The sequence below is a fragment of the Lynx rufus genome, unplaced genomic scaffold, assembly GCF_022079265.1.
Source record: "Lynx rufus isolate CCGP_SWC_20201006 ecotype Redwood Valley unplaced genomic scaffold, mLynRuf1.p SCAF_4, whole genome shotgun sequence".
Classification (NCBI taxonomy): Eukaryota; Metazoa; Chordata; class Mammalia; order Carnivora; family Felidae; genus Lynx; species Lynx rufus.
The window spans coordinates 143597947-143670035 of record NW_025814856.1 but is presented as its reverse complement, the minus strand read 5'-3'; positions in this window follow the sequence as shown (position 1 = coordinate 143670035).

Sequence of the window (72089 nt, the reverse complement as noted above, 5' to 3'; positions counted from 1 at the left end):
ACATTTGGTGTTACCTGTTTTTTTCAAGTTTTAGACACTCTAGTAGCTGTATAAAGGTATCTCATTGTGATTTTAATTTGCATTTTACCTGATAACAAATGTTGAATACTTTTCATGTGCAGGTTCATCATTCATGTGACATATGTGTTCATGTATTTTGCCCATTTTTAAATTGGATCATTTCTTTTATATTGCTGAGTTGAAAAAGTCCCTTATCTTAGGAGTACAAGTTCAAGGTCAGATATATTTATAGCAAAATCTTCTCTCATTATGGCTTTCCTATTCATTTTCTAAATAGTGACTTTTGATGAGCAGAGATTTTTAATTCTGATAAACTCTAATTAATCAATTATTTCTTTTATGCTTAGTTCTTCATCTTATGTAAAGAAACAAAAAAGAGGTTTGCCTTATACAAAATCTCTGAGATATTCTCCTGTGTTTTCTGGTAGAAGCTTTATAGATTTAGTTTTAGCTTTTAGCTTTACATCTATGATTTTACAAATTAAAATTTATATATGATGTGAGAAAGAAAAATCAAGATTCATTTTACCCCCATATGAATATCTGGTTGTTTCAACATCATTTTTTGAACTGAATGCAGGACTATTCTTTTCCCTATTAATTAGTTCACTGTAAAAAAAAAAATCAGAGAACTGTATTACACATGGGTGTATTTGTGAATTCAAGTTATTTTCATTGTTCTATTTCTTTTTGGCCAATATCACACTTTCTCAATTATTATAGCTGTATAGTACATCTTGAAAACAGGTAGTACAAGTTCTCCAACATTGTTCTTTGTTAATGATTGCATGGAGTGGTTATTCCAAGGTTTCTGCATTCCCATTTGAATTTTAACACCAGCTTGTCAATTTCTACCAAAAATCATGTTAGTTCTTGTTTTGGATTATATTGAATCTGTAGATCAGTTTGAAAAAAATGTATAAACCTTAACAATATTGAGCCTTCTAAAACATTAACATGGTGTTTTTCCCATTTTGCTCTTCACTAAGTTTCTTTCAACAATGTTTTAAGTGTTCAGTGTAGGAGTCTTGTACATCTTGTGTTAAATTTCTCCCTAAGTATTTTATGGTTTTGATGCTATTATAAAAGGTGTTTTATATCAACTGTGTCTATATTTTACATATCATAAAATACATTTTAGATGCATTTCAATGAGTTTTGACAAATTTATAATGCACATAACTACAACCACAAGAAAGACAGAAAACATTTTCATCACCCCACAATGTTCACTTGTGTCATCTTTCAGTCAACACTCCAACTCCTAGGCCTGAGCAACTAGTAATCTGATTACTGATACTTTAAATCTTTCTTCTCTAGTTTCACGTAAATGAAAGGACACAGTAGCTACTCTTTTGTGTCTGGCTTACTTTGCTCGGGGGTAATGTTTTTGACATTGTTCCATTTTGTTATGTGTATTGGCAGTTTGTTCTTTTTATCACTGAATAGTATCCCATTATATGAATCTCATAGTGTAATCATCCATTCACTTGTTGCTGTTCATCAGGGTTGTTTCCAGTTTTGGGCCATGATAGATACATGTGTTATGGACAGTCCTACACAAGATTGTTCATAGGTTTTAATTTCTCTTGGTTACAAATCTAGTAGTAGAATGACTGGGTCATATGGTATGAATATGTTTAACTATATGAAGAACTATCCAACTTCCAAAACAGTTATATCATTTTACATTTTTAACATAAATGCACGAAATTTCTACTTGCTCATCAACATTTAATATATTGTCAGTTTTTTTTAATTAAATTGACATTTAGTATTGTTTTTTTAACTAAATCTTTCTGATGAGTTTGATTTTAGTCATTCATTGAAGTTTTAATGTGAAATTCCCTCATTACTAATGATGTTGAATATAAACTGATATGCTTATATCCTATTCTATGTGTTCTTTTGTTAAATGTGTTTTCAAACACTAGGTTCATTTTTGGATAATTTGTTGCTTTTTATTGAAATGGAACAGCTCTTTATATACTCTGGATATAAATCTTTTGTCAGATATATGAATTATAAATTATTGTGAATACTATATTGTAAAAACTACATCAAAATTATTCTGTTGTGAACATATATATTATAAACATTTGTGAGATACAGGTATTTGCAAACATTGTTTGATTCCAGCAACTGCCCAGTCCAAATGAATGAAATCTTAGCTAATGTCTTTTAAATAATGGTAGTCAAATTACCAGAAGAAGGCAAACAACACTACTGGTGAAACCTTGTTAGTGGTGCCTTCCTGTCTTCCATCTAAAATCTTTCTCGGGATGCCTGGGTGGCTTGGTTGGTTAAGCATCCGACTTTGGCTCAGGTCGTGATTTCACCATCTGTGGGTTCGAGCCCCGTGTGGAGCTCTGTGCTGACAGCTCAGAGCCTGGAGCCTGCTTTGAATTCTGCGTCTCCCCCTCTCTCTGCCCCTTCCCCACTCATACTCTGTCTCTCTGTCTCTCTCTCACTCGCTCTCTCAAAAATAAACATTAAAAAATTTTTAAAATAAAGAAAACCTTTCTTCTAAGAGGATAATTATGTAATGTGAGAGATGTCAATTATTGCTACAAAGGCAATCATATTACAATGTATAAATGTAACAAATTAACATGTACACTTTAAATTTATACAATGTTATATGTCAAATAGATTTCAATAAAAAATTAAAAAATTCAATTATAAAATAAAATAAAATAAATCTCTATAATTTCATGCCCTTTCTTATTTACAGCTATGCTATGCTGCCTGTTATGGTACACACAGGAATTCTATGACAAATATATCTCTATAAATTATTAAATTAGACAACCACACATCTCAGGAAGATTGGAGAATCCCCTACATCAAAACTTATGTTTAGAGCTGACTATATGGGCAGTACTGGTTAAGTTTCCCATTATTCCAAATGTTGACATCAACACAAGAATAATATACTTCACGTCATATTTAATTTCAAAATAATTGTTGGATCAGAAATTAAATTTGATCAAAGATTATTTTTGATGAAGATTATGAGATTGTATTTCTGATATATGTTGATAAAAAGACTTCTACATATTTATTTGAGTGGAATATTAAAATTTTGAACAAAAGGACTAGAAAGAATAGACTTCTTCACTCTACCCAAAGAGACTTTAGTATAACATCAAATAATCAAATAATTTTTTTCAGGTATGGTCATCAAAATATATGAATCCATACACTTAAGTAATGGTCTGTTTGGCAGTCCTCCACTGTGTTCATTAATATACAACAATAAGCCTTTCTTTTTTTTTTATTTAGTTTTTATTAAAAACAAATTTTTTTAGTGTTTATTTACTTTTGAGAGAGAGAGAGAGAGAGAGAGAGAGACAGAGAGAGACAGAGAGAGACAGAGCATGAGCTGGGGAGAGGCAGAGAGGGACAGAGACACAGAATCTGAAGCAGACTCCAGGCTCTGAGCTGTCAGCACAGAGCCTGATGTGGGGCTCAAAGTCACAGACTGTGAGATCATGATCTGAGCTGAAGTTAGATGCTTAACCAACTGAGCCACCCAGACGCTCCTCAACAGTGTCTTAACTGAATGTTTGAATTCCCTATGACAGTTTCTTGATGTATTAGGTTGTAAACTTATTAAAACAAAAGTTAACTGGACACAACTCAGTTTATGCTTTAGAAAATCAACTGTTTTCTGGGGCGCCTGGGTGGCGCAGTTGGTTAAGCGTCCGACTTCAGCCAGGTCACGATCTCGCGGTCGTGAGTTCAAGCCCCGCGTCGGGCTCTGGGCTGATGGCTCAGAGCCTGGAGCCTGTTTCCGATTCTGTGTCTCCCTCTCTTTCTGCCCCTCCCCCATTCATGCTCTGTCTCTCTCTGTCCCAAAAATAAAATAAACGTTGAAAAAAAAATAAAAAAAATAAAATCAACTGTTTTCTCATAATTAACAAAATAATATTTTACAACATGGTCACAAAATATATTTTGATCTTATATAAATATCAACTTTTCTATATTCCTATTTATGTGTTTTTTTTTCTTAGCTCATTTCCTTAGATTTACCTACAATATTGTAGTAATTCCTCATTATCGAGGTGGAGGGTTATTTATTTTTTCAAACAAACCAGAAATTAAACATTAGAAAGGGTAGACATGCAGAAAAAGTCTCCTCTCACGATACCATCCTTAGTCAAAAGCAATGTTTAACATTTTATTAGCTACTGTAAATGCTTTCAGTATATGTTAATATTTATGTACACTTTTCAGATATCTCTTACACAATTGTTATTAGGCTTATTCTTACTCATTTTACACTGCTATAACAGGAATAGCTTATGTCTGTTATATTCTCTTCTTTTTTTTTAAATTTAAATTCATGTTAGTTAACATACAGTATCGTTGTGGTTTTAGGAGTAGAACTCAGTGATTCATCTGTTAACATATGACACCCAGTGCTCACCCCTAAAAGTGCCCTCCTTAATGCCCATCACCCAATTAACCCATGCCCCCACTCACCTGCCCTCCAGCAACCCTCAGTTTGTTCTCTGTATGTCTCTTATGGTTTGCCTCCCTCTCTGTTTTCATCTTATTTTTCCTTCCCTTCCCCTATGTTAATCTGTTGTGTTTCTTAAATTCCACATGAGTGAAATCATATGATATTTGTCTTTCTCTGATTGACTTATTTCACTTAGCATAATACCCTCCAGTTCTATCTGCATTGTTGCAAATGGCAAGATTTCGTTGTTTTTCTAATTAATGCTGATATATAACTGGACTGCTGGTTATTGTATACTTAATGTGTAGTGGCCTATTTTTTAGCTTCATTTTTGTGTCATTTTATTTATATTTCTGTAATTTTTGTCTTGTAAATAGCAGTTGGGTTTAATTTTTTGACAGAACACATGAAGCTTCATCTTTTAATAACAGTGTTTTTCCTGCTAGTAGGAACTATTTGTTGTTTTAGTCCCTCCCGTCCTCTCCATCCTCTCTCTCTCTCTCCCTCCCTCCCTTTACCCTTTCCTTCTTTCCTTTATTACAACATTTGCAAAGGTATTTTATTTTAACTTGCTAAATTTGGGCCATTCTATTAAATATGATAAAACATGAGTGACTCTTGTATCTCTTTTCATTATATTTAGAACAATTTGTTTCCTCTTCTTAGATGGAGGGCTAAAAAATCTGAGTCCTTTACGTCTTTCTGTAGCTTGGTGGGATGGTAGTGTAGAAGACAGTGCAGAGGTGGAAAGAGCTTAACGAGTTGGAGTGTAATTGCTTATAAAAAGCCCAGGCCCCGCTCTCTTCTGAGAAAGTATTTGTCAATTGTGTCAGGTACCAGGATTTACTACATCTGGTTCAGAGAGGTATAGCAACACCTCTGAAGCCTTTAGGCTGTGGGACATCTCCTTAATCCAATATATAGTCACTGAACTGCATGTCTCTCGACATGTTTATTTTACACATTTCATCAGTGTCTCCCTAGTAATCATTTCTTATTCTTCTAAAAAATATTTGAATTTTCTTCTTTTCAATTTCATAGTCATGGTATGTGGCTGAATAGTGGGCCCTTAAAGATATGAGGTCTTAACCCCTGGAACATGTAAATGCTACCTTATTTGGAAAAAAAGGTCTTTGCAAATGTGATTAAGTAAATAAGGCTTTTTGTGATAGGGAGACTATCCTGATTATCAATTTGTGCCCTAAATGCCATCACAAGTGTCCTTGTAAGAGAAAAGCAAAAGAGTTCACACAGACAGAAGAGGAAAAGAAGATGTAAGACGTGTGGGGACAGCAGAGATTGGAGTGATGCTACCATTAGCCAAGGAATGTCGTCAGACACTAGAAGCTGGAAAAAGCTGGAATGGATTCTCCCTGGAGCCTCCAGAGGGAGGACTGGCTCTGCTGACACCTTGACTTCAGGCTAGTGCTACCTAATTCAGACTTCTGCCCTCCAGAACTGTGAAATAATGAATTTCTGTTGTTTTAAGCTACATGCGGTATTTTGTGGTATTTTGTTACATCAGCCAGATGAAAGGAATGTAGTAGTATTGAAATTCTAAGAATTTGTTTACCTTATCAGTATGACTTGGGGAAATTGAGGCAATTTAAGGAGTTGAGGTAAACTGCCAATTTCTGCTACATTCCAGAACTCGACTTCCTTTTTCCTTATTTCACTGATTTTTAAGATCTATTGCTTACATCATGTTCCTTTTCTTGATTGCTTTATATTATTATTCATAGATGAGCTTATTTATTTTTTCTCACCTGTCATAATATTCTAAGAGTTTATAATGCTATTTCAATATGAAATCCTAACATATCTGCATTTATTATTATAATTTTCATATTATGTCAACTCTGAACTTTTGGGTATATCTTTCTTAGAAATTTTGCCTACTGATCAAATAATTATTGATAGATATTTCAACAAGTGAAACAGGTCCTTTCAAAGAGCAAGTGCAATTCCAGAAAAAAAAAAAAGAGTTGGGGGAATCTGAAATGCACAGATTATTGTACTGGCAGATTCTGTGGTAAATGAAAACTATTCCAATCCTGGTCTTAGAGCACAAGTCTGCTGTTCTCTCTTTTTATTATCTTGGCTAGAATTAACTGCTGGCCAGATTCCAAATCCAGGTATTTTAAGTTTGAAAAAGTAATTTTAGAAAGTCATAGCTGCCATATAATAATAACAGTAATATTTTGGAAACAATTTGTCTTTAAGACATCATCCCATAGGGTCATACAATCACTTAACTCTTATCAAGGGTGGAGAATGTGGTAAGCAAAGTAACCTCAGCTAGATCATATCTACAAGAAGTCTTTTGCAGAAAATTAGAAAGCCAAAAGTTTTAAATTTTTGTGTTTCATACGGGACTATTGGCATAGCAAGGGAACAATTAATAGATGTATAAATATCTTCCATTTCTCCTTGGTAAAAATTCATGAAATTACTGCCACAGCTCACTTATGTGAGATAGAAGGAGGGTTCCTATTGGCTTTTTCTCATGGGTCAAGCTAAGTTTAAAGCCCAAAAGGTATACAATAAATACTTTCATTATATACGATTAACAAGGTCTGAGTATGTTTCTTAGTTTAATAAAATGTATAAATGGTGTCCTCATAGTTGAGAGGTGATAGGCTACCAAATGACAATTCACTACACTATCTGACTCTTAGGGCTGGTTGATGGATTATCACTAGAGAGTTCATTTCCTCCTTTATCTTCAAAATCTCTTCAATTACTGGTAGATACTTTACCTTACAATGTGATGATACCTCATTATCCTCATACTTTTTTCCTTAAAATATGTTTTTAAATTATCCTTTAAAATAGATATTTTAACTCCTTTTAGGGAATGTAATGAAGATAGCTCTGATGAAAGTAGAAAATTGGTATGATCAATATAACCAGAGGAGGACTAGATTCAACGTAGGTTTTCTCTAATATCATTTGAAATTCATTCTATTCAGATAATATGATAATAATAATAGCATCAAACATTAGTATACTGGTATTTCATATTATCTAGTACTTTTTAAAATCAAGCCTGTTATAGAAGAAATGTACACTTGGTCTTTGTGTGTAATCAAAATGAAGAAAGGAGAACCACAGCTCCTAATGGATTTGATCAGGGTTTTGGATAGAAGAAAATATTTGGGCTTTTATTAAATTGTATCTAAATTGTTAAAAATAGGTATAGCCTTGGGGTGCCTGGGTGGCTGAGTCAGCTGAGCGTCCGACTTTGGCTCAGGTCACGACAGCTCAGGTCATGATCTCATGGCTCATGAGTTCAAGCCCCACATCGGGCTCTGTGCTGATAGCTCGGAGTCTGGAGCCTGCTTCAGATTCTTTGTCTTCCTCTCTCTCTGCCCCTTCCCTGCTCATGCTCTGTCTCTCTCACTCTCAAAAATAAATAAACATTCAAAAAAATAGGTACAGCCTTATATTAACTAGGTCTATAGGTTTACTTCTAATTTAATTACATTGAGTAAAAATCAGATTTCAAAAGTGCTTTGTTGACAGAAACTGTTCTCCGTGTTCTCCACTTTCTTTATGAAAAAATGGAAAGCTCTCAACTGACTTTATATTTTGCTTTTTTGAATGTGTTTCCTATTGATAGTGCTATATACTGATATGGTGATATTGTGTTAAGTATTATTCCTAACCTTTCTCTTCAAATACTTGGTTGTTGAAAAACAAAAATTTTCCTTTAGAAAAGTTGCCTTCTTTCCATCTCTCATTTTAGTTAAAAAACGCTTTTGATAAAAGTGGATTTACAACAGTGTTTAATGTAGATAAAATGATGCAAGATGCCAACCACTGAAAACAGATGAGAAGGACGAGGTGGGGAACAGACACAGGCTGAGATCCTGTGGAATACCATGGAGTTAGAATTGATGCATACGAAGACAACTTTATATTTGCTAAGAGTAGAACCCTGATAAACCTCAAGCTTACTCTTGGCAATGCTGAGAGAGAAGGGTGATCAGCTATATAAATCAGTGTCCACAACAGAAAGCAAATTAATTAATTGTAAAAGGCACACATATTCATGACACTGAGTCATAAAGAAGTTTCTCCCAAGAATCTTCGCAACTATCATACACACTTCAACTTCAGTGCCTTTGCACAGTTCTAGCACCATGATGCATTGTAGTCCTTAATGTCCTCATGTCCTCATACCAAAGTACAATCAGTAAAGCAACTGAGTGCATGTAGCATGTGGATGTTGGTGTGTGTGTGCACTTGAATGTGTGTACCTGGCTAGGGTATCCTTGGAATGGGACATGGCAAGTTGGGGCCAATTAAACAATGTTGAAGTACAGCACCTGCCCTTGTGTTTTACCAATCCACGGGGGATAGCAGAAGCAGACAGTAGAAGCAGAACGGATGTATTAAGTATCCTTGAGAAAATTCCCCCCAACATAACTATCTTCAGCTAAATTTTAACTGATATTTGATGGTATTAACTTCAAAATGATGTTCTCTTGTAAGGTTTAAATTCTCACAGCAGAATTTAAATTCTATTCCCATGGTATTCTAAATAATATTGAGAATTAAGTCTGCCACTTTCCCTTTTGTGTCACTGCCGCATGATTTGTTCGGCTTCAGTATTCTCCTTTAATTAATCTACATTGTAGAAGCACATCTCCAGCCTAGTGAGAAATACCTTTCCAAAGCACTGCTAATTCACATGTTATGTTGAGTTAGGGTTTCTCTGAATGATCATTTAGTTTGGAGTGGCGATATGTGAATTTTATGTGAAGATAATTCATAAAAAAATCAACCTCATGAATAGTGAATGAGATCTTCATTATTTAGATGGGCACAGAACTTGATCAAATGTTTCTCATTTTATCATGATATTTCTAATTTATGAAACTTGAGGCTTTCACAAGGGAGGAGCCTTCTTTTGTTTGATTAAATCATTTTGTTAAATTAATCATTAAGCAATTAATATTAATAATCACAGGTTTTTCTTCATTCTAATAACTAAGCTGCAAGACTAATCTCTGATAGGTACATAGCATCTAACAGGAGGTTAAACTTGTTGGCCTCTAAGTTCCCAATGCGCACTGAGAAGCTATTATCTATGACTCTCATATGCACTTATCACACGACTTCTTATTCAGGAAATCTTAATGAATAGCTTTATTAACAGCACAGAGACCGAAGCCTTTGCTCTGCTCCCCAATTTGAGTTGCCATTCTTCATTAAGGAAATCATTATGCTCTCCCCCACATATACACTGTTTGCACAACATCGGTGCTTGGCTTATACTTGTAACTTTCTTTCCTCTGACAGCCAATTCTCACCTCCTCCTCCTCCTTCATTCCCTTGTCCCCCTTCCTCCTTTTATTTCCACCTCTTCATCTTTCTCTCCTTCTCCTTATCCTTGAGATGCATGAACATAGTCTTCGTTACCTTGTCGGGCACTATTTTATATGTAATGAATTCCTACTACTTGTCCATTGTCCTATGCTTCTTGCTCTATAGTGAGCCTCCAGGCTGTGAACCCATGTTCTTTTTGCCTTAATTCCTTAACACCTTCCTGGTCAAGGCAGGGATGAGATGTGGACATATGACTTTACTCAATGACATATAGCTCAATGCTAGGGATAGAATTCATAATAAATAAGGCCCCTCAGGTGACCAGCTTCAGAAGATAAGAGTAGAAGTTATCAACTTACTTGTCCTACCTTTCATAAACCTGAGCCCAGTCTTTTTCAATGGCTTGCTGACTGGACCACAAAATTATCTGGGAGACCCATTCAGGCTGACACAGCCTTTAATTGTAAACACCACTGCACTCGGACCAGCCTGACACAGCCTTTAAGACCAAAACCCATTTGTATGCTTATTCTCTGTTTTCTCTATATTTTGTATCATTTTTGGCCTCCTGCCCCTGATATCGAGGATGTGGAGGCCATTTGCACAATGAGATCCCTCTAATGGGTTTGGAACTTGTCATTCATGTGATCATAAAAACTTTCTTCTTTGTCATCATGTTTCAATTACTCTCGCTTCCTTTTTGTTAAAGTTCCTGATAACATTTCTCTTTAACTTCTATAGTCTTTCATAGCACTCAAAACATTTCTTCAAGATCCTTCTGCAGGCCACAGAAGATCTCACACAGTTTCTTAAAAAGCTCAGAAGAGGCAGGATATGTGGCCTTTGCCTTAGGTCAAACTCTCCGGCACAGCAAATGGAGATCAGAGCTGTTCCTGTTTCAGGTACTCAGAAGCCAAGGAGAGCATCATTTTGATTTTCTGAGATGAAGGCACAAGTGGACGCTCTTTATATTCCAAGTACTCATGAGGTTTTTCCTATGCATTGCAAATATAGGATTTATTTATTCTCTAAATTCTCATTACATTTAACAACTACTTAACCTCACTTTCTACCTTGCTAGAGATTATTTCCTAATAGAATCTGTCCTAACAACAGATGTAATTGGAGTGTGATTTGAAGAGATCAGAGGCAAGACTCCCTGTTCCTGAATTTGTATCATATCTTTTCATTCCTTCAGTGTTGTTATTTTATTCTGGTGGTTCCAGAAGAGTTTTAATCTTTTTAAGGCGTTTTTATTTAATGCAAACACACTCAGGAGTCTTACCTTCTGTTCTCATAATATCACAGTCAACTGAAAAGAGTTTTAGAATAAAACATGAAAAACCCAATTTCTATTGATTTAAAAAAAGGGAAGGATAGAAAGCATATAAAGAAAAATAAAATGGGTTCCAGAGAGCCAAGAGTAACTGTCAACAACTATGCATTTTTCTGGGAAACCATTTCTGCTTCTGTATAGTTTTTCTACTGTCCATGCTTTTCTTTATTTTCTTTATCTGTGCAAATTACAAATTTCTTGAAGAACTGCCCCAATTTTCTCAATTTGGTTTGGACAGAGCTTAGCAAATTTTATCGTAGTCTTTTTCCTAATTTGTATTATAAGAAAGAAAGGAGTATGTAAAACAATGTGTTCAGTCACTAGAAGTTCTATACCATCAGATCAACTTACATATTTACTTTCCTAGAATTGTAAAAGTTGGTATTTAGAGAAGTCACCCTTTAGCAATACAGAAATCTCTGCTAAAGAAAACTTTAAGTATTTGGGGGGAGTTACTTTTATTAATACCCACATTCCAGTTAACTAAGGTTTTACTATTTGTGTGTTTGCTTCCCTGTTGGGCGCACAGTGCCTGTATAACAAGAACTTACTGACTAAAGACATAAGTCTTATAAATTTGGAACAAATGGTTACGGTTCTGTCAGTTGGAAGGTAAAATGCAAAATGAAATATACAGTAGTCATCCCTTAACCGCAGAGGATATATTCCGGGACCTCCAGTGGTTGCCTGAAACAGCAGATAATATCAAACCCTACATATACTATGGTTTTTCCTATACATAATAAATACTATGATAAAGTTTAATTTATAAATTAGGCACAGTAAGAACAATAACAACAATAAATAATAATAGAATAATTATAACTACAGTGTAATAAAAGTTATGTAAATGTGGTCTTTCTCCCAAAATATCTTGTTGTACCCTACTCACCCTTCTTCTTGTGATGATGTGAGATGATAAAATGCCTACCTGATGAAGTGAGGTAAAAGACACATGCATTGTGATACAGCATTAGGCTATATTGGCCTTCTGAGGATACATCACAAGGAGGATCACCTGCTTCTGGACCACAGCTGGTTACCAGTAACTCAAATTGTGGAGAGAGAGAAACCATGGATAAGGGGGGAACTGCTGTATTTTCCAGCAACTGCACACTGTGGCAAATAAAAGAAAAAATTCAATCACTGTTTTTTTAAGTAGTGACCATGTTGATGTCTGCTCCTGATATATTCCTTTCCCCACATGATAAAAGAAATAGTGTATTGAAAAATATGTTTGAAAACTGTCCCATGTTTTCTTTATAAGAATTTTGTGTCTGTGCATTTGCTACTTTTTCATTGTTTTATATTCTGAACATGCTCACTAAACTTAGTCAATCCATTCTGATAAATGGTCATTCACAGAAGGTGCTACTTTCTATAAATGTTATCATCTGATTCAATTTTGTCACCTTATCCAACTTTTCAAAACTGTTTTATTTCCTGTCAGATCTTTAGTCATTTTGGATCTTGAGTAAAGTAGGATGTCAAAATATCAAATCATCCCTTCTATCCTTTTTTAGTTTTATTCTCTGGTGGTTTCTGGTAAATGAAGGGATTGGTTTTAGCTAGGTGAGGTTTGCTTGCTTTGAAAATGAGAATTCTTGTGCAGATAATATACTCATTTTTCATTGAAATAGCAGGGGTTGAAACACTGGACACCATGCTGCAAAATAAGATGACAGAAGTATTGTATTATATGGAAATCGATGCATTTTGAGAGACAGAACCCATTTGCCAAAGCCATGGTCTCACCAAAATAATATTGCAAGGTTTGCTTACTTATTAGTGACATGGTTTACAGTTCTGAGCTATTTCTGAACTATGGGTATGTAGGGTCCACATTAGATACAGCACAACAGCTGAAAGACAAGGGCAGGAATCATAGAACTTTCCATACCCCTGACCTGTTTTCTTTTTCCTATTTGCATCAGGGAACTCAGACTTCAGGCAATACCAAAATTGTACAGTGGAAGCCGTATGCATCAAGCACTTCACAGATTCTGAATAAACACTTGGACACAGTTTAGCTCTTACAGAAATGTCCTCTAACTTCTGAATCTAATCAAAGGTGTTATAAATATATATATGTGTGTATATACATATACATGTATCAAATATATTTATATGTAAAAAACTTAAACAAAAAATTAACTAATTGTGATATTGTGATCTGTAAGAAATATATACCTGGTTACTTAAGTGACTAAAATATATATTCCTCCCATATATTTGCTTTTCATCCACAGTTCCTGGCTCATAGTTCCCCAAACCCTTGGAATTTGCTGAGTGACAGGAGCAATGGGAGCATAGTTTCTTACAATATTTTGTCTCTTGCCCTCATTTCCTGGAAATGCTTCAGTGTCATAAGAGTGAAGTGAGTATCCTCTTACTCATAATAAGCCCCTTTCCACAATGGGGTTTACATTAATGAGGTGACTTTTGGAAGGCACTTAAGGATGGGGGCTTGTTGCCAGGGAAACCAATCCTGAATAGAGGGGTGGACATTCAGTCTCAGCTCCTGATTTCCAGGGAAGGGAGAGGGGCTAGAAGTTGAATCGATCACCAACGACCAATGAGTTAATCAATCAAATGTATGTAATGAAAACTCCATGAAAACCCAAAAGGAGTAAGTTTGGAGAACTTACACGTTAAGGAACCAGAATGCTTCGTTGGGGAACCAGAATTCTTCATTGTGCTATCATGCTGTACCAAACTCCACGAGGACAGAGACACCTTTGTTCAAGACCTAACCCTATGTGTCTCTTTATCTGGCTGTGGATTCATATCTTTTAACATCCTTTTTTAATGAATCAATAATCTGCCGAGTAAACAGGTTTCTTGAATTCTGTGAGCCACTTTAGCAAATTAATTGAACACAAAGAGGGGGTCTTGGGAACCTCTGATTTATAGCCAGTCAGTCAGAAGCACAGCTAATAACCTGGACTTGTGATTGGAGTTGGAAGTGAAGAGCGGTCTTGTGGGACTGAGCCTTGTACCTGTGGAACATGATACTATCTCCAGGTAGATAGCATCAGAATTGAATTGATTTAAAGGACACTTGGCTGGTGTCCTATACATTGCTTGGTGGTGTGGGGAGAAAACACCTATTCTACACATTGGAATTGGGTGCAGAGCCCAAAATACTAATCTTTATTGATGACTAAACGGGAATAAAAATATTTCAAAATAAAAGTTTACATTCTATTATTGTTTAACAAACATGATTGTTATTTCCCGTCTCCTTTTTCCTGTACATCAGTTTCAAATAAAATAAATTTTAATTGGCTTAGTTTCCATTTTTTATATAAGCAAAGTACTGAGGTAGTTAAATAAATATTTTGTTTTATTTGTCATTTACTCTGAGAAACTATCTGACCTCTGTGCTCTAATAGAATTTAGTGCACCAAGTTTCAGAATACAATAATTTATTTAATGACTTTCTAGTGTGCTCAAATAATATATTCCCAATTATTCATGAGATTGTCATTACTTCTATGACATTTTATGTAAATGGATCAAAAAAAAGTATTCTGAATCAATTTTCGTTCCATAGTTATGCTTCATCGTTCTGGACCTGGGCTAGTTATAGGACCCTACCTCAAATAAATAATTTTGTGGCTCATTTAGTGAGAATACACCAAAAGGTAAATAAAAGCATGCATTTACTCTCCATGAAAACTAATTTGTTTGGTTCCATTCCCTGGCCTTTGACTTTTCACAAACTGACTATTTAAACCATTTATTTTTCATAATGAACAGCTGAAGTGAGAGGGGGGTTAGCATCACATAATTCCACCTGTGCAGGAAAGGGACTGTGGGCTGTACTCTGTTGTCAATATCAATACTTCAGGCAACAAAAAGCACCATATATTTCAAGAGAAGTTAGCTGAATGCTTCAATATCATTTTAGTATCCATTTAGCTTTATTCTGACATCAAGGAATTTTAGCACATGGAATACAGCATGAAGAAAGAGCCCGGGGGGAGAATAGTAACAGTATGCACTATCAGATTTAATCTTTAAAGTATGTTTTATGACAAAAAAAATTCCTTGTCAGCAAAGTGCTTGCTTTGAAATTTGAGAATAGATTTTTATTAAAAGCTTAAAATACTAGATTATTTATTATATGGACATTTATTCACAATCATTTCCCATTAGATAACCATTTGGTGAAACTGAATAAAACTGGGTTTTTAACCAACGAAGGCTCTTAAAGTTTTCTGCTACATTTTTCATCCTTTTACCTAAGTTACTTTCTTAAAACATTTTGTATTTGTTATAAACCATACCATGGTATATATTAATATTTTTGTAATAACTATACTTACACTCCCCTGTTCTCTCTTCGTGTACTTTCTGTACCTAACCACACACCTACATATTTCAAGGTCTATCCCTTAACATTTATACTCAACTTCAGTTGATTGAAAATTTGATTTACTTTTTAACTTCTATCTATACTTTTTACCTTTATCTCTCATTATAGTTAGCCTTTATTTAATTCCTTCTCTGTTACCTTTATATTTAAATCTTTCCTGGGATGCTGAAGACATCTTCCTCCTACCCACCTGGGACACACTTAATACCTCAAATCAATACCTTTTTGCTTATTTCTTCGGTGCTTTTTACAAGATGGCCTCAATTTTCTATTTGCAATTACAGCCCAATCCTCTGCAATCCTCTGCCCTAGTCCAGGTGGAATTCAGTGAGCTACCAGATGTGTTAAGACTCATCCTAGGAAGGTCAAAGATGCAGTAAAGGATGAGCAGAGAAAGGCAGGGAATGGAGTACTGTGGGAGAGACCAGTTTTGAGCAGTAGCAGGACCAGAATATTAAGACATTTCCGTATATAAGAAGTACTCTGACTCAGCAGTTACCTTACTCTAACCTTGCATTTTTTTCTGTAAACTCATTTGTCCCCCCATCCCACAATTGATCTTTAATGTTGGCATCTTTAATGTCACTACTCAGGTTGTGGTTTTTGTTTGTTTGTGTTTTAAACTTATTTTGACATCTGATGTTAGTCTCACCCTCAACCTTACCACTGTATATTCCTGCACTGGCTAATATTAAGCTAGCTGTTGCTGGCCTGCTTTATCTGGTTTGTCTGCACTGAGAGCTGGCTTTAATCCTACTCCTCACATGGCCAATGCAGGCCTGTGCCTCATCACTGAAACTCCTCGCCAGCTGAGATGGCATTGATAATCATTTCTATTCATTATTTGATTGAGCTCACTTCTGACACTTTGATTTGTTCTGTTTTTGTTGAAATTTTCTACTCCTTTGGTTTCTATGATAGTGTATTATTTTATTTTCCTTAATTCTCTCCTATCTTCTATTTTCATGTTGTTTGTCTCTTTGTCTTCCTCTTCTTTCCTCTTAAATATTGGCATTTCATAGCTTTCTAAACTCTGCTCCATTTGCCCTCGCTCTTTAAACATTTTTAATGGATGAATTAATCTAATCTCATGGATTCAAATATTGCCTGGGTTTATTTCACTAACGTCTAGTGTATCCATCCACATTAACTACATCAAACTTTTCCCTCCAAATGACTGATACTGCTTCTGTCGTGGCTGTTAACAACGACTGTGCTGCCAAATACAGCAGTTTCTTTTCTGTTCTCACCTTTGTGGGGTCATAGCCTCATTTTCACTTAGTGGCCTTAGCCTTTATTTTTGACACTTTCCTCTTGGTTTTCTTTTGCCTTCCATACTTTTAAAAAATTGAGATATGATTGATCTATAACATTATATTAGTTTCAGGTATAAAACATGATAATTTGATATTTGTATGTATTGTTGAATGATCACCACAATAAGTCTAGTTAACATCTGTCACCATATACAGTTACAACTTTGTTTTCTTCTGATGAGAGCCTTTAAGGTTTACCCTCTTAGAAACTTTCAGATATGCAATAAGGTATTAACTATAGTCACCAAGCTGGACATGGACTTTCATCCTTTCATCTGATGGCTGCAATTTAGCTTTCTTTTCTTCCTGTACCTTACCAGTACATTATGCATGCTTTGGGATTTTTTTTCTGAGCCCTCTTCACTTATCAATATGAATTGTCTTCTTTAGTGAGCTCATCCAGCCTCATGGCCTAAATGTTATATTCCAATGATATAGATAGATAGATAGATAGATAGATAGCATATTATCATGAAATATGTCATATTATCTATCAGTGTGTGCATGTATGTGTGAATCATGATAATATGCTATCAATGTTTGTGTGTATGTGTGTGTATACACACATGCACACACACGTGTGTGTGTGTGTATATATACATATATATATGTGTGTGTGTATATATATAGTAAGATTAAATGTGGAACTAGGGAAGAGATCAGATTATCTATCTATCTATCTATCTGATGGTCTTTCCAGTTATATGTCTTATGGACATGCTGGAATCTAACTCGTGTTTTCTGCCTTCCCCAAATCTTGCCCCCCTCATGTTTCCTCATCTTAGTTAAGGTACCTACTGCCATCCACATGGGAGTTCAAGCCAAAAAACTCATCCTTGAGTCAGCACATTCCTTGTACTCTCATATTCATCATCAAGTCCTGTTACCTCTAGCCCCAAATATGTATCTTACATATTTCCACTTATTTCTACTGTCATTACATTAATGAAAGCCACCATCATCTCCTGTTTGGTGTAGTAGACAGCACTGCTATTCATCAATATCCATTTCCCTAACCTGACAGAATTTTATATCCCGTCCCACTGAATCAGGTCTGGCCATACGGTTGCTTTAGCAAATGAAATGTGAGCAGAGGTGAGACTTGCCACTTACTAGTAGAAAAATTCAAAGATCACTTTACTTCACCCAGTCTTTTTCTCTCTGAAACAGTAAGTGACAGTGTTCCAGAGAATACACACACCATCAGCTTGGATCCCAACCTGAGCATGGTGATGGCACAGAGCAGAGAGCTTAGCAACCCACAACAGAAATGATGTGTGGTAAAAAGTGGATCTTTGTTGCTGTGAATCACTGCGATGTCAGTGGTGTTTGTTACAACAGGGTCAGCTGGTCCTGACCCTACAACAGACTAAAGGCAGTATGCCTTCAGCGTACCCCCCTGCTTTCACACCTTCTCACACCATCCATTCCCCTCACTACAGTTAGTATCATCTTTTCCAAGAATGCTAAACTTTAGCCCCTTCTCCCCCAGCAACTGTCCGTTGCCTCTAGAATACTATCCAAACTCTTTTCATGGCCTCCACAGTCCTGCAAAGCCTGGCCTCTGTCTCCCTCTCAGACTTCCTCTCACACCACTCTTGGCTGACTGTCCATTTCCTATGCTGCTCTTCTTTCCCCCCTCCCCCCCAAATATGTTAAAATTGCTACTGAATGAGGGCCTCTGTCCTTCCTGTTCTCAATACTTCTCTTAGTCCTTTATATGGCTGTCAGTTTCTCATTCTTCAGGTATTACTCAGCTCCCTAATGCCTGTTCTCTCCTTTATGTGACTGCCTCATCTATTTGCAGTTTCCCTCTGCTCCACTCTTTCTATCATGTGGAAGTTAAAATTTATGTGGATTCCAAAGGTAATGTGAAATACAGATGAAAAATTGACAACTTGTATAGTTCCTCATATATTTCTCTATCAAGTTCCTACAGGGCACAGACCTTGACTTTTCATCTTTGTATCCCTAATGTCCTGTACAATACAACACACAACATATAGTAGGTAATAAATATATCATTTGTTGAACTGAGTTAAGTTTCTCTCTCTATCCTTCCACCTTTGCCTATTTCTTTAAAAAAATTTTTTTTAACATTTACTTATACTTGAGAGAGAGAGAGAGACAGACAGACAGACAGAGCATGAACAGGGAAGGGGCAGGGAGAGACACACACAGAATTGGAAGCAGGCTCCAGGCTCTGAGCTGTCAGCACAGAGCCTGACGTGGGGCTCGAACTCACGAACCATGAAACCATGACCTGGGCCTAAGTCAGACACTTAACTGACTGAGCCACCCAGTGCCCAGTGCCTATTTCTGAATAGATTAAGGATAAGAAAAGTTAAGACCAAAACAGCAAAAGCTCCACAACAGTTTTTGCCCTTTTGTAAATAAATGCCTGAAACAAATTTGCTTTCCTTCCTCCCAAAACACACCAAGTGTCTTGGAATACTGACCTTTTCATAACATAATATTTTAAGTCCTGGGTCCAACTTATCTGATCATTGGTGTCATGTTCTCTAATAGGAAAACCTTTTTTTTTAGTTTATTCCTATTTTTAATTTTTTTTGGCCAAAGTAACATATGCAGATGGAAAAATGTTTAAGAAAACAGAAAAACATAATTTAAAAGCAATGCATTCACATGTCATTTCTTCCCATCCTCCGGTCCATTCCCAGGGTCTTTCAAAACCATTCATACTTTTATTTCATTTGCTGAGTACAACCATAATTAATATGGAAGTGGTATGAGGATGCCAAATCATCTTTCATAGAGGAAGTGGTAAGTCACATCTTGCTATCAGTGCAAAAATTAATCATTATAGATGTATTACTTGTATTGAACTTTTCACTAGCTAAGTTTGTAAATCTTGAGAGGAAAACAATGTAATGAATAAATAAATCACACAAAAATAAGATAAAAAGATAAACACAACAAATACTATACTCAGACTCTGACGGCTGGAGATAAGAGCTTTGAAAATCAAAGATGAATTTTAATAAATGAGAAATACAAAAAGATGATGCCCACTTACCTACACCAATGAGTTAAAGAAGCTTCTTTCTGTTTGAATACCTAACATTTTTACTTTACATACATTATCTCATTTAATAACTGCAATGAAATTATTAAGAAGGTATCAAGTGATGAGATGTGTAATTATGCAAATGAGAAAAACTCAGAGCCATTCAGTGACAAAGGAAAACCAGTACATGGTAAAACCAGTCTCTAAACCTAAGTCCAATACTCTTACTTTGTATCAGCTTTGGCTCCTTGTTCTGGGAAATTAAAATCGGATTGCATATTATTTCCTTTTTTTACATTTATCATTTTACTAGCTAATTCAGAAGTATGGAATTTTGGTTGGCATTCCAATGTGACTTGGTTAATTTTACAAGGAAACTATGATTTTATTCATTTGTTTTCTCTCCTTGCTGATATGCAATATGCAGTTATTTCTCTTAATCTCCATCCATTCTAAATTTCTAAAAGGGAAACAGAGTCAGAAAAAAATAGTTCTCTATTACATATGGGATGGTTCTGATGTCCAAGGGACTGCAAAAATGAACAAAAACGTATACATACAGTTTCTTCCCCTAATCGGACAGAACTTTTATGTCTTGTGTGCCTATGAATCAGTCTGGGTATATCCTTAATAGAGTCTTTTTTTTTTTAAGTTTATTTACTTGTTTTGAGAGAGAGAGAGGAAGAGAGAGAGAGAGAATGCACATGCATGGAAGAGGAGCAGAGAAAGAGGGAGAGAGAGAATCCCAAGCAGGCTCCAGGCTATCAGTGCAGAGCCCAAAGAGGGGCTCAATCCCATAAACTGCAAGATCATGACTTGAGCAGAAATCAAGAGTCAGATGCTTAACTGACTGAGCCACCCAGGCGCTCCCTTAATAAAGTCTTTTTGTTCTGCTCAAACAGTATGTACACTTTATAGATAAAGAAATTTTCCTACTTTGAGACACTATTTCAAACTTTGGGTTTTATGCAGTTCTAGAATATTAAGTGGAAGTTTAACAAAACAGTTAATAATAAGAGCTGGAAATCTTATAAATGTATTCAAGGGATAAGAATGGTGGGTGAAATTTTATGGACTATTATAAATATTAAAGACCGAAGGTAATTGCCAAACTCTGTACCTTGTATATAAATATCACATTTCTTTTAAAACAAGAAAAGTGGTGTAGTTTAAATTGTGATTTCTCCTAATTGTTTTTTTACAAAACAAAATAATCCTTCAGATATGATGAGATATAGCAGAAAGTTATTTATTTAAAATCAAATGATATTCATAGTAAATTTACATAGCTCAATTTAATTTTCAAATACATTTAAGAGCTTACAAATTTTTAGATATGCTTACTATAACCAAGAACCTTAAGAAAACCAAAATATAATACTGTAAACTTATATCCTCCCCAGGGTCCCTCGCACCGGCTAATCCCTTTCTCTTTGTCCTCCTGTCTACCCTTGAAATGTACTTTGACTCCTCACACTGTGAAGTACCTGCTGGCTGGTCCAGAACCCAAAGCACTCTTTTCTCAGACATTTTCACTCAGTTGTCTCTTATATTCTTACTTGTAACATACCTTGAGTAGTTATGGAATGTTTTATAAATTCATCATGTGAAGTTCTGTCCTCCCAACCTAAACATCAGCTTCTTGAGATCACTGTTTGTAACCCCTCAGAACCCATCAAAATTCCCCTCAAGGAAGTGATGAGTTTGTTCAAAAGAAGCTAGAGTACTTTCATGATACTTTCCTGTATCACAAGATAACGTTTTCTTTATCTGAATTTGTTCCATTAAAAAAAAGATACTAGAGTTGAAATCAAGTTCTTAGTTGTTTAAAGTAATTTATGTGAAAGTCATACATTTTATTTATCTATTTTTCAAAATACTTGAGAATTTGTTTTACCTTAGGTTCTTACTGCAATTGTTTTTTAAAGAAGTATCCTTTTCTTTCATATGGTGATAATTTCCCCTAGCAATCCACATTTTTATATAAAAAGAAAAAAATGAATTCCTTAAAAGAGTGCTGGACTTCTCAACATCTATCTTCAAACCTACTTATTATTGATGTTCTCTACCTATTGTCATAACGTTTTTTACCAAGACCCTAGCACTTGAAAAGTGATTAAAAGATATTACACATTTTACATAAATGAAATAATGCAAATAAAACCCTTCAAACAGTGTCTGGTACATAGTAAAAACTAATAAATGATAACAACTGTTAAATTTGACCCATAACTTGACTGCTTAATTTCTTTTCCAAAACACTGAACTCTAGAATAGTCCAGAGTAATCAAATATTACTTCTTTAAAAAAGTAAAAAAAAATAATAATAACTTATTAATAAATCACTTATTTTTCCCTATTCTCCACCCCCAGGGTATTTAACGTAGATAATTTAAGTTTCTAAAGAGCAAGAATTTTTCTTTCTTTCAGGTATATAAGAAACAAAGAGCTTTCTAAATTTCTAAATTTTGACTTCTAAAACACCCTATATTTTACTCTGGTAGTCAAATCTACTTCTCTTTATGTAATGTTAGTAGCATTCGGCATAGAACATATTTCCATTTTATCTCAGTGAATTCGGTAAGTGGATGAGAGCCATTGTCTAAATAGTACTGAGGATACAAATGCTATACAAATCAGTGGTACATTTATTTTGCCCCTCAAAGTGAAAGATCAGTTAATTGCAGCAGTAATATATTCTAAATTGTGTTCCAAATGAGCAATCCTGAAAGAATTAATTTCCATTCACCCGTCTTAAATTGTCAACTATGAAGAGCTATACGTCTGAGATATACCTACATGTTCTTTCTGAAAGGTTCTTTATGAAAGGACAGATTCTTTCTTTCAGGACAAAATAAAGATATCTGTTATCTAGAGCCTGCTTTTCTACAATTCCCCTTATTAGCAATGTCTAAAGAGAGAATTTAAAACCAATCTGTTTTGGTTTACAACAGTATTCATTGTGAACTGAGGTGACAACCAGCTAAGCATGTCAAAGAGTTCTGAGGTAATTGAGGGAAGTTTAGAGTCCTCACTTAGTATGTTAGGTTCTCTACACACAGGTAAGAAATCAAATTCTGAAAAAGGTAGCACTCAGATATTTTTGCTCAGCTCTCATTGATCAAAATGCTGTTTTGGTTGTGAATGTGTCTGGGGTTCATGAAGTTGTTTATTTTAAAATCATCAGTGGTTCTGACGAAAAAAGTACTGGCCAAGAAATCTGATGAAAAAAGCACTTTCCAAGGAATCAGAAAAAGTTAATTCAGTATCTCGCTAGCAACCATCTAGCATAATTGAGTCAGCTGTTTGTGCCTTTTATTTTAAAAAAAAAAATTTTTTTTTCAACGTTTATTTATTTTTTTGGGACAGAGAGAGACAGAGCATGAACGGGGGAGGGGCAGAGAGAGAGGGAGACACAGAATCGGAAACAGGCTCCAGGCTCTGAGCCATCAGCCCAGAGCCTGACGCGGGGCTCGAACTCACGGACCGCGAGATCGTGACCTGGCTGAAGTCGGACGCTTAACCGACTGCGCCACCCAGGCGCCCCTGTTTGTGCCTTTTAAAGGAATTTGGACTTTAACTTCCAGTTAGAATGTAGAAGAGTACAAAAAAGTTTTTTGATCATATAATAACAATAAAAAATGGAAAAGTAAAACTCATATTTTTATATTATTTGGAGCTAGCAAAGAACACCCTCCCCCATTCGTGCAAGAGTATCAATCTAACAACTTGTTTGCTAAAAATTGGACTATTAAATAACACTTAGTAGTCCTACTTTATATTTATGTAGACTTTTCCGCATTTTAAAATACAAATCAGTGTATAGTTTCTGAGAGCCAAGGATGGAGGGCAAACAACTGGCCCAAAATATAAGGGACAATCACCTGCAAGGTGAGGCAGATACGACCGCTTAACTGGGGAGACATAGCTGGGCACTGAGAAGAATTCAGCTACAGTAGTTAACTTTTCATTCCACTCCTTCAATTAATACTATTAGAATAAAGTGTTTACTTCATTATATAAAATTTTCTTGTCCCTAGCTACATTAAAGACTATTAATTAATATTAAAAGCTATTATTTATGAAAGAATGTTAGATAAAAAACTAGCTTTGTAAGATACATACAAATGTTTTGGGGGGGGGAAGAGGCGGGGTAATTTTCCAATCAAACAAAAAAGTTGTTTTGGATAAAACAAAATGCAGCTGATTGCTCAAATAGTTTCTGATGTGTTTACTCTGAATATTCCAAATGGTTACATTATACACACCTTTCACAATGTTATTTAAAAAAGAAACCATGGGGTGCCTGGGTGGCTCAGTCTGTTGAGCTTCCGACTCTAGATTTCGGAGCAGGTCATGGTATCACAGACAGAGCCCCGTGTGGGCTCCAGGCTCAGCGCAGAGCCTGCTTGGGATTCTGTCTCTCCCTCTCCCTCTGCCCCTCCCCCACTCACACGCATGCTCTCTCTCTCTCTCTCTCTCTCTCTCTGTCTCTCTGGCTCCCTCAAAATAAATAAACTTAAAAAAAAAAAAAGAAAGAAAGCAATTGTATCTATGCTATTTTTGTTGTTGTTGTTATTTGGAAGTAACCCGACTCAGATTAGATTAAAGAGGTAGAGATGTATTAATCATTTAACTGGGAAGTTCTGGGGGCTTTCAGGCAGTCATGATTGAGGAGTGCAGATGATAGGGTAAGAAATCATTCTGTTTTCCCATCTTTTTCTCTGCTTTTCACTCCGGTATCTTCAAATTGGTGGCAAAGGTGGCTATTAAGATGCTGTATTATAACTGGCCAACTCTAAGTCATGTACATTCCCTTGTGGATGAAAGCATCAATTCCAATCAAACAATATTGAACGTGCTGTGTATTAAAAAAGAGGATTCTGATATCAAGTGAAACAGGAAGGCGTTTCTGTTATAAAATAAACTCAGGGAAGATTTTATAATTTTTGTGAAAGAATGATATATTTTGAAGGATAAATACTTTTTCTATTGATAGGCTGTGGAAAGTTTTAATTTAATAAAGAATTCCTCTTCACAGGCAATGCAAAATTACCTATTTGAGGTTAGAGCATTGCATGTTGGATTATGTTTCTTTAATACAGCAAACTGGTTTATTTCTTTTACTGATTCCTTACTGAGTCACACTGGCAGAGCCTTACAATGTTGAGTTCTGTGATAGATGAGTGACCGTGCATAATCTAAGGGATCAGTTATCATTCTTGTGCAGACCTCAAAGAGAAAATTCTTTATTAAATCTGAAAGAGAAGGAGAGAGCTCTTTTTTACGCAACACTCTGGTCTTTTGGAGAAGTTAGATAAAGGTGATTATTTTATCAGACTTATTTCCAAACCAATTTATTCATATCGGTGAACTGATTATCATAAAAGCCTAATGATAATCATCTTACTAAGTCTATTGTTACCTGATTATTTTAATAACATTTATTGAAATGTAACTTATATACTACAAAGTGCACCTACTTCAAGTATATAATTTTATAAGTTTTGACAAGTTTCTATATGTGCATCTGCCAACACAATTACATTTTAAAGAATAACAACTGGGCTCCCAGTTCAAAATGGCAAATGAGCATAAATGCTTACTTGCCATCTCTTCAGAATCCCCAATAAATTAAAATAGTAGTAAAAGGTAAATCATAAAAAGGGAGGGGCGCCTGGGTGGCGCAGTCGGTTAAGCGTCCGACTTCAGCCAGGTCACGATCTCGCGGTCCGTGAGTTCGAGCCCCGCGTCGGGCTCTGGGCTGATGGCTCGGAGCCTGGAGCCTGTTTCCGAGTCTGTGTCTCCCTCTCTCTCTGCCCCTCCCCCGTTCATGCTCTGTCTCTCTCTGTCCCAAAAATAAATAAACGCTGAAAAAAAAAAATTTAAAAAAGGGAAAATAATAGGAAGGGGTGGCCACACACAGACGAGAGGAGACTGCTGAGAGATGCACACAGAGAAGTCTACAGTTATACCATGTAATGGTTTCGTTGTTAGTAAAAGGTATGTACCCCTTGGTATAGAGCAACTTTCTCTTTTCACAATCTCCTACCAGAACGCTGAAGGGGTGTTTTTATTATCTTTAGTTTGGGAACCTAGTAAGACTCCTGGAAGAAAAACCCACGAAATTGTGGAAATTCCCCTTGGGCAACAGGCCTCCAGGATTTTCTCCCTCACATGGTAGGTCTACACTGTCTCCAGCAAATTCATCAAAATTATCCTTCAAACATTCCCGGCAACTATCCTTCACACATCCCCTACACTCTAGGGGAGTTTGCTCCACTTAAACAGATCTGGGCTGCATCCCTCTAGTTGCACCTGTCTCTTCAGATATTGGAATGGTAGTCTGCCTTGTGACCTCAGTGCACTGATAAATCCAAGGAAAGTCATTGATTTTCAGTCCGTTCAGATTTTTATTATTGTAAGGATGAAGTTGATGACTTCCAATTTCTTTACATGTCAGAGCTGAAACCTGAAGCAACTTACTTAATGTTAAACATTTAAAACTTTGTCTAGTTACATTTATTAATTCCCTTCATCTCTGCATTCCCCTTTGATCCGATTTGTTTATTTTCACTTCACCATCTATTTATTCTTAAGAATAATTTTGTTGAATACAGCACAACCAATGTGAACAATGTAATTCTCGCCACTCATTTTATTTTTATATTTCCTATATACTCTGTTCTCAGTCTTTTATATATAGAATAGCTTATTAAGCCTATATTGCACTTTTCTGCTCATTCTTTTTTTTAAATTAATGTTTATTTATTTTTAAGAGAGAGAGAGACAGAGAGAGAACGCGAATGGGGGTGGGGCAGAGAGAGGAAGACTGAAAAGGAACCTGAAGCAGAGCCTGATGCGGTTTAAACTCACAAACCGCAAGATCATGGCCTGACCTGAAGTCGAACGCTTAACCAACTGAGCCATCCAGGAACCCCTGCTCGTTCTCTCTTAAACAGAACTTCTGTTTCATGATATACAATTATCTTTATTAATGAAAAATGGAAGTATTTTTTACTCTAACTTTTGTTTTTTACCATTAAATAGTACAGTGATAACATTTTTCTTTTAGTTCCCTAATTATATGTTTTCATTTTCAAATAACATGCAGTTAATGCTTATGAAATAAGAAATATGTTGACAATAAATATAATGCATTATAAAAACACTTTACCTGACTTCATAGAATAAAATCTTGAACAACAGGAAATTTGTATTCATGTATTCTGATCTTCCTGTCCATATTTAACTCCCAAATCCAAATTTTTATTTATTCATGTATACCAAATTATAGGCTGCTTGTAGAAAAATATTTGAATTTTGTGGTTTTCTTTTTACAGTTCTTGGTTTGGTTATCTTTCACATAGTAGATAGTTGACAAATATTTTTTCTCAACTAAATCCTGATTCAAAAAAATGCAGAATTCCCAGAACCATCGGGTTCTTGAATTGATTTACACTAAAACAAATTTTCCTATGTTGTGACTGATACGTGTGGTTCCAGTATTTCATACAGATATTAATTCAAGTTATAGGTCTGTATTGCCTTTAGTATGTATAATTGCAGTCCATTCTGTTTACTTTTGTGGGTAGAGACTACCTATTTATTACAGCAGGTAAGGCCAACCATTGTTTATATACTTTCCTTTTTATCACCCAGAGAACACTTCTGCTGGCAATCTGAGAAAGCTATTAGGAAATACCCCCTTTGATTGCACTTATCCTTTTTAGTTTACCGTTATTGTTACATTATCATCATTATCTCCAAATTACAGGTTCCCACATGATTTTTCACACTACATAATGTGTAGTTAGACAGAAATTTGTTAAATGGAAGTTTATTAGAAGTGCAAGACTAGGGGTGGCTGGGTGGCTCAGTCGGTTAAGCATCCGACTTCCGCTCAGGTCATGATCTCACAGCTCCAGCTTCTGCGTCTCCCCCTCTCTCTGCCCTTAACCCACTCACATTCTGTCTCTCTCAAAGATAAATAAACATTAAAATTTTTTTTTAAAAAGAAGTGCAAGACTAAATAAAAATTTGGTGTTGAGTGACATAATAATTAACAACAACCAACAATAAAGTTGGTTGTTGTTGTTTTTTAATTTCCTTTTATTTCTGACCAGGACTTAAGAGCTGCCTTCTTTTTCTTTTTCTTTCTCTTTTTCTTTTTCTTTTGAATGTATGTTTTTTAGTTTCCTTTTATTTCTGACCAGGACTTAAGAGCTGCCTTCTTTTTCTTTTTCTTTCTCTTTTTCTTTTTCTTTTGAATGTATTAGATAATAAATATTCTTGTAATTTGGGTTTTAAATCCCAAGAAATAATTGAGACTAGATGGCTATTTTGAGGTATTTTTTGTTTGAGTTTTGATGGCTAAGAAAACTCCTGATTAGAATCAAAGGCTAACTTTACTTTTCTATACCTTATGTTACCAGTGGAAGAAGATAGTATGGTTTTTTTGCTCTCAATGTCCATCTTCAGTGATACACATTATATTCCTGCATCACAACCTCAAATCAGATTTTATTCAGAACCCAATCACAGTTTATATACATAAAATCATTTACATAATTGCTTGATTAATTTCTTTCTCTAATACTAGGTCGCAAGATTTTATGACAAACTCTCTAACTTTTTGGCTCAGGCTCATATTTGATTGCTCAGTACCTACCGTAGGACCTAGCACTCAAAAGATATTAAGACACAGTGGGCGCCTGGATGGCTCAGTCAGTGGTTAAGCATCCAACTTCAGCTCAGGTCATGACCGCACGATTTGTGAGTTGGAGCCCGGTGTCAGGCTCTGTGCTGACAGCTAGGAGCCTGGAGCCTGCTTCAGATTCTGTGTCTCCCTCTCTCTCTGCCCCTCCCATGCTCATGCTGTCTTTCTCTATCTCAAGAATAAACATTAAATATATATATATATTTAATATATAAATATTAAAATGCCTAATAATTCAAATTAAATTCAATGCTGTAATAAAATCAGTTATCTTAATAAATAAAATAGGGGCGCCTGGGTGGCGCAGTCGGTTAAGCGTCCGACTTCAGCCAGGTCACGATCTCGCGGTCCGTGAGTTCGAGCCCCGCGTCAGGCTCTGGGCTGATGGCTCGGAGCCTGGAGACTGTTTCCGATTCTGTGTCTCCCTCTCTCTTTGCCCCTCCCCTGTTCATGCTCTGTCTCTCTCTGTCCCAAAAATAAATAAAAATGTTGAAAAAAAAATTTAAAAAAAAAATAAATAAAATAAAAAAATAAAAACTTTCATGTTAAGATAGCTGACAGTCGCAGAATTTAACTTATTTTAGCCAATTCATTTTATCACAGAAAATATAGAATCCCCATCTGATTCATTCATACTAGGGCCGAGATATTTCTCACTACCTCTTACTTTCCTTTACCCCTCAGTGTGGGTTACAGTTTACCTCTAAATAAACTTACTATTTTCTTATATATAACTTGAAAAGAACTAAAGTATAACTCAAAAGAATTAAAAACTGTAAAACTCAAGATGTCCTTAGACTAAAGACTTGGGATACCATCCCATGCCACCAAATATACTTTGGCAAATGTTTGTGTGGACTAATGAGAAAATTTTCTCCAAACACTAGCATTGATTTAGATCAATGCTAAAGTTGTCAGAAAAACTTTTCCATAAAAAATATAAATTTGTTAAATAGCAAGATAAACACTAATATAACATAATGTCATACCCAAACATAGTAGGGTTCGTGAATATAAAATTCAATCACAGAGAAAGCTAATACTATATCATAGGGATATATACAAGTTTTGGATAGTAAATTCAAATTAGAGATATTCATCTGTGGGAGGTTGACAGTATACTAGAATGGATCCTGAAATCTTCAAAATACTAGAGAGATGTTCTATCCTAAGCTTGCTGTTGGGTTAACTGGGTGTTTGTGTCTTTGTTAATATTTATAATTACCATATATGATGTCTTCTTTTACATTCATGAATTTTTTCATAATTAAAACAAAAAATTAAAATAGACATTACAATTTCTGTGTGGTCTTGACAAAACTTCTATGGCTACTACACAATTTCTTAGGAGTAAAAGTATTTGATTTTCAAATTATCTCAGTTCTTTTGAAATACTGGATTTGGTATGATAATATCAAGTGAAAATAAAATCACTAGTAAGCATGCTGCCCTGGGGGAAATGTTCAGTTTCATCAACAGAAAACTAAGTGAGAGTAGGAGACAACAAAATAAATTCATAGAGGATGATAGTCTCCAGAACCAAGAGAACATGAAAGATTAATTATAGCTTCTTGAAGGAATAGCCAAAGAAATTTCATTTAAAAAACATGTATATAGGGGCGCCTGGGTGGCTCAGTCAGTTGAACATCCGACTTCGGCTCAGGTCATGATCTCACGGTCTGTGAGTTCAAGCCCCGCATCAGGCTCTGTGCTGACGGCTCAGAGCCTGGAGCCTGCTTCGGATTCTGTGTCTCCCTCTCTCTCTGCCCCTCCCCTGCTGATGCTCTCTCTCTCTCTCTCTCTCTCTTTCTCTCTCTGTCAAAAATAAATAAACATTAAAAAAAAACATGTATATAAAACTGAGAAAGATAAAAAGGAGGTATGGCAATCTATTATTTCTAAAACATAATGCAAATTGAAATTCAGTATGTTCTTGTGATTCTAGTGATTTTTATTATGGCATTTTATATTAGAATATTAGATATATTAAAATGATACAAATAGCTATATGTGTATTTTTTATGAAATCACATAGACATTATTTGACCTATTTGTTGCAATGTGCTAGCAATTTCTCTTGCTCTAGTGTGTTCGAGAGGATCTTCTCGCCAGTATGGAACATTGTCATAAATGATTCTCTGAAGACTTTTAGTTGTTTTGGTCTTATGTGTTACTCATAGAATATTATTTAAAAAATCTTAAGGTTCAAAATTCTCCATAAGTTAATTCATAATATTTATAATTGTGAATACATACAATTTACAAAAACATCAAATAAGTTATTTATGAATGACAGACATTCCATATGATTCTAATAACAAGAAGCTCTCGTATAGATACGCTGAGACAAGCAAACCAACTCACAATGGTTTTTTTGGTGGGGAGGAGAGAGGAAGGAAGTCACTTTTGTTTAATTAATTTGCAAACAATAACATCACAAAAGCTAGTTTAAAGAGGACAAACAAATATTCTTTAGCCCCAAACTACCATTTCAATGAACTCCTATGTAAGTAAGAACACTCCCTTGGATTGCAGTTCTGCAGCAGGGAAGCTATTAATGATGGAGGAGAGGTTTAACTGGTGGTTTTAACTGCATACTTTCACTATCAATTATATTTTTATGCTAAATTAACTTGGACATGAGAGACGATTTTTCATTTCTTTCCATTTGAACTTCTTGATCAGGCTAATCCATTTGTAAATCTGCACTCTTTTAGCACATTGCTGAAACCCTCACAAAGCGTTGAGGTCACCCTGGTTCCCAACACACTCCAAACACTGTTTCATCTCTCGGTGGCCACAGCCAAACCGCTGTTGCCGCGGCCTGAGTGTCAGCTGGGTTCCTGAGGCTCCTGGTAAGTGATATCAGGCCTTGAGGGCTCAGCATTACTTCCTCCACTGAAGCCCCCAGTGATGCCACAAAGTCCTAACTTTAACTCAATCCTTAATTATCCATTTCTCATTTCACTGCCATGAGTTGAAAAGCTCTACTCTCTTCTCTCTGCCAACGACAATCTCATTTTCTTTGAGACCTGCAATTTGCCACCTCCATGAAATACACCCTGGAAGATTGCATCCACTCTGAACTATCTTTTTATTTTAAAGACATTTATTAAGTTTGCACTAACAGTTAGACTAGCTCTACGGGAAAGGAGTATGATATTAATTAAATGTCTAGATTGTCCACAGGTTAACAAAAAAATTCCCTCGGCAGTCCATACATTTTGGACTGTTTCTTTAGGTTTTACTGAAGAGCATATGCTTACTCAGGATTATTTAGAGGTATTGATCATGACAGTAAGAAGTATTATTTCTAGGTAAACAGGTGGGCTCTAACTATTGAAATGGTTTTAGTCAATGGCCACTTATTTTATACCTGGAACTATTAGAAAGAATTAATGCAGCAGAATCTATTTTAGGATAAAGAATCTGACAAACTAAAACAATTATGCTTTAAGATGTTTATAACAGTGTTTTTCATTCATTTAATATATATTTGCTAAATACCAAACATGTGCCTGATGCTTTTTCAGGAATGAGGAGGAACATCGATAAACATGACATAAAAAAAAAATTCCTGCCTTTCTAGTGTTTGAATTATCTCCTGGTATAATTATGGCTCAGAACTATTGACAATTATAACCTATGTAGAAATTGTCTGGTGTAATGTCTTCATCCTCCCCAAAGAGTTCACCATTTTGTCAGGCAGCATTGAACAAACCCAGCTTTCCTCCACGTATTTGAAATGCCTCCTATCACATATACTATTTCTGTATACATAATCTTGTTTATTTTTAGACATTCTCTTTTCTTTTATTGGTTACCCTTATTCTTCTCATCCCAGGACTAAATGATTCTCATAAAAATCTGAGTATGGCTCTTTTTCAGGAGCAGCTGTTATTATGAGCATCATTATTACCTGGCATCAAATCTGGGGAAGAATTCAACAAGTATCTTTATTCCTTATAAATAAAATATATTCCAGAAGACAAAGTGGAAAGTGTGAATTTTACTGAAAATGTGTTTTAGAGGGAGGGGCAATATTGGGTAATAATGTTTAACAATTCATAGTAAATATTTCTCTTTACTAAAATTGCTTGCATCTAATTCTTTTCTTTCAGATTCTCAACTTTCCCAGCCTCCAGCCTTTTGGCTCCAGCCTTCAGCCTCCTCAAACACTTTATTCTTGGTCTTTTGTTTTGCATGTAAATTTATTTAGTTCTGGCTCTTTCAAAACCAGCAGTTAATTTCCTCTAAAAATGTGAAAGTTCTTTATACCAAGAATAAGTTTGTGCTCAGGAAACAAAATGTTCCAATTACTTAAAATCCACACCACTTAGAAAAGACAGAGTGTGTGTGTGTGTGTGTGTGTGGGGGGGTGATGGTTGAGTAATAGAAAGATTATGAATTATAAATAACAAAAACATCTTTTTGTTGATCTTAAATACAACTGAAAAACCAAACTATCTTCCCATATAGAACTCATTTTCTAGGAAGTGCTAATGATGTGCTCAACATACTATGTGCCAGACATATTATGTGTCATACGTATTCTTAACTCTATCTTCCAGCTGAAGCTTATTGAACTCAGAGAGAGATTACACAAATTGTTCAAAGCTACATTACTAAGTGGCAGAACTGACTTTTGAACTCCTGATTCAAAACTTTTGATATTATGCTTTATATGCAATTCTGATATCTTAAAAAGCAGGTATCCACTCATTAACTACTAGTGTTTTCTTCTGTGCACTTAGTGGCTTTTATTGCAGAGAATACGTAGCACCTAATACGTGTAATTTAGCGAGATTGAAAAAAATATATATATACCTAAGCAATTAGACTTTGATTAGCTACATTCACAGATATGTACCTGTGATAGTTAGCTTTATGTGTCAACTTGGTCATACTGTAATACTATCCAGTAATGTAATCAGGCACTAATACAGGCATTACAGTCAAGGTTGTTTGTTGATGTGGTTAACATGGGTTGTGTGCTAATGAAATCAGTTGATTTTGAGTAAAGAATATTACCCTCAGTAATACAGGTGGTCCTCATCCAACCAGTTAAAAGTCTCAAGAGCAAAATCTGAAATTTTCAGGAGGAAAGAAATTTTGCCACAAGACTGCAACATCAGTTCCTACCTGAATTTCTAGGCTACTAACCTGACCTATAAATTTGAGACTCATCAGCTACCACTATGCATGTAATTCCTTAGAATCAATCTATATTTATAACCATATTTGGATCTGTAGAAGATGAATAGATATGTATAGGGTGACTTATACTAAAACACACATATAAAAAAGTCTATAATAGGGGCGCCTGGGTGGCTCAGTCGGTTGAGCGTCCGGCTTCAGCTCAGGTCATGATCTCACGGTTTGTGAGTTCGAGCCCTGCATTGGGCTCTGTCCTGACAGCTCAGAGCCTAGAGCCTGTTTAGGATTCTGCGTCTCCCTCTCTCTCTGCTCCTCCCCCACTCGTGCTCTGTCTCTCTGTCTCTCTCTCTCTCAAAAATAAATAAACATTAAAAAAAAGTCTATAATATAGGGGCGCCTGGGTGGCTCAGTCCCCACTGCGGCTCAGGTAATGATCTCGGGGTCGGTGAGTTTGAGACCCGCATCGGGCTCTGTGCTGACAGCTCGGAGCCTGGAGCCTGCTTCCGATTCTGTGTCTCCCTCTCTCTCTGCCCCTCCCCCACTCATGCTCTCTCTCTGTCAAAAATAAACATTAAAAAATTATTTTAAAAAGTGTGTAATATATATTCTATCAGTCAAAACATACCTATATATCAATATGTTTTGAATAGATATGCATAGCATATATATGTTATGAATATACACACACACTAATATCCTATTGATTCTGTTTCTCTAGAGAACTTTGTATGATATAATACCTAATCAAGTATCTTAACGGTGCAAATAAAATTTGCTGTACAACACAATGTTAGAAATGCCTATTATATTCATTGTTACTTAAACAAATAGAGAAACTTTAAAGTTGTATCATGCTATAAAAGTGACTTAGGTAGCATATCCACTGGCAGAAAAAGAAAAATATTTGTAAATGTTTATTTTTGTTTTTAGATCATAAATCCCATACGCAAAATTTATTGTCATAAGTTTAAATAATTTTTCAGGAATTTGATAATCTCTAAAATTTATGTGTGGATAATTTAGAGGAATATATATTGAGATTATATATGTACATATATAAAATCAAATTTAATTATGGTTGTTTGGAACTAACAATTTCTTATTAAACTACTCAATTATAAAGTAATTGTAACTAAATAATTATAGACTTTCTTAAACATGTGTCTAATTTATTTACTAATTAAAGTAAAGAAATAAACATAACTCTAAAAATCATCATAGAATGTCTGGGAAATTACTTAAGTAATGCCAAATTTAACAATACATATATGCACACAAAAATGTAAATGTACCCTTATACACTACACAAGCAAGGTAATGAATAAAGCACACTTCGTTATTTAGTAACTTCAGTTATTTAGTAACTGTAAAAAAATTATAATATATCATTAAATGGATCTTAGAAGAAGGAGTCAGCTTTACAGGTTTTTGTTAAAATTAGTTATTTTCTAAGTTAATTTCAGTAATGCATTTAATAATGTTAGTTATTCTTCAAAGCTATTATGCAAGGTCAATATTTTTAAGTTCAACATGGTCACATCACAAGTTCAAGTAAAAGATCTGAAGAAACCATGGGCAACAACCTCGTAACTGGTAAATGATAATATAGGTAGAGCTAGCTAAAACTCCCAAATGTTGTTACCGGCAGGTGTCTTATGCTACTTATTTCAACATCATTTTACTTTTAATTAGATAAAACAACCTATTTTGAAATAAAGAGCTTTGGATTTCCACTTTGAGAATTTTATCACCACCACTGCTGGCATACATGGCATTCCTAAAATGTGTCTGATTTAATTTAGACATGAAAGAAATATTAGGATTCTCAAAGCAGAGCCACTGAAAATCAATCTCTATAAATCTAAATTATTTGGTTACATTTTCACATATGTATTTCTATCTTAAGGTAATATAATGATAAATGTAAATTCATCAAAACTACTTGGGGCAAGTAGAGAGAACATAATATAATTATACATAGCTGTAGCATTTATCTTCATTTAGTACATAGCATCAAATGTAGGCAAAGCACACATTATTTTTAAAAACATCAAAGTCACCATAATTAACTATGCCTCTCCTTCGAGAAAAAGAAAAATAAATTCCTCTTTGAGACTTCTCAAATTAAACATTCATAAATTATAGCGATCTCAGGTGTTTTGTTTCCCCCTAACCCCTTCCACCTCACCTTATAAATTTGGTAGTTTAGTCAAGATTGGATTAGAGCAGGAACCACCAGATGAATTAAATACCACTTGTGATCAAATGAAAGTCACAGCTATTGTGTAGGAAATGAAAGGGGACTTCTTTCTCTGAAGAGCCTCAAAATTGCTGGCATAAGACAGTTTTTGCCTATTGTTCTTTTTTTTCTCTCTCACTTCCAACAGAATCCTGGGCTGTTTAAATCACAATCTGAGTTGCAAGGTCACTAAAATATCCAGGGGAGGAAAAGGAGATGTCCAGAATTCACCAACAAGCAGCATCTACACTAATAATACTGCAACCAACCAAATAAATGAATGGTGTTCATAATTAAACTTTTCAGATATCATCCTGCACACTATCTGATTTCATTCCTCTGGGGTTGCAATTGACTGTCACTGACTAATTGAAATTCTACTGCCTTGCTAGCTGTTGGTAAACTACAGGACAACCTGTGTTGTGTGTTTCCATTAGACTAGCAGATATTATGTGGGTCAATATAAATATGACCAAAATGGTTTCTTATAAAACATATCTCATTAACCTCTGAAAGGTTCAGGATAATGAAATCATAGAAGATATTAATTTTACTTTTCTTCAGAACCTGTTTCACACAGTCAGGTCCAAAGCCTGGTGAATCAAATACACACACACACACACACACACACACACACACACAATCACACACACACACACACACACACACACACACACATTCATTTACTCATTCATTTTGAAATTGGTGATAAACATTAAAATGAGCCGTCAGATTCTGACTGTTCTCTTGTTTTTCCTGTTTTAATTTTTCCCACTCTGCATCATAGTATTTGACATAAATCTCATGTTTCATATGCAAAATTATTCAATTAAAAATAGTTTGCTCTGGAGGAAAGCACTCTCAGAATGATGGAGATAGGCCCTCTGAAAGTGCATCCCTCCATAAATACAATAACACTGGCAACAGTTGTCAAAATCAACATTTTTCAGAACTTTGGAAATAAACCAAAAGCTTATAACACTCCAAGGAGAGTTTATTCCAGAAAAATGGTTGATCTTGGTAAGAAAAATGAGCTTTGTGATGTTTTCACTTATCCTATTCTCCTACTTTTCTTCTTATCTCTGTGGTAGCCTTAAAACCAATAGCCTTACAAGGAAGGCAGCTATGAAAAATCAGAAACCTAGCAGCCACCACAAATAACCAAGTGGTTTGGACAGAATGGTCACTATGATGTGTCTGGAAGTTTCTTAACAAGTTTCATTATCAGAATTTGTTTTTACTTCATCTGATTCAGAAATGACCCTGTGAACAGCCCATCTTTAGGACATTTATTGATAACAATGGCATTTTAAGTTGAGGATAACAAAAGTCTGACCAAAGTCTTAAAACGTCTAACTGAGGAAGAGATTTACATGGATATCTTGGCAAAGATCTGATGCATTCTTAGGGATAGAAAGGTCACAGATGGGTGCAATACCGTGTACAGCAAAGACTTGAGAAGGTCTAAATTCTCACCCGTGGCTGACTTCAGGGGCTGTGCAAGAGTTAAGTGAAGTCTAAGTTAGAATTACAAACTTCTGAATGGAGCATTAAAATCACTCCCCACAGCATCAGAGTCCCCAGGCAAAGACTGGTTCAAAGTATTTAAGGATATCTCTGTCTAATCATCTGACCATGGAGTTAATGAAGCAGAGACTTTAGTGGCTACACTTGACAAAGAATACAAGCTATAAAGAATTAGTCCAGGAAAAGTGCTAAACAAAGAATAATCATCAACAACCACTATAATGACAACAACTAGCAACAACTACAAACCCAAACAAATTAAGTAAAATCTGATTTCTAGGGATACCATATTTTATTATTTAAAATGTCCAGTTTTCAACAAAAAATCATGAGGCACATAAGGAAACAGGAAATTATGACCTACACACAAACAAAAAAAAAAAAAAAAGAAAAAGAAAAGAAAAAAGAAAACAGTTTCTGTGGAAGTCTAGATGTAGAACTTATTAAAGAAAGAGTTTATTTTTATTTGCTTTCTTAATGTTTAATTATTTTGAGAAAGAGAGAAAGAGAGAGAGAGAAAAAATATGAATGGGGGAGAGGGAGAAAGACACACAGAGAGAGAAGACCATCCAGGCTCTGCATTGTCAGCACAGAGCCCAATGCAGGGCTCAATCCCACCAACTGTGAGATCGTGACCTGAGCTGAAATCAAGAGTCAGATGCTTAATCAAATGAGCCACCTAGGCACCATTAAAGATAGATTTTAAATGAACTACTAATAATATGTACAAATAACAAGAAAACATATCTAGAAAGTTAAAAGAGTAGGAGAAGAGTGTCTCAACAAGTAACAAATAGCAATAAAGATATAAAACTAAAAGAAAGAATAATATAGAATTTTTGGAGTTGAATGTATAATAACTGAAATGAAGGATTCGTTAGAGGAACTCATCAGCAGATTTGAATTGGCAGTAGAAAGAATCAGCTAACATGAAGATAAATTGAAATTATCCAGTTGAACACAAAAGTAAAAAAAAGATAAAGGCAAATAAATAGAATGTCAGAAATGTAAGGGACACCATCATGCATGCCAACATGTACAATGAGAGTCTCAAAAGAGAGAAGAGAAAGAAGCAGAAAATTTATTTGAAAAAATTATAGCCAAGAAAGTTTCAAATTTAGCAAATATAATTAATCTGCAAATTCACAAATCTTAAGACTCCAACTGGGATAAACTCAAAGAATTATATACCTAATCACATCAGAGGTGAACTGCCAAAAACTATAGACAGAGAATCTCCAAAGAAGCAGGAGAAAGTGACTTGTTATGTATAAGGGATCTTTAATAAGATTAACAGTTGAACTTTTTTCAGAACTTATGGAGACCTAAAGTAGTTGGATGGCATAGTGAAAGTGTTGAAGACTGTAAACCAGACTGTAAACCAAGAATTCTATATCTGGCAATACTATTTTTCAAATGTGAAGGAGAAATTAAACTATTTACAGTTCAACAATAAATGAGAGAAACTGTCACTACCAGCAATTTTCTATAATAGGTAATAAAGAGAGTCCCTTAGTATGAATTTAAAAAAAGGGGGGGGGCACCTGTGTGGCTTAGTCAGTTAAGAATCCAACTCTTGATTTCAGTTCAAGTCATGATCTCATAGTTGTGAGATCAAGCCCTACAATGTGCTCCATGCTGAACATGGAGCCTGCCTCAGATTTTCTCACTCATTTTATCTGCCTCTCTCTGCCCCTCCTCCATTCATGTTCTTTCTCTCAAATAAATAAATTAAAAAAAAAAACTTAAAAAGAACAGTAAACCATAATTCAAATCTATACCAAAAGAGCATTGGTGAAGGTAACTACACAAGTAGTTATTAAAAAGAGTATGAACATTTTGTTTGTAATTCTCTTTTCCTCTGATATAAAGACAATTATATAAAGCTATAAATATAAAACTGAGTTAATGGCTTTATAATGTATAAAGATGTAAGTTGCATGACAATAATAGCATAAAAGGGTGGAGCAGAGCTATATTACAGCAAAACAGTTTATACTATTGAAAGTAAGTTGACATTAATTCAAACTAGATTGCTTTAAGTTAAGAGGAAAACAAAAATTTTAAATGGTATTGTAAAGTCAGAAAGCAGTCCACAAGACCAGCCTCACTCTAACATCAATTGCAAATTCAGGGATTCACAAGACTACTCTCAGAGTCCATCATTAAACTAGAAGGACTCACAGAACTCACTGATGCTATTATACTCACGGTTACAGTTTGTTATAATGAACGGATATCGATTAAAATTAACCAAGGACGGACTTCAAGCTGTATTACAAATCTGTAATCATCAAGACAGTATGGTACTGGCACAAAAACAGACATTCAGATCAATGGAACAGAACAGAGAACCCAGAAATGGACCCACAAACATATGGTCAACTATCTTTGACAAAGCAGGAAAGAATATCCAATGGAATAAAAGCAGTTTCTTCAGCAAGTGATGCTGGGAAAACTAGACAGCAACATGCAGAAAAATGAACCTGGACCACTTTCTTACATCATACACAAATATAAACTCAAAATGGATGAAAGACCTAAACATAAGACAGAAAGCTATCCAAATCCTCAAGGAGAAAGCAGGCAAAAACCTCTTTGACCTTGACTGCAGCAACTTCTTACTCAACATGTCTCCAGAGGAAAGGGAAACAAAAACAAAAATGAACTATTGGGACCTTATCAAAATAAAAAGCTTCTACACAGCGAAGGCAACAACCAGCAAAACTAAAAGGCAACTGACGGAATGGGAGAAGATATTTACAAACAATATATCAGATAAAGGGTTAATATCCAAAATCTATGAAGAACTTATCAAACTCAACATCCAAAAACCAAATAATCTAGTAAAGAAATGGGAAAAAGACACAAATAGACACTTCTCCAAAGAAAACATCCATATGGCCAACTGACACGTGAAAAAATGCTCAACATCACTCACCATCAGAGAAATACAAATCAAAACCACAATGAATGGCTAACATACCTGTCAGAATGGCTAACATTAACAACTGAGGCAACAACAGATGTTGATGTGGATGCAGAGAAAGAGGATCTCTTTTGCTCTGCTGGTGGGAATGCAAGCTGGTGCAGTCACTCTGGAAAACAGTATGGAGGTTTCTCAAAAAATTAAAAATAGAACTACCCTATGACCCAGAAATTGCACTACTAGGTATTTATCCAAGGTATACAGGTGTGCTGTTTCAAAGCAGCACATGCGCCACAATGTTTATAGCAGCACTATCAGCAATAGCCAAAGTATGGAAAGAGCCCAGATATCCACTGATGGATGAATGGATAAAGAAGATGGATATATATACATACATATATATATATATATATATATATATATATATATATATATACAATGGAGTATTACTTGGCAATAAAAAGAATGAAATCTTGCCATTTGCAACTATGTGGATGGAACTAGAGGGTATTATGCTAAATGAAATTAGTCAGAGAAAGACAAATATGATATGACTTCACTCATATGAGGACTTTAAGATACAAAACAGATGAACATAAGAGAAGGGAAGCAAAAATAATATAAAGACAGGGAGGGGGACAAAACATAAGAGACTCTTAAATACGGTGAACAGAGGGTTACTGGAGGGGTTGTGGGAGGGGGAATGGGCTAAATGGGTAAGGGGCATTAAGAAATCTACTACTGAAATCATCATTGCACTATAAGCTAACTAACTTGGACACAAATTAAAAAAAAAAAAAGCCAATGAAAGAGAACATCGGGCAGAGTCCAGGAAAAAAAAAAGCCAATGAAAGAGAACATTGGGCAGAGTCCAGGGCAGTTACAAATGTGGAACTTCCAGTTGTCCTCTCCCTGTAGAGTAATGGAGAGTGTTGACTCCTCCTGGTAACAGTGTGTGTCAATATGCATTGATCATTGTTACCCAGGGAAGATCACTGGAGTCTAGGTGCCCAGAGTTTTTATTGGTGCATTCTAATGTAGCTATGGCTGACCATATGTGTTGCTGATCTTACCATCTAGTCCCTCTTACCCTTCAGCCCCTCCAGAGATCACACATATACTTTATGACCCAAAATACAATAAATTACATTGTTACTATCTGCTGTGGCTCAAAGACCTCATACAACCAAAGAAGCTCATCAGGCAAAATATACCAAGGGCTTATATATTATGTCCCAGGAATAGGGCAAAGGCCAGATCGCTCTTTGAATGAAGGTAATTCTTTATCACACAGATATACTATTAAACATCTAACTAACACAAAAGAAGTTACTTTTGGAAAAATAGAGGAACAAAACTGATGACAGCGTGTAGAAAACACATAGCAAATATATGACATGAAACTGCTTTTTTAGTAATTAAGTGTAAGTAGAGTAAACACTCTAAGTATAGGCTGGAGATTGGCAGAATGATTAAAGAAAACCCCATTATACAACTATGATGTCTTCCAGAGACAAACTTTATATACAAAGACACACAGATTGAGAGTAATAAGAAGGACAAAGATATACCATGCAAATAGTAATCAAAAGGGGGCTGGCATGACTATATTAATATCAGACTTAACTGATAACATAAAATTTATGAAAGAATTGTTACTAGGAAAGATGAAGGAGATTTTACCATGATAAAAGAGTCAAATCTTCAGGAAAGCATAACAATTATAAACATACATACTTCTAAACATGGCCATGTGTTTATTCCAGTCAATGAGTTGTTAATGGAAGTAACAAGAATTATTCCCAGGGAACACTTTTACTTGTTGGTGTAAGAGTCTCCAGACATCTCACTTTTCTTTGTGTTATAGAGACCATCAAAATTCAAGATAGTGGCTGTCCCATTATTCTGGGTCTAAAAGAATATAGAAGAATTTGGCCACTCTGATATTTTCTCCTTTCATCTATATGAAATTGAACAATTAACATCTCAGAGCCTCCACTTCCGTGACTATAAAATAGGGATACTAAGTTTGAATATGCATCTCAAGTTTCCAGTATTGCTTTTTGAGTAAGATATGCATATTAAAAAATGAGTACCAATTTCTTAGAAAACTTTGTAGCCATGTTTTCCCCAAACTTTGTTGGAAATTCCTATAATTTTTATTTGTCAATATATATCAAGGCAGAAATATCAATTCCCAACTTACCCAGGTCTCATTCATTAGCTCTCTTACTCTAAGTCTAAAATTCAATTGCCTAGATACCTGAAGAAGAAGGGAAGGGAAGAGAAGGGGAGAGAAGGGGAGGGAAGAGAAGGGCCTTTAATTTAATGATATCTAGGCCAAACTAACCCTTGTGCAAATGCCACAATACACCAGCACAATTTCTTGTGTGTGTCCCAGCTCATTGATTTTTTTTTTAATTCAGTAGTATATATTACTTGTCTATTTAGTGCAGGAGAGTCTAAAAGACCCTGTGGATACAAAGCGTCTATTGTTACCTGGAAAGGGTCACCTAAAGGGAAGCCGAGTCAGAAAATACTGAACCAAAAATCATAATTGAACTCAGGAGCTTCACTTTGTGATAGAGGTAAGCAATGTGTTCAACTTCCTTTAGGAAGTGAATGTCTAAAGTGCTCTAGGAGTATTCTACATAAAGGCAGAGAGATCAGTAAAATGGTGTTTTCAGAGAAGGACAAAAATGTAAGGATTGAGTGTAAGCTAAATACTGGTTATGTGGAAGCCTGGTAAAACTGATGCAGCAGATGTTCTTAAAACCCATATTGGGGCGCCTGGGTGGCGCAGTCGGTTAAGCGTCCGACTTCAGCCAGGTCACGATCTCGCGGTCCGTGAGTTCGAGCCCCGCGTCAGGCTCTGGGCTGATGGCTCAGAGCCTGGAGCCTGTTTCCGATTCTGTGTCTCCCTCTCTCTCTGCCCCTCCCCCGTTCATGCTCTGTCTCTCTCTGTCAAAAATAAATAAACGTTGAAAAAAAAATTAAAAAAAAAAAAAAACCCATATCATATGAACTTCATACTTAAGGCCATGGAGTAAATGATTTTAAGCCTGAGAGTGACATGGCTAGATTTACATTTAGAAAAGTCACTTATGCATACAGAATATAGTCAATGGTATTGAAAAAAATCACTATGGGAACAGACTACAGGACAGCAAGCCTAGTTATATCCCTCCAGTCATGCATGCAACCATTCATTCATTCATTCATTCACTCATATACGTATTCAAAACATGTTTTTATCACCTCTAATGAGTAGGTCAATGTAACTCCTGATGAAGGTAAATTAAAAAACAAAACAAGCATTCATTTTCTCTCTGTTTCTTCTCTTTCTCTCCTTCCCCTACTCTCTCTCACTGAGCTTACTGAGAAGTATTTCAGACTGACTATAAACAAAGATAATATAAATATAGTAGATGGATATAGCAAATTATATAACAAATTGTGATGGCTTGAAATAGATTTCCAATAGTAGTATTTAGAGACACATGAATATACTGGAGGAGTACTTTGGAGGTAGTTCTGTGATACTGGGATGGATTGGAAGTAAGAGTCCAGACACAATAGACCATACTGTATGATTCCATTTGTATGAAACGACCAAAATAGGAAAAGCCATAGAAAGATGAATCATTTCCAGTGGCAATGGGGGAGGAGGACATGAAGGGTGACTGCTAATGGGTATGGGATTTCTCTTTGGGGTGATTATTCTAAATTTAGATGGTGGTGATGATGCACAACTTTGTGATTATACTAAAGAACACAGAACTGTATACTTTAAAAAGGCAAGCTATGTTATGTGAATTATATCTCAATGAAACTGTTATAAAAAGTAGAGTACTTAAATATTACTATTGTTCAAATATCACATTTTAGGGATAAATGTAATTATTATATATGTCTGCTAATGTTCTAGTAATATCACCAAATATCTCTTAAGAACAAAGTTCTCTGGTTCTTAAATATAATTCTACTGTAAGTTATCCTTTCTTTTCAAAGGCATATCTTCAAAAGGACTTAGGGCCTTTTGTGATTTGTGCTTCCTTACAGACAATATTTTGTTTTAAGAAGAATATAAGTATATAAATCACCAAAGTTAGATTTAAATTCAGTAATTGTTTTATTGTTGTGCAAATATCCTAAGCTATTCTATTGTGCTCCAGATAACGATATTTTATCCACAATGTAAGTCCTTCAAACTATGAACAAGTCTTTTGTTAGATTTTTGCTAATAATATTGAGTTACTTTAAGTTTTCTTCCAAAAAATGAGTGAGACATTTGGAATTTCTACTAGCCTCAAAAAGCTATTTTTCAAAGAAAGCGTATTTTTGTTTATATGCTTCAGTAACTTTATTTTTTTTTTAATTTTTTTTCAACGTTTTTTATTTATTTTGGGACAGAGAGAGACAGAGCATGAACGGGGGAGGGGCAGAGAGACAGGGAGACACAGAATCGGAAACAGGCTCCAGGCTCTGAGCCATCAGCCCAGAGCCTGACGTGGGGCTCGAACTCACGGACCGCGAGATCGTGACCTGGCTGAAGTCGGACGCTTAACCGACTGCGCCACCCAGGCGCCCCGCTTCAGTAACTTTAAATAAAGGCAGTGGGGAATTTAAAGTGTTAGAAAGAACTCAGCAAGAAATAACAATAAAATACTAGCTATATGAAAGCATTATAAGAGAAGCCAGTGGGATATAATTATTACCAACATTATTATGGTAGGTGGGTTATGTTAGTGAGTAGTTAACATCAGATGGTAGGAAAATCAATGAAGCCACAGGATCACAAATCATTAGAAAAAAACCATATTATCTGCACCAGTTATTCTTTATGTGTATTTTACATTTGAAGTGCTAAAATGAAATTTGAATCGGCCTATTGCACAGGTACCAATTTTGCCTTTTTATAATATTCATACCTTTAATTTTCCATAAGGAAGTTAAAAATTCACTAAAATTACATATAAAATCCTTATTTCTATGAATGTTACATTATGTATTTGTTTTATTTTTTATTATTATTTTTTTAATGTTTATTTATTTTTTTTGAGACAGAGAGAGGCAGAGCATGAACGGGGGAGGGGCAGAGAGAGAGGGAGACACAGAATCGGAAACAGGCTCCAGGCTCTGAGCCATCAGCCCAGAGCCCGACGCGGGGCTCGAACTCACGGACCACGAGATCGTGACCTGGCTGAAGTCGGCCGCTCAACCGACCGAGCCACCCAGGTGCCCCTATGTATTTGTTTTAAACGCAGATGTTTTTTTCCAAATTTCTAGGAATCGCTAGAACCTAACATATAGTTTTTTATTCATCGTTGAAATAATGTAGTTACCTTGTTTTGGAATGCATAAACAGGGATATAAATATAGAATATTCACATAATAAAAAAATGGGCCTAAGTATTAGTAACTGCTATAAAAACTATCCTCTCACTATCCACATATAGAAAATGAAATGACATATGTGAAATGATGAAATGATAGTTTTCTGTCATTGGGAAAAGGGTAGTGAATTCTGGAAGGAAAAAGAACAAAAGAAGTGAACCTCACATGTGCCTCAGCTTACTGCCAAAGCAGTTTCCAAGCTTTAGAGAAAAAAGAATGGGAAAAGATCCACAGAGACTCAGAGACCTGTGGAACAGCTTCAAGTGAACCAACCTACATGAAACGGAGAACTAAAGAGGAGAGGAGAGAGGAAGAGGCGCGACAATTTTTTTTACACCTTAAATACATACAATGTTCATCTGTCAATCACCCCTCTAAAGTTGGAACAAATTAGAATTTTGCAAAGGATAGGCCAGGGTAGAAATAATACAGGAAATCAGGATTCCACCTCCTAATACCATCACATTGGCGGTTAAGATTTCAACATATGAATTTTGGGGGGAAATAAACATTCAACCTATAGCACTTCTTATGTAGTCTGTGCAAGTTTCTGGTTAAGAATATCATTGTGATGAATGACAAAAAATAATAGAAAATTCTTTTAGAAACTTGGCATTTTAGACTTCCCTCAAGAGTACAATGGGGAAAGCTAATATCAGACACATGTAAATGTCAGGTCTTCAGGACCTCCAAAGTGGAGTTTCTGAGTGGATGAACAAAGTTTTCTCTGTCTTCAAGGCTGAAAAAGTGCAAGGGAACACAAAGGAGAGGGGAGAGATTATACCTCAGAGTAACTGCTCAGGGAAAGACAGCATGGCTGGTATCACATTACGGGGCAAAGGCTGACTTGCTTTCTAGCACATTTAAGATTAAAACCGTTTGGTATACTCCAATTTTTCTTTCCAAGTCCGTAGCCAAGCACATTTGCTGCTCTGTGGTGAAGGAGGACAGCTCTTCTAGATGATTATCTGTACTATTGAGGTTGGATATGATGAGGTCAGACATGGGCTCCAGGTTGTCAACAAGTCTTCCAGCTTTTTCTCATGGCTTCACCTTTCTCCATGCTCTCCATCACTTCATATCCAGCTTTACTTCCTGAGTGACAACCTTGCTGACCTCCGGTGACTTCATACGACCAAACACAGAGGCAATAGTCATTCATGGGCTTCTTCACCAGCTCCCACAATTGTAAGAGGTCCAATCCCTATAATAATTCTCTGCTTTTATGTCACTGACAGTTGTTCTTTTATTTTATTTTTTTAAAGGAATCCTAATTGATATTAACTCAGTGATAGGGCCTGAAGAGGATAAAAAAAGCAAGACTGGAGAATTAAAAAAAAAAAAGAGGTACAATCTTTTGAAAACGCATGCAGTAATTGTATTTAAGCATTCATAAAATTCTACATAATTGGGTTTATGATAAAGATATTAATTTTAAAGTAAGTATATTTCTTCACTTCAGTATTTCTTTAATTTAGGAGAAAAAATATTCCCAGAATCCCATTTATTTCTTCTAAGGTCCACTGCTTAAACTGTATGATATGCATATGTCTTACATGTAGAGGTTCTGCAAAGGCAATGCAAATCCAGTAATTTCATTTTTTTGTTTGTTTAATAAGATGAGATTTATACCAGAGAAATATAAAATATTTGTATCAGAGAAAATCACTCTTGTTTAGCAAACAACACAGTTCATCACTAATTCCCAGGATAGGACAGCAAAGTAAATACAAATTACAAAATCTTAATTCCCAAATATAAGTAAAATAAAAATAAATAAAATTTAGCAAAAATATACTTACATAAATCATTCCAAGAAAGAACATGCACAGCTAATTTTTTAATTTTTGAAAAATCACAGAGAGAGAAAATAAGTCAGAATGTCAAATCCATACATTTCAGTTCAGTAAATAATTTTACTGAAAAAATATTTTGAGTGATAAAATTCATGTAATGTAAAAATATCACTAATATTTTTCTGAAAAAAATTTTTTTAAAGTAAACTTTACATCCATAGTGGGGCTTGAACTCACAACCCCGAGATCAAGAGTTGCATGGTCCACCAACTCAGTCTGCTGGGCACCCCAGAATATCACTATATTTTTTTACTTTGTGATAGGGCAATGATATATTTTAATGATGGTGATTTATTTGCAAACAACTCAGTATGAGTACTTAAAAGCTGTGTATTCGAGTAAACAATTTGACTCAAATTTGTATTAACAGTATAGTCTTGCATAAATTTATCATGAAAAATGATAAAAGTAGCTTCTGGTTGGTGAAATTAGTGTGATTTAAATTAGTCATAATGTAACTGAAACCAAACATTCTATTATTTCAGCTCTTGTGTCCAGACCGGATTGGTCCCTAATGTCTCGACTTCATAGAAGAGTATGTCATCCAGTTCAACTACAATGCTGTCCCTAGTATACAAACATTGTCATATCATTTGAGGTGCTAACTCTGTGATTCTGAGGTCAAAGAAAGGAAGAGAGAGATCATCTTGAATTGCAGACAAGGTGCAAAACTGTATTTCCCTGCTCTCTTGGCAGAATTGCAAAATATGCACTTCCTGTCATTGTGATGCACAACCAACTAGCAGCATTCAGAGATAAGTACCTTCAGACCCCACCTGCATCCAATCATCAAAAGCTTTATTTACCAAAGGAATCTGTCATTTACCTAATGAAAAACTGGCTTATGTCAGTTTGTGACAGTCAATTACAAATATGTAGACAGTCATAGGAAGTGCTTTCTATTTCAGGATTTCACACTGGACAAAAAAGAAAATTACGAGGAGTCTTTATCTGTTTACCCTATCTTCTGTAAATATGAATAGGTTAGGCAGCACAATTATCATCACAAGGAGTTAATTACCTGTAATAATAAATGGTGGTACATAAGAGGAAAAGAAAAGAGGAAACGCATAACAGATTCAGTGGTAAGACTTTTGCTTCCAACTGTGATGGAGTAACAGGGATTGGATTGTCTGACGTTTCACTAGAAAAGTGAACAGAATGTATGAAATAATGATTTTCACATGTGTGACAACAGATAAGAGAAGTCTGTGATCTCTGAGTCAAGAGAAACAGCAGGGGTGAGCCTTGTGCATGCAGGCAAATGTAGATGGAATCCAGAAATCTCATTCTGTCAATGAATAAGTACCAGAATTCATGTAGGCTAGTACAGCTATAATTTGGGAGGGGAAGAATACTAGAAAAAAGGGAGCTACACAGAAAGGCCTGCTCAAGTTTTAGCTGAGTACTGATGTGAGCATACACAAAAGGAAATTACATAAACACATGGAGAGAATCACTTGAAGTAGTAGGCTTATCAATTCCAGGAGCTCACACAGGGTTGAGAAGAACTTATCTTCTCATCAGCTACAACAGAAAGACCTCCTAACCCAGAGAATGTGCATGGATATCGAATTAATAATGGGTCTTAATTATGTCCAAAGTCATAGCTGCTCTGTATTCATTCTAACAAATATTAAAGCAAGACTTGGAAGGATTCAACTGATTTAAATAACTTAATCCATTCCAGGTAAAAATTCAACACTGTTTAAAGGAATACAACAAAATCCATCACCCAAGTGTAAGATGCAAAATTAGCACTGAATCATCAATTATCAGGTGTCTCAGTCAGAGTCAGTGTTCCACCAGTGGAGTAGAGACATTAGGAAGTCAAGCTGCATGATATGTATTATTATATAACCTAGAATATACATATATATCATTATATAATATATAAACATTTATTAATATATTAATATATGTAATAAACATATATTTTACAGGGGATTAGATTATACAATTTTGGTATCTGGCTACACAGTTTCTGCAAGTTTGTCTCTATATATAATGCTGGAGCCCAAAAGTCCATAAGCAGGCAGTCAGAAAGAGAAGCTCACAAGTTGTCCAGGAACTTGAGAGCACCAGCTGGGATCCCATGAGGTAAGAATGACACTTGTGCCCATTCTTGTTGCTTCTGACCTTGGTGACAAGCACAAGCACATTTTGCATAAACCAGGACCATTCATCCCCAGAGCTGAAAGCACACATACTGGGCCAGGAACCAGAAAAACTGAAGGAATATCCAGAGGGAGGGGAAAGTAATTGAAAACTCAGCTGCTGCTTTACATCAACAGAGTGAGGCAACAGATCACTAACAACATGTATGGTTGTTGCCTCCCACCAAATCAACTCCAAAATCTATATTAATTATCGACTGCTGCATAACATATTACCACAAACTTAGTGGTAATATACTTATTTAAAACACATTTATTTTCTCACTGAGTCAGAAGTCCAGATTTGACTAATCTGGGTCCCCCACAGGGTTGCAGTCAAGGTGTCAGTGAGGGCTAGTTTCTCATCTGGGCTCAAATGGAGAAGTCATGTCCACACTTAAGTGGTGGCTGGCAACATTCAGTTCCTTGCAGCTGTGTACTGATGGCTTGGCTGTAGTTTCTTACTATGCTGGGTTTCCTAGCACGGCTGCATGCTTCCTTACAAATAGAAAGAGGCAGATGCATGTGCCTGCACACACACACACACACACACACACACACACACACACAAAGAATAAGAGATAGAAAGGGAAAGGGAGGGAAGGAGGGAAGGAGAGAGATAATGAGTGAGAGAGAGAGAGAGAACTCAACAAAAGATTTACAGTCTTCAAAAAAATTTTTTTAATTTATTTATCTTTGAGAGAGAGAGAGAGTGAAAGTGGGGGAGAGGCAGAGAGAGAGGGAGACACAGAATCCAAAGGTTTCCAGGCTCTGAGCTATCAGTACAGAGCCTGACATGGAGCTTGAACTCATGAACTGTGAGCTCATGACCTGAGCTGAAGTCAGATGCTTAACCAACTGAGCCACCCAAGCACCCTCTTCTTAGAAAATTTTTTATGTTGACAAAAGAGTTACAATCTTATTTAACATAATTACATACAAATAATAATGGACATCCTGTTACTTTTGCTGTATTCTACTGGTTAGAAGCAAGAAACCACATCACCCATCCACACTCACAGGGACAAGATCACACAAAAGATGAACATTTGTAGGTGGTGATCATGAGGGTCACCTTGAGAGTTTCTCTTGACAATAAATTATATTTAATATAAAAATAAATAAATAAAAGCAGTTTGTACTAAAAAAAGAGTTTCTCTCTCTCACATTGTGCATGGAAATGCACAGGAAAATATAATTCATGATTTGGAGGGAAAAACAAATAAAAATTATAGATTTCATAGAGTTAGAACAGGACATTTAAAATAACTATCATCAACACACTACATATATTTAAATAGCTGAGAAAAACATGAGCATGGTGATGACAAAGTAATAAGAAACGCTTTCTAAGAGTTTTATTTTTTCAGAGCTTATGTTCAAGTCTGTAATCCATTTTGAGATAATTTTTGTGTATGATGTTAAAGCAAATGGTCCAATTTCTATTTTCTTTCTTTCTTTCTTTCTTTCTTTCTTTCTTTCTTTCCTTTTTTTTGGATATAGTTGTCCAGTTTTCCTAACACTATTTTTTTTAACTTGAGAGAGGGAGAGAGAGAGAGAGAGAGAGAGAAAGAGAGAGAGAATCCCAAGCAGGCTCCACATTTAGCACAAATCCTGACCTGGGGCTGGATCCCACAGCCCTGGGATCATGACCTGAGCCACCACCAAGAATCAGAAGCTCAACTGATTGAGCTACCCAGGTGCCCCCAAAAACTATTTATTGAAGAAACTGTCCTACCTCCATTGTATATTCTTGGCTCCTTTGTAGTAAATTAATATATATGTGGGTTTATTTCTGGGTTGTATTCTGTTCCACTGATATATGTATGTATTTATGCTAGTACCATACAGTTTTGTTTACTATACATTTATAATAATATAGTATGAAATCAGGAAGCATTAGGTTTCAGCTTTATTCTTCCTTCTTAAAAGTGCTTTGGCTATTCAGGGTTTTCTGTGGTTCCAAAAAGGTCATTTTTAAAATAAGAAAAATATCTAATACTAGTTTTGGACTTTTTAGTTTAAACATTTATTTGAAATACATTTGCCATTCATATTAAATACCATTTCCAATAAAACACATTATTAGATTATTAGCAATACCAAAACCTCCATAGGAGAACATCGTGTCTACAGATATACTCCAAATTAATATATCCATTGCCCCTCTCTCTTATCAAAATTTTTTCTTCAAGATATAAAAAAGTGGTGACTACTTTCAATTAGTAGTTTTGATAATACTATATCTCCTTTTTTTCTAAATATAATGCTATTATTTCTTCTTTTAGTATATAAGTGAGAACTAAAGATATTAATCATTTGCTCATGTCACAGGTTTTGGAAAAGAAGCAGATTCAAATAAATCTCTATGACATCAACTCTTGTGCTTTTTCCATCACACTATTTTGCATCACTGCTATGTCTACAAAAGCAAAAACAGTTGTATAATTATGCACCCCAAAGATAGTTACTTGCATGCTATACCAATACAAATATTTAGTATTTCCAATTAATGGTGGTCCAACAAATATTTACTGAATGGCCACAATGTTTGGAACCTTGTGATGATTACTATAGTTCTGCTTCATGCCTTTAGCTAACTTAGAATTTTCTAGTAACCAATTTTAACTGTAGAAAGACCAGAATCATTAGACGTTTTGAAAAATTAACTCCCCATCCCCCGGTGTAATTTAGTAACTCATTGCTTAATGATTATTTTGCTCAACAATAAAAATATGATCAAATGAATAATGAAACAAGACATCATATGTATTGCATTTTCCTTTATGATAATTTATAATATTTTAAGTTTTGAAAAAGTTTTTATTTCTTATTCTGATTATCTATCCTTTCAGTAACACGAGATAACACAAGGGGAAATTGAGGCTCAGTACTAAATGTGATTTGCTATCAGTCACAATATACTTAGTGGTTGGCAGAGTAGAAATAAAAACTCAGACTCCATGAGTCTTGATCTAGTGCAATTTTTACATTTATAAAGCTGATTTCTTAGGGAAATGATGTATTTGTACACTCATGATCATAGCAGAATTATTCACAATAGTCAAGAGGTGAAAGCAACCCAAGTGTCCACTGATGGATGAATGAACAACAAATGTATTTTACATATACATATATACATACATATACATATATACATACATATACATACATATATACATACACATATATACATACATATATGTATATATGTATATACATACATATATGTATATATGTATATATTTACATACATATATGTATATTTATATTTATATGTATGCATATATATACATATATATATATACACACACACAATAGAACATTATTCAGTAAAAAAGGAAGGAAATTCTGTATATGCTACAACATGGATGAGGTTTAAAGACATTACACTAAGTGAAATAACAAATACCATCTTTATCATTTTCTTTTAAAAGTAGAATTTAGTAATATTATTTGAATGAAAAAGGAAAATTCAATTTTCATTGAGTGATTCCTATGTGCCTGAGATTGTTTTATAAACTGAAAAAACTGAAATTTTAGTGTGATAAGGTCTGAGATGTTACATTTCAATATTCCTCATTTTACATATTAGGGATTTCAGGGTCAGAAATTTCATATTTTGCCCAAGATTATATATTTAGCAACAACTTACTGAGAACTTACAGTGGGAGAGCATGTTTGCTAGATGCCTTACATGTTATCTTATTTAATGCTTACCACCACATAATGATTTAGTTTTTTCACTTCACTTTATACATGAAAAACTAAGACTTCAAAAGGTTAAGTAAAGATTAGTAACTCTCAAACAGGAAAGGGTGGAAAGAACATTTGTTTTACTCAAAGTCTACACTCCGAAACTTGTGCTTTATACTGCCTTATTCAGTTTGTATCTATATCAATGTCTTCTTTTTTTGTACCCTACCAGTAGTTGAAAACACATGAGTTTTATTTAACTTTTTAAGTGATTAAATTTGAACATCTTACCCTCCTGAATACCTCTGGCACCATGCCCTATTTGAATAGGTTATTAAAAAAAATTTTTTAACATTTATTTATTTTTGAGAGACAGAGACAGAGCATGAGTTGGGGAGGGGCAGAGAGAGAGGGAAACACAGAATACAAAGCAGGCTCCAGGCTCTGAGCTGTTAGCACAGAGCAAAGCAGGACTCAAACTCACAAACCGTGAGATCATGACCTGGGCTGAGGTCGGACGCTGAACAGACTGAGCCACCCAGGTGCACCAGGTTATTTTAGAAAAAGAATTGTGTACCTGACAATAATTGTATGTTGGCACTATTTCTCTTATATGTAACAAAGGTATCAAAAGAGTAGAACAAAGGTTAAAACACAGCATTACCCTTAATCTATTTGAGAAGACAAAATTAATACAAAATTTATAATAATAATTGCAAAAACTTCTAAATTACTTTATTTGCCAAAAATACATATTCAGGTGTGTGTGCATGTCTGTCTGTGTACAATCAATTTTATGAACAACCCAAAGAAGTATTAACATGATCTCTATTTTATAGATAAGAATTTGAGGCACAAACAGCTTATATATACTTGCAGAAACTAGAAGATCCAGTTAGAGCCAGAATATATACCCATAAACTTTGAATCCAGAGGCTTTGCTCTTAATCACTAAGCTAATCATTTAATGGTAGAGTAAATTATTGTCTTTTTCATATGAAGGACTGTTATGGGTTAAATGTGTCTACCCAAAATTCATATGTTAAAGTCTTAACAGCCAGTACCTCAAAATGCGACCTTATTTGGAGATAGGATCTTTATGGAAGTAGACAAGTTAAAGCCAAGTTATGGTGGACCTTAATCCTGTATGACTGATGTCCTTATAAAAAGAAGTAAGTTAGACAAAGAGGCACCTATAGACAGAAGACAATGTGAACAGACATAGGGAAAAGACCACTTATAAACCAAAAAAAGAGGCCTAGAACAGATTCTCCCTCACAGCCCTCCAAAGGAAACAACCCTGTCAATATCTTGATTTCAGACTCCAGCCTCCAGAACCATAGGACGAGAAATTTTGTTGTTTTAGCCACAGTCTATGGTACTTTGTTATGACAGCCTTAGCAAACTAATATAAAAAACGATTATAAGAATTTTCATTATGTGGAATAGTGTAAAACTGGCTTTGTTGACTGTGCTTTCAGTACCCCCGTTCTTTAATACTTGTTTGTTATTGCAAGATTAAGGTTTTGGTGTAGGTATTATGGGGGAAAATAGAACTGTGATAGCAATGGGTTTCACAGTATCATCAGACATCCTAATGGAATGTTTACATAGAGGAGTGAGTTGTGTGTATTATTACGTGGTTTTGGTCTCTGAAATTCTTGAATAGCAGTATCTTATGTGTAGGAAGAATTGATATCATTAAGGTAACCGCTGAAAACTTGCCCATAAAGTTTAATTTTAGACAGGCCACACTTTTTTCTTAATGATTCTCTTTATATGGGTTACTGCACATTCTAGTTGTTTAAACCATATCTGAGGTAAGAATTTAAGAATCACTTACATTAAACAAGATTTAGTATAAACCATACCATGAAGGAGCAGAATCTCAGCCAACCATGGACTTTGAAATCCCTACTTTATTTACATACATTTTCTAAGACATTACCGCCTGTACTCCAGAATATGAACGCTGATGTTCTATTGCAGTGACTGTCTTGTAATTTAAAAAAGCTCTTTCTATTTTATTGGCAAGTAAACAGGACTTTTTTGTTTTTTTGATTTTCTTTATGAGATACTGAAAATAAACGGAATTTACATTATATAAATGTATACCAATTGTAGATAATATGAAACATAAAAATTGTTTTTTAGGGTTGAAATAATTTATGCACACATTTTAAAATACAAAATTGGAGGTGCCTGAGTGGCTCAGTCGATTAAGTATCCAACTTAAGTTCAGGTCATGATCTCAGCAGTCTGAAACATGCTTCCAATTCTCTATCTCTCTCTCTTTCTGTCCCTCCCCAAGTTGCATTCTGTATCTCTCTCTCTCAAAAATAAACATTAAAAAAAATTTAATAAATAAAATATAAAATCGTGTTTTGATTTATATCCAAAATTTAGAAATGAGCTGAGGGTTTGAATGAAGGAGCAATTGAAGAAAAACAAAACCAAAACCATTTTTTCTCTTCTAGTAAAGCCAAGAAGACTACCTACATATTTTCACTGGTATTGCTAAATTCATCACTGGTCTTTGTCATCACACTATTTTTTTTTTTTAATTTTTTTTTCAACGTTTTTATTTATTTTTGCGACAGAGAGAGACAGAGCATGAACGGGGGAGGGGCAGAGAGAGAGGGAGACACAGAATCGGAAACAGGCTCCAGGCTCTGAGCCATCAGCCCAGAGCCTGAAGCGGGGCTCGAACTCACGGACCGCGAGATCGTGACCTGGCTGAAGTCGGACGCTTAACCGACTGCGCCACCCAGGCGACCCTGTCATCACACTATAAAGCAAACATTACTATAAATCCATCATTACAAAAATTTCTACTTAAACATACAGAGGAATAATTGTTTACACACAAAAATAATTTGTTTGTTTGCTTTTTTTTAAGATCTCATTAGGTGGCCAATTTGTGGTGGATTTAAATACTTGTTTATAGATCATCTAGTATTTGGTAATGAGGATATATGCAGCAAATTCCTGGGTTGGTTGATCTGAGGAGTCCAGTGGAAGAGAGGGGGTAGAGTGCAGTGTCTCCAGTGATACTTACTGGTCAATACATTCATTTGTTATAGTCTAGTAACGAATGCCATACCACTACTTCTACAGTTTACACTGAACAATATTTCACTGAAATTAATGCAGGTTTCACATTTTATTTTTGAAGACTGGCTAAAATTGGAAAGCTGAAGAACAAATTCTTTGAACTACTTGAGAAATAGACACAATATTTTTGGAACATGTACAGATTCTGAAAAGATAAATACACCGAAGAGCTAAAGAAATAATCTAAAGCTTCCACTAAAATATGAAACAAAATTTTCTATAAATCTGGCAAAAGGAAGATTTGTTCTCATTTTGTAATATCAACATAATAATTGCATGAGCAATATATACTCTTAAAAATCTGTAAATGTAGATATTTCCATCAATTCATTCATTCATTCTTACATTCACCAAATATGTGCTGAAAAGCTGCTTTGTGCTAAAGACCAGGAACTAGGGATATAAAGTTGCAAACTGCATGCACTTTACAGTTTAGCAATCTATCATTAATATTAAGAAAATTAAAAGAGAAATTAAAATGGCCCGATTCTTCCCATATAATGTACTACATATGCCCCTGGATGTTACCCACAGTTCTAGCTATACAATAAATAAAATGGTGGCTATTTACAGTATTGGATAAACTTAAGAACTTTATTAATCTTTATCATTTTCTCCTTCCTGGGGACCTCTTAGTTCTCTGAAGACTTAACTTAAGCTGCCTAATTCTCTCTTTGCAACCATCTGGTTTCTTTGGTCCAGATTTTAAGTTACCTCATCTAGAATGTTCAGTAATATGATAAATTGTGTGTTAATCTGCTCCCTCTTTGATTAGACAATGATTTATCAGTAAAAGGTATCTTCATTTCATGTTGGTGTTTTGCCATATTATTATTGGACTTTTGGATTTTAGAGAAGACCTTTTATTCTAGGAGTTCTAAACAGATGTGATTTTCTAAAGTACATGATAGAACCAAAAATTGCAGGGCAAGAGCACAAAAAATTAATTGCAGGCCAATGGGAGTAAGCAGAGTACAATTCCTCATAGTGCTTCTGACTTTGTTACTTAATTACTTAGTGAAACTAAACTAGACATGGGCCTAAAATCATTGGAGATATGCTATGTAAGAAGAGTTTTTTGCTCAGAGTAAAACTAATTATTGATTGGAATTGTTGTTTTTTTGTTTTCCTGTTTCGTTTTGTTTTGTTTTTTTCCTGAAGTCAACACTGGTTAACATTGTTTTTTGTTGTTATTGTCTTTTGGAACTTTGTATTTGTTTGCTTTCTAAAAGAGTTTCTTCTTATAATAAGATGACATTTCCTTGCAAAACCAAAAAGTAGCAAAACATAAAATATAATTAATATTCACATTATCCCTTTCTTCAATGAAACATTCCACCATGAAACTCTTCTCATGTTCAAAATGTTTCTAATTTTCATTCATATTTTGTAAAAAAAAAAAATGCCTAAAGTGAGGAACTAATGTATCATTATCATGGCATGTAAAAAGTTAGAGAAACACTTGGAAGGAAAATACAATATCAATAGAATTCACACTTAAAGCTATACATTGTCACATGGTAACTTTAGAATGTAGAGCTTCCACAACAACAGCAAATTCTCTACAAGCTGTTTCACAAACCAGAAACCACATGTCCCTCAAATCCTTGGTCCCTGTGTGGAGGACAGACTTTTAGATTAGTTCTTCTCACTTCCTGGCGAATTTTGCCACAGGAAACTTGTTGATCATTACCTAGAGCATTCTCTGTTTTAGGCTTGCTTTAACTCAATAACCAAGTTCTAATAACTTTGAAACTTAAAGAAAAGGGGTTGGGGGTGTCAATTCCTTTAATCTGGGACTGTGATTTAAGGAAAGATAAAGGATACAAGTATAGTCCAGCATTCCTGCTAATTCCAGTATTTGGAGATTAGAGATTGATGATGATTAGAGATTAGAGACATAATTTGCAGGGTAGAGTATCCAAGAGAAGGTACCCATGCAGAGTAAAAGTCCTAGAAAAAAAAGTCCTAGAGTGATCCCCTTGAGTTATTCCTTGGTTTGATATCAACATCTGAATGAGTAGGATAAAAGACTACAAAGCTGAAAAAAAAATTGCCAGGAACAGAAAAATTACATGGGCACAGTAAGAATTCCCATAGCTCATAAAATGGTAGGAAATGTTCAAGCTCTAACTAGATATAATTGAGTGAGCACATTGAACATAAAGGTATTTAACAGGTCAGAACAACTGGATGTTAGAAATCTTTAGAGCTAGAGCCACCTTAAAAAGATTTAAAAACAATACTCAAAAAGAAAACAAACAAAATTTCATCCAAAGGTGTCTTATTTGGCTCAGAATAAAGACTAACATTTTTTGAAGGAATACAAAAAAAAAATCCATCAAATAAATTTCAAATTTGAATTTGTAAAATTCAAAATATCTGTCACCCCACCTTGATTGACCCTTAAAAGGAAAAATTTTACATAAAATTAGAAAGTAAGTCAATCAATAGCAACAGACCCCATAAGTTACAGGGATGATAGAATTATAAGACCAAGATTTTAAAACAGCTATTATAAATCTGTCCATAAAATCAAGGATGTAAAAGAAAGAATATATATATATAGTAAAGAGTAAAACTCTAATAAATAAATAAATAAATAAATAAATAAATAATAAAGAATAAAATTAAAGTTACAACAAAGAACCAAAATTTAACATCTAGCCATAAAAAACACAGCATCTGTAATTAAAATATCAATAGATATTTTAACAACATATTGGGCACTTAAAGGAAGAGATCAATGAATTTGAAGACATTGTAATCAAGCACATTAAAAAAGGTGAAAAAAGTAAATAGAGCCTCAGTGAACTATAATATCATATTAAACATATTATACTAGAGTTTGTTGAAAGTGGAAATAAAGGCTAAAATTATCAGAGATTCAACTAAAATTATAAACCCATATATTTAAGAAGCTCAATGACAAACATTAAAATGTCATATCAAGCTATATTGCTGGAAAGCGGTGAGAGAAAATATTAAAAAGCATCCATAGGGAAAAAGGACATATTACATATAGAAGAACAAAGATACAACTCTATATTTTCATTTTAATAACTCTCATCAAATTAGAGTACTTTACCAACCTAAGAAAGGATGTCTATGAAAAACTTATAATTAGCATCATATTCAAAGAAAGGAAACTAAATGCTATCACCTTAAACTGGGAACAAGTTCTATCATACTACTTCCATTCAAAAATATAGTAGAGGTCCCAGCCAATGCAATAAGGCAAGAAATAAGAGTTTAAAATATACAGATAAGAAAGAAGTAATATTCTCCTTATCTGAAGATGGTCTATTCATCTATATAGAAAAGCATATGGAATCTATAAAAAATTTCTAAAACTAGTAAGTGAATATAGGAAAGCTGGAGGATACAAAGTTAATATAAAAAATTATTCTGATTTCTATATGTTATCAATGTACAATTGGAACTTCAAACAAAAACAATACTGTTTATAATAACAAAAAAGGAAATGTTTAAAAGAGAGGAATATGGCAGCAGAGTAGGAGCACCCTAGGCTCATCTAGTCCCACAAACACAACTAGATAATTATCAAATCATCATAAATACTCCAGAAATCAACCTGAAGACTGACAGCACAAACTATACAACTATAAGGTGATAAGAAGTGACAGTGAAGAAGGTAGGAAGTGTGGAGATGTGGTTTAGGGTAGAAACAGATCACAAGTGCTGCAGAGGGGAATGAGTCATGGTCACGGAGAAGGGGCAGGGAGAGAGAGAGACAGAGAGAAGAGACAGAGAGAGAGGAGCACACAGGGGAACACACAAGGAGAATGCTTCCTCAAGACCATTGGCTTAGAAAACTAGAGAGTCTGGAATTTTTGAGTTCTTGCAACCAGTGGCACTTAAAGCCTAGAATTTTAAAGGTCAGTGGGCTTGGCTGGAATAGAGCCCGAGGGTATTGCTCTGCTCCTAAAAAAAAAGGCAGGCAAATAGTCTGGGGACAGATAGTGTATAAACAGAGATCTCAAGAGTGCTGGGGGCACACAATGGGAAGACTATCAGCTCTTCTCGGAGCATGTGCCTGATGGGTATATTTCACAGAGTTGCCTCTCCAGCAACAAAGGAGCTGGGTGACACCATTTCCCTCCCCTGCCCATCAGCATAAACATAGAGCCACCTGCAGGAAGCAGTGCAGTGTCAACACTGGATGCCTAATTTGTTTACATCAAGCCCCACCTCTCTGTACTCTGGCAGGACTGCCCTTCCCAGCCAAGCTTGCCTCAGTCCCAGAGCAGCAGGTTTCTCTCCCAGAAGACTAGCACAAATCCTTGGCCACACCACATCTCCAGACCAGAGTTCTTCAGGGCCTCAATTCTGGTGGAGTTGGTGTCAGGTCTCATTTCACAAGCAGGCCAGAGCACACCTAGTCAAAACTTGCCACATTGAGGCCAGGTACCAAACACTGCCTACAGCAATCCTCTGAAGAGGACTAGCCTGGAAGATAGAGCAGCCAAAACACAACAGCAGAATGCACACAGCACGCACCACAGACACTCCCTGAAATGCACTAGATGACCTCTGGGCACCAGATGACCTCTTCTTCATAAGGCCATTACTCTCAGGAGCAGGAGACATAACTGGCTTTTCTAACACAGAGAAGGCAGAAACTTAGACAAAATGCCAAGGTGAAGGATTTTATCCCAGATGAAAGAACAAGATAAGGAAATGACTAGAGATCTAAGTGAAACCCAATATAAGTAACACATCTGATGGAGAATTTAAAGTAACAATCATAAGGACACTTACTGGGCTTGAGAAAAGAATAGAAAACAGTAGTGAGATCATTACCACAGAGATAAAAGAGTTAAAAAGAATCAATCAGAGATGAAGAATGCAATAAGCAAGATTGAAAACAGGCTTGGTACAATGATCACAAGGCTGAAAGAAGCAGAGGAATGAATTCGTAACCTAGAAGATAAAATAATATAAAATAATGAAACTGAACAAGAAAGAAGAGTAAAACATAAGGAAAAGACTTAGGAAACTCAGTGACTCCATCAAACATAGAAACATTCATATTATAGAAGTCCCAGAAGAAAAAGAGAGAGAAAAGGGGGCAGGAAATTTATTTCAGAAAATAATAGCAGAAAACTTCCTTAATCTGGAAAAGGAAACACATCCAGATCCAGGAGGCACAGAGAACTCCCATCGAAACACAAAGGCAGGTCAACAACAAGACATATTGTAATTAAATTTTCCAAATATAGTTATAAAGAAAAAAAATCTTAAAAGCAGCAAGACAAAAGGTCTTAACAGGCAAAGGAAAACCCATAAGGCTAGTTCTATATTTCCCCACAGGAACTTGCAATCCAGAAGAGAGTGGCATGATATATTCAAAGTGTTGAATGGGAAAAACCTGCCACCTATAATACCCTATTCAGCAAGGATATTATTTAGAATGGAAGTAGAGATAAAGAGTTTCCCAGACAAACAAAAACTAAAGAATTTCAGGACTACTAAACTGACTCTGGAAGAAATATTAAAAGGGACCCTCTGAGTGTGAGGGAGTAACCAAAAGTGACAAAAGACAAGACAGGAACAGAGAAAATCTCCAAAAACAATGAAAAAACAAGTAATAAAATGGCAATGACAACATATATATCAATACTTTGAATGCAAATGGACTAAATGCTCCAATCAAAAGATAGAGTGTCAGAATAGATTTTAAAAAAACAAGACTCTTCTGTATGCTACCTACAAGAGACTAATTTTATACCTAAAGACACCTGCAGATTGAAAGTGAGGAAGTGGAGAAACATTTATCATGGATGTGAAAAGAAAGCAGTATTTATAATGGACAAACTAGACTTTAAAACAATGGCTGTAAAAAGACACAAAAAAGGGCATTATATAATCATAAAGGGGATAATGTAACAAGATATAAAAACTGTAAACATTTATGCACCCAATATGAAAGCACATAAATATATGAAACAATAAAAAAGTAAAGGAACTAATTTACAGTAACACAATAATAGTAGGTATCCCACTTACATCAATGGAAAGATCATTTAGGGAGAGGGAGCCAAGATGGCGGAACAGCATGGACGTTTTTTGTGTGTCTTGGGTCCATAAAATACAGACAGACCAACACTAAACCATCCTGCAAACCTAGAAAACTGATGAGGATTAACACAACAATCTGCACAACCTGAACCACAGAATTCAGCAGGTACGTGGCATGGGGAGGTGAACATAGGGAGAGAGAAGCTGTGAAGGGCAAGGAAGTGCTTTTGTGTGGGGAGAGAGGACGGAGACTGGGGAGGGGGGAAGAATACAGGAAAAGCACCCCTCTCCAAAAGCAGCTGTAGAGAAAGTGGAAAATTGGAAATAGCCGCAGGGACTGACCTAAAAAGGGAGAAAGGAGAAAGGAGAAGATTTAAATTCCATTAAGACTGTAAACAGGGGGAGCACAGAGTCTGCAACTCCACAGATTGATACCTGGTGGTGCTCTGGTGGAAAGGGCAAATCTCCAGGAGCAGAGTGGGGTCCGGGAGGTGCTTGGGCCACAAGGGAAGAAGCTGTTCCACTGCTGGAAGGATATTTGATAGAGGCTGTGAGGCAACCTGGGCCCAGGAGACCCCAGAGAATGGCCACATTGGCTGGTGCTGGAACAAGGTCGTTAAGAGTGAACCCTGGTGCCATATGTGTGTTGTGATTTTCCATAATCCCTGAAATGATGCTGCTACACTGACTCACGAACTTTTTCTGGGGTGGGCTGGCACCTGGCTGCAGTCTCTGGGCTTCAGCAACAGCACACTGATGCGAACTTTCCTGGGTGCGACCAGCACTCGGACATTGCTAGGTGAAACCCTCTGCAGAGGGGTGGAACAGGTCAAAGCCACAGTCCCTCAGAAGTAAGGGGCTGGGGAAAACAGCCACATCTGAGACAAAACTCCAGAGAGAGGTACTACCTGGGGTTTGGTCATGGACAGTGTAAAAGTGGGGAGTGGGTGAAAGCTGAAGACAAGGGAGAGGTGCGCGATTGCTGATTGGGGAGAAAAGAGTTCTGATACTAGAGACTGGGTAGCTGGGTAACGCCATTTTCACTGCTCCCACGCATGTGCATACGCACCTACAAGTGCCACAACAATCCACCCCAGTAGGATAGCAGCGCCATCTACTGGAGAATGGAGCTGTTACACTAAGCCCCTCCCAACTGGGCCAATCTTGCTCTTCAAGAACAGAAGCCTCACTGACTGCTTAGTTTATGGACTATAAAGTGCTTCATAGTCTGACTTCTAGGGGAATAATGAAGTAATTTCAGTTGTATTTCAGAATGTTAGCAGGTCCATCTATTCAATTTTCTTTCTTTTTTCTTTTATTCTCTTTTTCATTTCTTTTCTTTTTCTTGAATACAGAAACAGAAAAAATTCATTTTTATTTTTAATTTTTATTAAAAATATTTTTCTTTAAATTCATTTTTATTTTTAATTTTTATTAAAAATATTTTTCTTTAACTTTTTTCTACTATATTTTTTACTTTTGTGTACATGTTTTCAAATTCTAGTTTAATTCCATCATTTCATTTTAGTCTACTTCAGTGTATTCATCTTTTCAAATTTTCAAACGATTTCTTTTTTTTTTCTTTCCCCTTTTTTCTCAAATCTATCAAGTCACTTTCAACACTCAGACCAAAATACACCTAGGATCTAGTATCATTTATTCGATTTTTTTTGTTTGTGTGTTTTTAATTTTTTAATTTTAACATTTTTTTAAGTTTTTTTAATTTTAATTTTTGCTACCTCATTAATTCTTTTTCTCCCTTCAAAATGATGAAATGAAGGAATTCACCCCAAAAGAAAGAGCAGAAAGAAATGACAGCCAGGGACTTAACCAACACAGACACAAGCAAGATGTCAGAACCAGAATTTAGAATCACAATAATAAGAATACTAACTGGAGTCGAAAATAGATTAGAATCCCTTTCTGCAGAGATAAAAGAAGTAAAAACTAGTCAGAATGAAATAAAAAATGCTACAACTGAGCTGCAATCACGAATGGATACTGTGGCAGCAAGGATGGATGAAGCAGAATAGAGAATCAGCAATATAGAGGACACACTTATGGAGAATAAGGAAGCAGAAAAAAAAAGAGGGAAATTAAGGCAAACGAGCACAATTTAAGAATTAGAGAAATCAGTGACTCATTAAAAAGGAACAGAATCATAGGGGTCCCAGAAGAGGAAGAGAGAGAAATAGGGGTCGAAGGGTCATGTGAGAAAATCATAGTGGGAAACTTTCCTAACCTGGGGAAAGACACAGACATCAAAATCTAGGAAACACAGAGGACTCCCCTTAGATTCAACAAAAACCGACCATCAACAAGGCATATCATAGTCAAATTGACAAAATACTCAGACAAAGAGAGAATCATGAAAGCAGCAAGGGAAAAAAGTCCTTAACCTACAAGGGAAGACATATCAGGTTTGCAGCAGACCTATCCACAGAAACTAGGCAGGCCAGAAAGGAGTGGCAGGATATATTCAGTATGCTGAATCAGAAAACTATGCAGCCAAGAATTCTCTACCCAGCAAGGCTGTCATTCAAAATAGAAGGAGAGATAAAAAGTCTCCAGACAAACAAAAATTAAAGGAGTTTGTAACCACTACATCAGCCCTGCAAGAAATTTTAAGGGGGACTTTTTGAGGGGAGAAAAGATGAATAAATAAATAAATAAATAAATAAATAAATACCAAAAGCAATAAAGATTAGAAAGGAACAGAGAACACCACCAGAAACTCCAACTCTACAAGCAACATAATGGCATAAATTCATATCTTTCAGTACTCACCCTAAACATCAATGGACTCAATGCTCCAATCAAGAGACATAGGGTAACAGAATGGATAAGAAAACAAGATCCATCTATATGCTGTTTACAAGAGACCCACTTTAGACCTAAGGACACCTTCAGATTGAAAGTAAGGGGATGGAGAATCATCTATCATGCTAATAGTCAACAAAAGAAAGTGAAAGTAGCCATACTTACATCAGACAATCTTGACTTTAAAATAAAGACTGTATCAAGAGATGCAGAAGGAAATTATATAATAATTAAGGGGTCTATCCACCAAGAAGACCTAATAATTGTAAAAATTTATGCACCAAACGTGAAAGCACCCAAATATATAAATCAATTAATCACAAACATAAAGAAACTCATTGATCGTAATACCATAATAGTAGGAGACTTCAACACCACACTCACAGCAATGGACAGATCATCTAATAAAAAAAATCAACAAGAAAACAATGGCTTTGAATGACACACTGGAACAGACGGACTTAACACATATATTCAGGACATTTCATCGTAAAGCAGCAGAAGAATACATTCTTCTCCAGTGCACATGGAATGTTCTCCAGAATAGTCCACATACTGGGACACAAATCATCCCTCAGCAAGTACAAAAAGATCAAGATCATACCATGCATATTTTCAGACCACAATGCTATGAAACTCAAAATCAACCACAAGAAGAAATTTGGAAAGGTAACAAATACTTGGAGACTGAAGAACGTCCTACTAAAGAATGACTGGGCTAACCAAGAAGTTAAAGAGGAAATTAAAAAGTATATGGAAGCCAATTAAAATGATAACACCACAACCCCAAACCTCTGGGATGCAGCAAAGGCAGTCATAAGAGGAAAGTATATAGCAATCCAGGCCTTCTTAAAGAAGGAAGAAAGATCTCAGATACACAACCTAACCTGACACCTTAAAGAACTGGAAAAAGAACAGCAAATAAAACCCCAAACCAGCACAAGACAGGAAATAATAAAGATTACAGCAGAAATTAATGCTATCAAAACCAATAAAAACAAAACAACAATAACAACAACAAAAAACAGTACAACAGATCAATGAAACCAGAAGCTGGTTCTTTGAAAGAATTAACAAAATTGATAAACCACTAGCCAGTTTGATCAAAAAGAATAAGGAAAGGACCCAAATAAATAAAATCAAGAATGAAAGAGGAGAGATCACAACCAACACAGCAGAAATACAAACAATAATAAGAGAATATTATGAGCAATTGTATGCCAATAAAATGGGCAATCTGGAAGAAATGGACAAATTCCTAGAAACATATACACTACCAAAACTGAAACAGGAAGAAATAGAAAATTTGAACAGACCCATAACCAGTAAGGAAATTGAATTAGCAATCAAAAATCTCCCAAAAAACAAGAGTCCAGGGCAAGATGGCTTTCCAGGGGAATTATACCAAACATTTAAAGAAGAGTTAACACCTATTCTCTTGAAGCTGTTCCAAAAAATAGAAATGGAAGGAAACCTTCCAAACTCATTCTATGAAGCCAGCATTACCTTGATTACAAAACCAGACAGAGACCCTACTAGAAAGGAGAACTATAGACCAATTTCCCTGATGAACATGGATGCAAAAATCCTCAACAAGATATTAGCCAATGGGCTCCAGCAATACATTGAAAGAATTATTTACCACGACCAAGTGCGATTGATACCTGGGATGCAGGGCTGGTTCAATATCTGCAAAACATTTAACGTGATTCATCACATCAATAAAAGAAAGGACAAGAACCCTATGATCCTCTCAATACATACAGAGAAAGCTTTTTGACAAAATACAGCATCCTTTCTTGATAAAAACCCTCAGGAAAGTAGAGATAGAAGGATCATACTTCAACTTAATAAAAAACATACATGAACAACCCAATGCTAATATCATCCTCAATGGGGAAAAACTGAGAGCTTTCCCCCTAAGGTCAGGAACAAGACAGGGATGTCCACTCTCACCACTGTTATTCAACATAGTATTGGAAGTCTTAGCCTCTGCAATCAGACAACACAAAAATAAAAGGCATCCAAATCGGCGAGGAGGAGGTCAAACTTTCACTCTTTGCAGATGACATGATACTCTATATGGAAAACCCTAATGATTCCACCAAAAACTGCTAGAACTGATTCATTAATTCAGCAAAGTTGCAGGATATAAAATCAATGCACAGAAATCGGTTGCATTCCTATACACCAATAATGAAGCTACAGAAAGAGAAATTAAGGAATCGATCCCATTTACAGTTGCACCAAAACCCACAAAATACCTAGGAATAAATGTAACCAAAGAGGTGAAAAATCTATACACTGAAAATTATAGAAATCTTATAAAGAAATTGAAGACACAAAAAAAATTGAAAAAGATTCCATGCTCCTGGATAGGAAGAACAAATATTGTTAAAATGTTGATACTACCCAAAGCAATGTACACATTCAATGCAATATCCATCAAAATAACACCAACATTCTTCACAGAGCTAGAACAAATAATCCTAAAATTTGTATGGAACCAAAAAAGACCCCTAATAGCCAAAGCAATCTTAAAAAAGAAAACCAAAGCAGGAGGCATCACAATCCCAGACTTCAAGCTATACCTCAAAGATGTAGTATCGATATCGATTAAAATTAACCAAGGACAGACTTCAAGCTGTACTACAAAGCTGTAATCATCAAGACAATATGGTACTAGCACAAGAACAGACACTCAGATCAATGAAACAGAATAAAGAACCCAGAAATGGGCCCACAAATATATGGCCAACTAATCTTTGACAAAGCAGGAAAGAATATCCAGTGGGATAAAGACAGTCTCTTCAGCAAGTGGTGCTGGGAAAACTGGACAGTGACATGCAGAAGAATGAACCTGGACCACTTTCTTACACCATACACAAAAATAAACTCAAAATGGATGAAAGACCTCAATGTAAGACAGGAAGCCATCAAAATCCCCGAGGAGAAAGCAGGCAAAAACCTCTTTGATCTTGGCGGCAGCAACTTCTCACTCAACACGTCTCCAGAGGCAAGGGAAACAAAAGCAAAAATGAACTACTGGGACTTCATCAAAATAAAAAGCTTCTGCACAGCAAAGAAAACAATCAGCAAAACTAAAAGGCAAATGACAGAATGGGAGAAGATATTTGCTAACGACATATCAGATAAGGGGTTAGTATCCAAAATCTATAAAGAACTTATCAAATTCAAAACCCAAAAAACAAATAATCCTGTGAAGAAATGGGCGAAAGACATGAATAGACACTTCTCCAAAGAAGACATCCAGATGGCCAACCGACACACGAAAAAATGTTCAACATCACTCATCATCAGGGAAATACAAATCAAAACTACAATGAGATACCACCTTACACCTGTCAGAATGGCTAACATTAACAACTCAGGCAACAACAGATGTCAGCGAGGATGCGGAGAAAGAGGATCTCTTTTGCATTGTTGGTGGGAAGGCAAGCTGGTGCAACCACTCTGGAAAACAGTATGGACGTTCCTCAAAAAAAATTAAAAATAGAACTACCCTATGGCTGGCCCAGCAATTGCACTACTAGGTATTTATCCAAGGGATACAGGCGTGCTGTTTTGAAGGGACACATGCACCCCCATGTTTATAGCAGCACTATCAACAATAGCCAAAGTATGGAAAGAGCCCAAATGTCCATTGATGGATGAATGGATAAAGAAGATGTGGTATAGATATACAATGGAGTATTACTCGGCAATCAAAAAGAATGAAATCTTGCCATTTGCAACTATGTGGATGGAACTAGAGGATATTATGCTAAGCGAAATTAGTCAGAGAAAGACAAATATCATATGACTTCACTCATATGAGGACTTTAAGACAGAACAGATGAACATAAGGGAAGGGAAGCAAAAATAATATAAAAACAGGGAGGGGGACAAAACATAAGAGACTCTTAAATATGGAGAACAAACAGAGGGTTACTGGAGGGGTTGTGGGAGGGGGGCTGGGCTAAATGGGTAAGGGGCATTAAGGAATCTACTCCTGAAATCATTGTGGCACTATACGCTAACTAATTTGGATGTAAATTAAAAAAAATAAAATAAATACATTAAAAAAAAGAAAGATTATTTAAACAAAATAAACAAGGAAACAATGGCTTTGAATGGCACATTAGACCAGGTGGACATATCATATTCAGAACATTGCATCCTAAAACAGCAGAATACATATTATTTTCAAATGTATATGGAATATTTTCCAGAATAGATCACATATTAGGTCACAAAACATGCCTCAACAAATAGATTGAAATTATACCATGCACATTTTCTGACCAAAATGCTATGAAACTAGAAGTTAACCATAAGCAAAAGTTTGGAAAGACACAAACATATGAAGGTTAAACAGAATGCTACTAAACAATGAATGGGTCAGCTAGGAAATCAAAGAAGAAATAAAATACATGGAAACAAATGAGAATTATAACATGAAGGTCCAAAAGTTTTGAAATGCAGAAAAAGTGGTCCTAAGAGGGAAGTATATAATATAAGCCTACCTCAAGAAACAAGAAAAACTCAAATAAACAACCTAACCTTACACTTAAAGAAGCTAGAAAAAGAGCAACAAATGAAGCCTAAAGCCAGCAGAAGGAAGGAAATACAAAGATTAGAATAAAAACAAATGATACAGAAACTAAAAATAAAACAATAGAACAGACCAATGAAACTAGGAGCTGGTTCTCTGAAAAGATTTTTAAAAAGTTGATAAACCTGTAGCCAGACTTATCAAAAAGAAAAGAGACAGAATCCAAATAAATAAAATCACAAATGAGAGAAAATAATAACAACCACAGGGGTGCCTGTTGGCTCAGTTGGTTAAGCATACGACTCTTGATTTTGGCTCAAGTCATGATCTCACGGTTTATGGGATAAAAGCCCACATCAGTCTCTGTGCTTTCAGCAGGGCCTGCTTGAGATTCTCTCTCTCTCTCTCTCTCTGCCTCTTCACATGAGCTCATGCTCTCTCTCTCTCTTTCAAAATAAATAAATAAACATTTTAAAAAACAACACCACAGAAATGCAAACAATTATAAGAGAATATTATGAAAAGCTATATGCTAACAAGTTGGACAACCTGGAAGAAATAAATAAATTCCTAGAAACATACAAATACCAAAACTGAAACAGGAAGAAATAGAAGACTTGAACAGACTAACTACAGTTATAATTACAGATTGCAATTATACTGAATCAGTAATCAAAAAACAAACAAACAAAAAACCTCACAACAAACAAAAGTCCAGGACCAGATGGCTTCACAGGGAAATTATACCAAACATTTAAAGAAGAGTTAATACCTATTTTTTTTCCAAACTATTCTGAAAAAATACATAAGGAAAGAAAACTTCCAACATATTGTGAGGCCAGCCAGGATTACCCTGGTACCAAAACCAGACAAAGACTCCACTAAAAAAAGAGAACTACAGGCCAATGTCCCAGATGAAGATGGATATAAAAATTCTCAATACTAGCAGACAAAATCCAATAACACATTTAAAAAAATCATTCACCATGATCAAGTGGAATTTATTCCTGAGTGGCCAGGGTGGTTCCATATTCACAAATCAATCAATATTATACACCACATTAATAAAAGAAAAAATAAGAACCATATGATCATTTTAACAGATGTAGAAAAAGTATTTGAAAAGTACAACATCCATTCATGATAAAAGTCCTCAACAAAGTACGTTTAGAAGGAACATGCCTCAACATAATTAAGACCATCTATGAAAAATCCACAACTCATATCATCTTCAATGGGGAAAAACTGACAGCTTTTCCTCTACAGTCAGGAACAAGACAGGGATGTTCACTCTTACCACTGTCATTTGACATAGTACTGGAAGTCCTAGCTTCAGACAACAAAAAGAAATAAAAGGCATACACGATGGAAAGGAAGAAGTAAAGCTTTCACTATTTGCATGTGATATGATATTCTATATAGAAAATCTGAAAGACTCCCCCCCAAAACTGACAGAAATCTGTTGCATTTCTATCCACCAATAATGTGGCAGCAGAAAAATATTAAAAATCAATCCCATTTATAACTGCACCAAAAATAATAAGATACCTAGGAATAAATGTTACCAAAGAGGTGAAAGGCCTGTACTCTGAAAACTATAAAACACAATCTTAAAGACATTGAAGATTACACAAAGAAACAGAAAGATATTTCATGCTCATAGATTGGAAAAACAAATATTGTTAAAATGTCTATACTACCCAAAGCAATTTACAAATTTAATGCAATCCCTATCAAAATACCAATAGCAGTTTTCACAGAGCTAGAACAAACCTAAAATTTATGTGGAGCCACAGAAGACTCTAGCCAAAGCAATCTTATAAAAGACAAGCAACGCTGGAGGTATCACAATTCTGGACTTCAAGTTTTATGTTACAAAGCTGTAGTAATCAAAACAGTATGGTAGTGACACAAAAATAGGCACATAGATCAACAGAACACAATAGAAAACCCCGAAATGAACCCACAACTATATGGCCAATTAATCTTGACAAA